The sequence below is a fragment of the Hevea brasiliensis genome, unplaced genomic scaffold, assembly GCF_030052815.1.
Source record: "Hevea brasiliensis isolate MT/VB/25A 57/8 unplaced genomic scaffold, ASM3005281v1 Scaf268, whole genome shotgun sequence".
NCBI lineage: Eukaryota > Viridiplantae > Streptophyta > Magnoliopsida > Malpighiales > Euphorbiaceae > Hevea > Hevea brasiliensis.
The window spans coordinates 7797-61667 of record NW_026614771.1 but is presented as its reverse complement, the minus strand read 5'-3'; the positions used below and the strand labels follow the sequence as shown (position 1 = coordinate 61667).

Below are 53871 nucleotides of genomic sequence, written 5' to 3'. Positions count from 1 at the left end.
ACTTGACAGAAGGTGAAGTTTGAACACCAGAGACCGTCAGGGAAGCTGCAAGAGCTCCCTATCCCAGAATGGAAGTGGGAGATGATCACTATGAATTTTGTGACTGGGTTGCCTCGTACCACGTGAGGATATGATTCGATATGGGTAATTGTGGACCGTCTAACTAAATCAGCTCACTTTTTGCCTGTGAAGACTACATATTCTATGGCACAGTACGCTCGACTCTACATTCGAGAAATAGTCAAATTGCATGGAGTTTCGGCTTCCATAATATCTGACAGAGGGCCCCAGTTCACTTCTCGGTTTTGGAGAAAGTTGCAGGAGGCACTTGGCACACAGTTGAACTTTAGTATGGCTTTCTACCCTCAAACAGACGGACAGTCCGAAAGGACAATCCAAACACTGGAAGACATGCTTCGCATGAGTGTTTTGGATTTTGGAGATCAATGGGATGATCAGCTAGCTTTGGTGGAGTTTGCCTACAACAACAGTTACCATTCCAGCATAGGGATGGCACCCTATGAGGCACTATATGGAAGAAAGTGTAGGTCTCCTCTGTGTTGGACAGAAATGGGGGAAGCGAAGGTACATGATGTAGACCTAGTGCAGTACACATCAGAGATGGTTCCCTTAATCAGGGAATGATTGAAAACAGCTTTCAGTAGATAGAAGAGTTAGCAGACCCCAGACGGAGGGATGTGGAGTTCGCAATAGGCGACTATGTATTTTTGAAGGTTTCTCCAATGAAGGGAGTCATGAGATTTGGAAAGAAGGGCAAGTTGGCACCTCGGTATATTGGACCTTTTGAGGTTACGGATAGAGTTGGAGCAGTTGCCTATCGGTTTGAGCTACCACCCAACCTTTCTCACGTTCATCCCGTATTTCACATCTCCATGCTCAGGAAATACATTCTAGATCCTTCTCATGTACTACAGCCGGAGGTAATAGAGCTAAAGGAGAATTTGACATTTGAGGAGCAACCTGTAGCCATAGTGGACTACCAAGTGAGACAGCTAAGATCAAAACAGATCCCTATGGTTAAGGTATTGTGGAGGAGCCGATCGGTGGAAGAGTGCACTGGGAGTCGAGCGGGACATGCGTAGCAAGTACCCTTATCATTCAATGTATAATCATGTACTTTATTACGCCTTGTGTAAAATTCGAGGGCGAATTTTACGTAAGAGGAAGAATGTAACACCCCAAAATTTTAAATTTTATTATTTTATGAGCATTTTTGGTATTTTAATTTTATTTAAATTTTAGAAATTTTTGAGATTTTGGATTTTAAAAATCGGGTTCGATTTTAGAAAATATAAACTTTGATGATTTTAAAAATTAATTTAAAGACCACGTGGCAAAACTAAAAATATATTTGGAGTCTACGTATTTTTACGAGTTTTTGGAAATTTTTGAAATTTTTGGACCTCGTTTTCGGTCCCGAGGCAGAGTAAAAATTCAAAATTTTGTATCCTGAATCGGACCGGCCGAATCGAACCGGACCGGATCGGACCGGTCGAATCGGACCGGCCTTTTCTTTTTCTTCCTTCTTCCTCCCGCGCGCGTCTGACCCCTCTCCCTTCTCTCTCTCTTTTCTCTCTCCTCCCTCCTCCCCTTGCCGCGCCGCCTCCTCCCCTGCCTTCCCACCTCGCTGGCGCCCCACCTCGGTCCTCCCCCACGTGCGCCGCTGGAGCCGGAAACGGCCTCGAGAAAGGGCCAGCGCGCAGCGCTGGACTTCCCGGCCAAAATCCGGCTGATCCGGCCACCAATTGGACCGGGTCTTGTGTCTAAAATTATCTACTCGGCGAGAGCTTTTCATAAACACCAAGAACACTGAAATCCATCAAGCGGTTTGTCCAATTTTTGCCCGGGAAGTTTTAACCCATTTTGACTTTCGGGCTAGATTTCTCGCAAACCGTGAATCCCACGAGAAAACCAAGAGTACCAGAGCGCTCCACTCGTCGAGAGCTTCGCGGCGACATAAATTTCGAATTTTTTCGACACCGTTTTTCGGTGGGTCCCACGGAACTTCGCAGTATTTTTCCGAGCATTAAATGAGCTTAGAAAATTCTGAAAAATTTATGTACTAACCCCCGTGTTGTGGGCTTCGTGTAGGTATCCTCAATTCGCGGAAATTCGACAGTTGACCGGGTTTGTGAATTTCCGGCCAGACAGACCTGTTACCGGAAAAGTCTCCGAATTGGATCGAAGTTTTGGCTACCCCCCATTGTCAGACGTCCCGAGCGCGTTCCCGAAGTCGGAATCGGCAAAGGTAAACCCGAACCTTGCTTTTTCGTAATTTTCTAGTGCTTAAATAGGATTAAAAATTCATAAAATATTCGTGGTAGCTCAGAAAATTATGATTCTTTTTGCAATAGCCTAGTAATATTGCTAAGGACCGCGGGGCAAAGTTTTAGAATTTTTAGAGGTTGTTTGGGTAGTTTTTGCAAAAATGATCAATTATAAGGACTAAATTGAAATTTTACATATTGTGATGGATGACTGATTTGATGGGCCCAGGAGGGGCTGTGTGATGTGATTGAGTTGTGGATATATGGATTGTGAATATAGAAGTGTGTTTTGAGCCATTTTGCAGGTTGGGTAGGTCCTAGGTATAGGGGAGACTCTGCCGGATTTTCGGCACGACTTAGGACGTACTTGGTCTTTCTTGATTTGTATTGAGTCATTTGTATTAAATAATTATAATGTAATTGTCAGGTGAGCCGGGACAGCCTTCTTCCTCCGCCCAACCGCCATAGTAACCGTTGTCAAGTTTGTGAGTAAAATATTAATTTTAATTGTAATTTCACTATTATTATATGTTCAAGCATGCCCATGCATCACTTATATGCATATATCTATGTAGATAAACTTTAGGCACGATTTATGTTGCATTCATAACTGTGAAAGTGCCATGTATGTTGTTGTGGTAATTTGGAGCAGTGTGCGTGCGTTGGCGTGCGTGTGATGTGGTGTGGACTATGGATAGGACGGGTAGACACGGCTTGAGATCTTCACTGGGACCCGGTCCTTCGGGGTAGACACGGCTTGAGTTCTTCGCTGGGACCCCGATTTGGTTATTAAGTGGAAGTCCGAGCTGAGTTCTTCGCTGGCACAGTTGGAATAAAGAGAGCTGTATAGGGGATCAGCTCCCATATATATATGATTGATATTGCTGGGTGCATGAGTGCTCAAAATTACCTTTTTGATGTTATGAGGTGAATTTATTGCTGATGCTGCATTTCACTCTACAAGGTGCACTAGTTCTAGATAGTTATAGAGATTATGGTTAAAATTGATATTTTACTCTCTGAGTCGAACGCTCACTCCTGTTCAATATTTTTTTCAGGCTACAGGAGGATTTTATTATGGTTAACCTGCTTTTCTTCTTCGCAGGTTGTTATTCAATATTTGTGTAATTTTATTTACTCCTAGATTTTCCGCATGTGTTAGAAATATTTAAATGATTCGGGTCTGTAATATAATTGTTATGTGGACCTGTAAAAATATTCTATGCATGATTGATGGATTGGATGAGGGAGCTGAGCTCCAATTTATTTTTATGATGATGAGTATGTGGAGGGTGAGCTGAGCTCCCCAATTGATGTTATATTTTGTTTACAGGTCGGGTGAGTAAAAAACTCCCCGTTGAAAGGTCCACTTTATGGCCGGACTCTGTCCGGTTAATTTCTTGAAATTGGGCCCAAATGGGTCTTAGAGTTGGGTTAAGTGAATAGTTAGGCTTACTACGGGCCTCGGGGGCTTTAGGCTGGCCCAGGTTCTAGTGCCGGTCCGGCCCATGGGTTGGGTTGTGACAACATAGGTAACTATATATTAAAAATGAAACAGGCCAGTAGAAATAATTAATTTCTCCTAAAAATAACTAAGTGATGCATAGAGCTTGCATCAATATTTCACTATTTTGTTTTGATTTTCCTGGGTTGTTTGAATATATTGCGATTTATTCTTATATTTCGGATTAACACCGAAGCAGTCTTTCATACAATTAATAATCAACTGTTTTATCAATAAATTTTAATTTAACGATAATAAAATTATTTTCAATTAATGTAAATTTTAAGTTCAAATTTTAATCAAAATTAATTATAAAAAAAATGAATTATTCTGAGTCCAAATCATGAAATTAAACTATTCTTCACCACTACAGGTTATTAATCCAGTAAAATTGGTTTTTGTTTTATGATGTGATTACGGCGTTCAAGCTTTGAGATAATTTCTCCGTACAATATATGTTGGGCGATGGTGGCCTGGTTGTCAGTGGGCTGTAGGACATTACGACTTGCCAGCAGAGTGATCATCTTTTGAAAATACTGGAAAGAAAAAGAAAGCAAAAACGTCCGTTGCATGGCAAAAAGCAACATGTTTTCCACGTAAAGCTTTCACACATGCTTTTTCTTCAATCATCAGAGATTAGCCTCTCTCTCTCTCTCTCTCTCTCTCTCTCTCTCTCTATTGCATTAATTTTTCCCAATCCCATTTTCAAGGTTTCCGCTATCAACCCTAATAAAGACAAGTTCACCGTCATCTTCGTTGTCGTCTTGATCTTGTAGTTTTCTTTTTTTCTGTCAAGGATGCACGCACACATAAGAGGATAAAATTTATCTTACCAACACTTACACTTAAGCAATCCTTTCACCCCAGCCAATCATGCAATTAAAATAGAAAACACGTTAATTACCTTTTCACAACTATCTTTTTGTATACAAAACACTTAATTACTTAAATCATTAATAAATAAAAACTAATTACATCCATCGCATTTAAACGTGGAATTAAATTTGTAATGAAATTTGTTTCATCATTTACAATATTTTTAAATATTTTTTTAATAAATTATATATATATATATATATATATATATTCATTATGTTTACGTAGTTCGTGACATTATAATGAAGTCATTGATGTATTCCAAATTCTTGATTGGTGAACTTTTGACCCTTGACTTTATTTAATTTTATTTAATTTTTCTCAATATATTTTTTCACTTTATTTTTCTTGTTAATCTAACCTAACTATTATCATCAACTACTTTCACATTTCACTTTGATATCTATGGTTCATCAATATTCTTATCCATTGGCCAAATTAGATGGTTCTAATAACACATTCTCTTTTCTTACTGTTCAAATTTCATTACTATTGGATATTCAATAATTATTAAAATAAAATTATGAAAGGGTTAGTAAATATGGTAAAGTTGAATGATTTTTAATAGTTGTTATAAATAAATTAAAAAATAAAATTCAAAATTCAATTAATGAAAATTGGATAACATTTTAAGAATTATTTTTATAGTTAGGCTTTTTTTAGAAGCAAAAATACATAATATTTTATTTCCTCTCATATTTTTAACATTTTTAAAGAAGAAAAACTAAAATTATTTTATTTCTCTCCAATTTATTTTCCTTTCATCCAAACAATAAAATTATAAATAAATAATTTCTTTCTTTATTTTTCTCTCTTATCCTTCCACGCATTATAATGTTAGCCAAACATTGTTTTGATGCATACCTAACAATATTCCACACGTGTTATCTAATTATATAATCGCATTTACCAACTATTAATCAGTATGTATTTACATAATTCTCTCTCAATGTCTCGAGGAAAAATGCTAATTGGCATGTGTGAAATAGACGGATATGCAACAACTAATGTTCCAAATTTACCATTATGCCACTGGGCGAGTATATAAGAACTGCTCGTAATATATAGATATATACCAATGCCATCACATAAATTCTTGCAATTTAAAAAATAAATATATTAAGTTGTATACATTTAAATCATTTTTATAAATATAACATTAAAATAAAATAATAAAAATATTCACACAACACATTATTTAATTTATGTTATAAAAACATTTTAAATGTATTAATTAAAGACTATAAAATTAATTAAAATAACTATAGAAAGCTTATGAATCAATATTTAAATATTTAATTCATGAGTGATATTTATATCGATATGTGTACATAATTATGGAGAATACATAAATTTATATAAAAATATTTAATTTAACGATTAATGAATTTATTTTCATATGAGATCAAGCTTTCTATGATTACATGTATGAAAGAAGCATATATTAAATGTTATGCAAGTTTGGGAGTCACATTCGCCTCATTAATGGCCAACTAATATGCCACAAACTTCCTTCCTACTGATCTTCGCAATCACAAAGCATTACCACTCCATTAGGCACTTTGGTCTTTCAATCGCTTCTCGCAAATTAAGACTAATTGTACTTAACTTTGAGACCAGCTCCTGTGCTGCACGTACCCCAGCTGGCACTACTCCTTGTCCCAAGCTAGAGTTATATAACCCTTCCAAGCTTAGCTGTAAAAATTTGCTTTAGGGCAACCAACACATCAAATCTGCGTGAATTCTTGATACATGCTTTAAATGGAAATGTCTTTACAGATGGATGCGGACATAATCATATGTAAAGTATTGTACATTAGCGTGTGATAAGAAGTTTTGTTGGGAAGGACACTAAGCAGGTGAAATTTGTAGTGCAAAAGGTTACGCAGGGGATCTTCACAAAATTTTTTTTGCTAGCTTTTGTGATCTTTTTATGATTCCATTATATTAACTTTATGGATAATGCTTGTCACTTGTCAATTTCTTTTGTTTATATATATATATATATATATATATATATATATATATATATATATATATATATATATGTATGTTTGTGCATTTTTTGAACAAGGCCAGTGCACATATTTTCTATATGTGCTTTCACGATATAATCTTTTTCGTTTATTTTTTCGTTTAAAATGAAACATTAAAAGTTAAAATTTTTTATCTTTTAATATAAGGAATAAGAGAGTGGAGATTTAAACTTTACACCTATAAAGTAAGTAGATATAACTTTAATTACTAAGCGATGTTCAGTTCAACTATTTAAGATAATAAATTAATAGATATCAAAACTATGGGTGAGCGTTTAATTCAAACAGAATAGAACCGAATTAAATAATGAAAAACCGAATTATAAATTTTAGAAACAAACCGAACTGCTCTATTTCAATTTGATTCGGTTTTTAGTTTTAATTGATTTTTTAATTTTGACTTTATTTTCAAGTTATTTGGTCTGATTTTAATACCTAATAACTATTAATCAATGAAATTAAACAATTTGTATATATAAAATTACATATAATTTATAAATTCCCCACAAAAATAAATCAAATAAAAAATAATAAAATTATTCGGTTCTATTCGGTTCGGTACAATATATCAAATTTGTTTCTTTAAAACTGAACCGAACCAAAATAATCTAAATTTTTATAATACAAAATCAAACCGAATTGAATTATTTAAAAAATCAAACCGAATTACCTAATTAATGTGATTCGATTCGATTTATTCGATTTGAACTGAATAATGCTCACTCCTAATATAAACAATTGAATCAAAATATTTAGTAAATCTTAAAAAATATAGCTAATAGTCGGTAAGCAGCCGATAAAATACCTATCACAACTCTAAGATATAAGCTGTCTCATAACTGTTGGATATTTTTTTTGAACTTTTGGACAATAATAACTATTTTATTTACTGGTTTATACGTTGTTTTGGGTACTCAGTATAAAATGAAACTTTTCAATATATTCAGTGCAGGAAGAGAGAATAATAATTTGATATATTATTTATATAATCATTTAAACAAGTGGAGAATAGATAAATTGGAGAGTACCAAATTCACCGGTCACAAACTACTTTTATTTTGTATGATATTACACCGTTGCTCTGTATATATATATTATTGTATTAATTTAGATAATTTAATTTATATTTATTTATTTTAGTAATATAATAAATTAATAATTATATATTTATTTTAATACAAAATAAATTATATAATATATACATTTATTAATCATTTTACATATAACAATAATAATTAAATATATATTACTAAACACTTAATATAAATCAATTATCATCGGCTATTAATTAACAGTAATAGTTATTAGCTATCAATTAAATTTAACAATTAAATCAAATAGGGCTAAACCTATCTAGACTAAGTCAAAAAATTAGAAAAACTAAAACCACTAAATACCCAATTTCAGAAATAAGGCATGTTATTATTATACATTGGTGCAATTTTTTTTTCCTAAATGGTTATATATCTTGCTATAAATAATTTAATTCATAAATTGTTTAATTTTATTAATATGGAAAGAAATGTTCATGAACTCATCAACTTTGCGCCCCTTAGTTATTCTAATTTCATTCATAATATATTTATCTAAAAATTTGTAATGTACATTGTATTAATTAAAAAATAGCACGTCAAGTGAGATAAATAGAGTAGTTTGAAAATGGGCAACCACATATTATTTTTTACTTGTTTAATTATAATATATCATATATCATTTGTGTATGGGTCTTATTCATTAAAAATACAATTATGTAATGTATGAATTTCGCTCATTAATAATAAAAAAATTAACGGGTCACATTATAAATGCGCTTTCAAATTAATTTCTAGCATTGAATAAAGTAATAAAATATTTTATTTTAACAAATTATCAAATTTAAAAGCTTTGATTAAATTATAATTTCAATAGTTATTTTTTTTTTTATAATTAGGTTTTTCCATTCTATGACACTACTTATTTTTTTTATATATATATATATATATATATTATTTTTTTTTAAAATCGATTTCGGATGTTTAATGTATAAACAACTAACCTTCAAAGATGCAAAGACCATTAGTTGCTCTTCTGGGCCTATAAGAGATTTATCCATCGGACCTATTGATACACAATTTGGGCCCATTAATACGCTGTAACTTTTTAGCCAGTTTGCAAACTTGAGAAGCTCAAAAGCACTAGCCTAAATTCATTAGCCTAATCTCGCATTAAGTGACGTCGTTCGGCACAATCTAGCCCAACGGCGTCGCTCTTGCTTTGCACGGACAAACGAAACTTCGTCCCGTCCTCTCTCCATTGCATATTGTCATCTCGGTCCTGAAACCAGATCTCTTTCTCTGCCTGTGCATCTGTGAGCAATGGATTTTCATATACGCAGCGTTTTCGGTCTGCTTATCGTCTCTTCTATTCTCTGCTCGCTAGCTAGGGTACTCTCTCTCGCTCTATTTCCTAGATACGTATATGTGTAGCTCAATTCATTTGATCGGCTAATTTTGTGGCTTGATTCGGTTGATTATGGAGTCCAGGCTGAAACCAGTGGTTCAGTTTTCTTCATTGATGGCCAAAATCGCCAATATGTTCGTACTCCATCAGCAAACGATGTCGTTCAGGTTCATTTGTTTACTTCTCTTGCTATTTTTTTAGCCGATGCAATTCCTCAATGAAAGTTGCTTGATGGAGAATTTTTATATAAATTTATGCGGAATATGTTTTGATTATGTTGATCACTATGCGTTTAGGCAGTTACTTGATTGTTAGTTAAACTATCAGGAACGCGAAATGATGTGATGATTTACGCTTTCTTTAGACATCATGAAGCGATAGAGTTTCTCTGCTAGAAATGAGAGTAAAGCGAACAGGAAAAGATGATATTCGAATCGGAATTAGCTCCTGGATTCTTATATTTTCCATGGGCATCTCCCCGTTGGAGAGATAAGGTTATCCATCGGAAATGGCTGCGTCGGGGATATGCCATTTGGTCTCTTTCTTATATATGAGGCAGTATATCCATTTTTCATTGATGAGAAAATATATGTTATGATGCATTGTCTGGGAGGTCCAGCAACTGCATCTTGATTTTGAAATATGCCTTTTGTTTGGGATATACATTTATAATACATGAAGCAGTTGTTCCCTGGTTATTTTTCTGTTTTATTATGACATATACCTGTATCTATAATGGATCTATAATGAATTATGTGTTTTTTTTGTCAGTGTTTCTCACTGTCAATAACTATTTTTCACTTTCAGTCTCACTTAATGTCGCCGCTGGAACTGGGTGCTGCTGTGTCTGTATTGCTTGGTTTTGCACCACCTGCTACACTTTCAGCAGCTGGTTCATCTAAGGTCCTTGCAGTTATAAGTTTTGCAAATAAAAAATTTTCAGTTTCTTTGTATTTTAAGCTCTTGAAGTTTGTGATCGTTTTGCAGTTGAATGAAGTTCTCATGCCAAATCCATTTGATAGGCCTCGCTCTGTTTTCATGCTGGAAGTCACAGGAGTCAATGGTCCTAGCACTTTGTTTTGAAATTAATTATTATATGAACTCTTTATTTGTTTTTTTCTGCTTAGGATTTATCAATTTCTTTTAACATGCAGATTTGGTTGCTCCAGCAAATGCCATGTTCAGTAATGCCTATAGAAGCAAGGTTATTCTTGATTTGGATAAAGCGCAAATTGAACTGCCAGGTACCTGCCCTTTTGTAGACTTGAATCATAGCTCATAAGTAACCTGTACATGATTGTGACTATTTGTTGCATTTGGATCACATGATCTTAATTTCTCATGAATGAGTGTTTTATGAGATCTGTTGCAGGTGAAGAAGTCTCTGTTGTTTCTTTAGATGAAAAAGTAGCAGATTGCAATGACGAGGAACTAAGTAGTTTGGTTAGTTTTCACTTGTGTTACCCTGTCTCATTACTCATTTCCTTGCTGCTGGCCTCTTCAAAGTCATAGATTATACATTTTATATGTGTGACTTTGGTGTTATTTATTTATTTATTTTAGGCATCTTGGTTGGGCGGATCATATAGTATTGATGCTTTGGAACCACAAAATGGAAAGTTGATCATCAAGGCTAGTGGTTCTGATATGAATCTTTATGTGTCAAAGGTATTTTGTTTGTTGTTACTAACAGATTCACTGTATTTCAGATTGAAACTCTTGGTTTAATTCTTGGAATTTTATTTTAAGAATAACATTTTATTGTTTGCAGAAAGCAGACCAGGAATTCATAGCAAGTCTCTTGGCTTTGTTCCGCAATAGTAAAAGAGCAATAGAAATGCATGAAGATCTGTTGCAGGCTAGTCAAGGACCTGCAGAGTTAATTGTAGGTCGTTTTGATGGCATTAAGGTGATGACATTTGGCATCCTCCTTTTTTGTGTTTTTATATATTATTTTGCAAGAATGAATTCATTTGTCCCATTCTGCATCAGTTAAGAGTTTATGTAATACAAAAAAAAAAAAAAAAAAAAACCCTGAAGTGCATGTTAACAAGGAAAAATGATTCTTGACATGATCCATGGTGTTTGTTATGAAAAATATATATAAGAAAGATATATCTAACAATAATTAAACCGCACATGGATCACCGGCCTTATGAATGCATTGTAGTAGTATTTAGCAGAAACACTTTTGTGGCACGGATTGTAAAGCAAGGATTGCTTTCTGAATAGAGATCATCTTTCTATTTCCCAAAAACTGTCCTTATCGTTTAGAGTTTGCTGATGAGCAGAATGAAGGAATAATTTATCAGCTTCTTTGTCCCACTTGGAGAAGTCAGTTGATCATCTCCTCATTACGCTTCTGTTCTGATATGACACATTGTTTGGGTTCCTGGGTTTTACTCTTCCCTTGATAGAATTTCTTGCTCAGTTGGAACTTTTATGTCTAGATAATCATCACTTCAGAGATTTTCCTTTAATCTGAATTTGTGATGTTTGAAGGAAAAATGAAAGAATTGTGAACAGATTGAACTCAGCAATCCCTGAGGCTTAAAAACCTAAATGCTTATTTTTCTTGTTTAGTTTTTTATTGTTTGGTTTCTGAAGGGGTTTCGAGCAAATATCTTATAATGACTTGTAAAAAATATTGGATAATGGGTCTCTTCGCGTTCTGTTGGGTGATAGAGATTTTTCACATTTTCCATCTTTTAATTAGTAAAATTTTATTGCTTGTGATGTAGGAAAAAATTTAGAGAACCTTGATTATAGCATTGCATCATCTCATTCTTAATTTATATGATTTGAAATGTTGGAGTTTTGGTGGTGGACCAGTGGTGTTGTGTTGGCTATCCAAGTTTGAGAAATGTAAAATTATCTATCATCCCATTTGGATACCTATTTACTTTGTCTCTTATTTATTTAATATACTAGGCTTTGCAAGAGCAATATGGACGTGATGTTGTGAAGCAAGGATTGGAGCTATTGCTTGCTACATTATCTAAAATGCTTGATTCATTCCAAGCAGCATACAAAGGTTGGTTTTCTTGTTTTTGAGGATGATTATATAATCCTTTTCTTAAGCTAAAATATTATAATTGTCCTTGCCATTTATGTGAAACGAGAAACCTAATTTTCCTGATTATTGTTTACACTCGTTCAACCCATTAGACTCTGTGTGTCTGTGTGACAATTATAAGTTATTTTAATTAAACAAGTACGGTAGAATTTGAAAAGAACCATGTGGCTTTTTATGCATTTTACAAGTAATTTTAATTTCATGTAACAATTCTTTCTTCATATTTACTGCCGGTATTTGTGATTAAATTATGCTGTTGTTTCTTAGTAATTATTGCTGTTTGTCAACTTTGGCAATAATGGTAATTGGCAGGTCAAATCGTTGGAGTTATCATCTGTAATGAGATATCTTCTCCAGAATCAGGAACAATGCTGAATTTGATGTTGACTGCTCAGCCATCTGCACGTTGGTTGGCAGAGAAAGAAGGATCAAATGCAACTAATGCGACAACCATTGCAGAAATAGCCTTGGTTAGAAAGACCCTGGCTTGGGTGACAGGAATTATTCTTCTCATTTCTACTTTATTAGGGGTAAGATTATCTAACAACAAAATTTGTGCACCTTTTTTCCTTTTCTTGTTCCACCACCTAAAAGAAAGTTCTTTGATCTAGTTACAAAGACAGCAGAAATGAAATGTGCTGACACAAACATTCTCTTACCTGCTCTTATTCTGCCTACCTACCACTCCCCTCCTAATTTTTGTTATATTTCTAAAGCATGAAAAACTGGAAATTGCTTACTAAAATATTCAGTTGCAAGAGTGAAATAGAGATTGTTTATATGTCTAGTGTGTAGAGAAAGTGTAGCAATTGTTAATTGCTTAGTGGGAAGAGTAGGGGCAATCTTGTATATAGGAATAATGTAACAAGTCTTTGCCTGCTACATAGAACAAGTGGTCATGTCATTTATTAATTGGAATTTCCTTCACATGGCAAGTCAACATTTGCTGTGACTTAAAATTGGCATGGAAAATCATGTTCCCTGGATCTTGTTAATGTTTAACTCTACACTATAAGGACCTATTGCATTAATGTATTATCTGAATTACACACTTCATTATGCATCTGGTAATAATACAGGCCATTATCCTGTAGTGTACATGTCAATGACACATTAATTGATGCCAGTAATATCCTCTTTTGTTGTCTGAGATTATTATATGTTGGAGGTAAGATGCAAAACACAGAGTAAAGATTCAATAGAAAAATTGTCTATGTTGTTAAAGTATATTGGCTTTCAGGACTTGCATCGGTTGATTAAAACTTAATTTCCACTCACAGCATCTATGGTTTTCACGCTATATTATTTTTACATATTTTTTATTGCTTATATATTTGGTTTGTGCCCATGGGGCTTCTTAATGCAAAATTTGCACACACACACACACACAAATATATATTCTGTCTTCTATTGGGACATACGCGTATATATATCTACATCTTTTCAGCAGATTTCAGCAGAATGAATACCATTTCTGAGATTTTCGTTTTCTCTGTGCTGTAGATATATCTGTTGCTCAATATGCCACTCACCAAGGACACGCTTCTCTACTCTAATGTCAAGCTTGACTAAAGTTGAAAGGTAGTTGATGAATCTTTTTGCTACTAGAAGTGGCACGGGATGGCATTGGGCCTTCTATGGGAGTTATTTGTAGATTTCTTATTACCCATGGCTGTTTACATTACGGTGAAACCTGTTCCCTAATTATCGTGTGGTATTGGGTAGGTTGCTTTGGCAAATCAGGTGCCCTCTTTTTAAGCATCTGTAGCCGGTGCTTAACCAAGAAAAATACAAGAAAGTTACTGGCTGATGCAAGGTCGTTTTAGGCACTGTACTTTGGGCGATGGGCCACGAATTGAAATGTGGAACGAAGATGATTATGCAACAAAATTTAAGTTGGCGGTTAAATAGATTGTCATATTGTGCATTTGTTGGGTAATATGTTTTTATCATCATATTGATATGTGTTTTTAGTTATTCAGATTTTTTTTTCATTTATTGATGTCATATGAGATTTTGAATAAAGAAAATTGTTGAGATTCCGTTCTTATATTTCTAGTAATGTTTGAAGGTATAATTGATGTTTTATTGGCCTTGCCTTAATGCCAATAATCCATAGACAAGAGGAACCGTTTGGTGGCCTTTGCCTTGGTTGAGCTATCCGATTCATGGACTAGGTTGCCTGTCGTGACAGTTTGGGACAAACCTCTAACAATGACCGATCTGCATATTGCCCTGTACAGGCCACTGTGAGAATGTGATCTGATGGGATAGGAATGGGCTCAAAACTCTAGTTTCTTCACCCGCTGCTCGATTCCTCACCCAGTCTCTGCCTTGGTGTTTCTTCACTTGTGTCTACCCTTCTCTTTCCCCCTCACGGTTTTGAATAGTTCAATACTAAAAGTGGAGTTGTATGTCTGGCTCTGCAATCGAGTTATAGCAGCAAAGGAATAATTTGGGTTGAAGTCCGTAAAAGAAGATCCAATTGGGTCATAGCTTGACGAAGCCGTTGGGCTGAGTATAGGATTTGCTTGCTGGTGAGATTGAAAAGGAATCGAGCAATATCAGAGAGTATCTGTGCACGTGATAAATGACTGTGACGGGTTAGATAAAATTGAACATCTATAGAGCCATAACAAGGAGATTTATCCAAAGGGCTGTGAAGATTTTAGGGGGGAAGGAGGACAGCCAGAATGTTCTAAGCTGTGACAACAATCAACTGATAGAGACGACCGGGTGGGGGCAAATTTTTGGGCTGTTGGTGTTTGATTTTTCTGCTGGGCTTTTGCTTTGATTGAGAATTTTTAAATTTTGGTTAGTGTTCTTCATTTTTATAGTTGAGGTTAAATTTTTATTTTTTCTTTATTTTGATTAAAAAATTTTAAATTAAAAAATAATCATTTATTTTACCTGTAACACTCCAAAATTTTATTATTTATGAGTATTTTTGGTATTTTAATTTTATTTGAATTTTAGGAATTTTTTTGAGATTTTTCGGATTTTAAAAATCGGGTTCGATTTTCCGAAAATATAAACTTTGATGATTTTTAAAAATTAATTTAAAGACCACGTGGCAAAACTAAAAATATATTTGGAGTCTACGTATTTTTCTGAGTTTTATGGAATTTTTTCGGAATTTTTGGACCTCGTTTTCGGTCCCGAGGCAGAGTAAAAATTCAAAATTTTGTGTCCTGAATCGAACCGGACCGGATCGGACCGGTCGAATCGGACCGGTCTCTTCTCTTTTTCTTCCTCCCGCGCGCGACGCTCCCTCCCCTCTTCTCTCTCTCGTTTCTCTCTCCTCTCCACCCCCAGCCACCGGCCAGCCAGAATGACGGCCCGTGCTAGCCCGGCCAAGAGCTGCGCCCGAACGGCGCGCTGAACGCGCCCCATGCGCATGTGCTCCAGCTTCCCCGGTCAAATCCGGCCGATCCGGCCACCAATTAGACCGGGTCTTGTGTCCAAAATCATCTACTCGGCCAGAGCTTTCCATAGACACCAAGAACGCCGAAATCCATCGAGCGGATTGTCCGATTTTTGCTCGGGAAGATTTTAGCCCATTTCGACTTTTGGGCTAGATTTCTCGGCAGTGAATCCCACGAAAACCGAGGCCACCAGACGCTCCATTCGTCGAGAGCATAGCGACATAAATTTCAAAATTTTTCGACACCGTTTTTGGTGGGTCCCACGAAACGCAGTGTTTTTCCGAGCATTTAATGAGCTTAGAAAATTCTGAAAAATTTATGTACTAACCCCCGTGTTATGGGCTTCATGTAGGTATCCTCGATTCGCGGAAATTCGGCGATTGACCAGTGCGCAAATTTCGGGCGAACGGACCGTTCTGGAAAAGTCTTGAATTGGACCGAGGTTTTGGCTAGCCCCATTGTCGACGTCCCCAGCGTTCCCAAGTCGGAATCGGCAAAGGTAAACCGAACCTTGTTTTTTCGTAATTTTCTAGTGCTTAAATAGGATTAAAAATCCATAAAATATTCGTGGTAGCTTAGAAAATTACGATTCTTTTTGCAATAGCTTAGTAATATTGCTAAGGACCGCGGGGCAAAGTTTTATAATTTTTAGAGCTTGTTTGGGCAGTTTTGCAAAAATGGTCAATAATAAGGACTAAATTGAAATTTTGCATATTGTGATGGATGATTGATTTGATGGGCGGGAGGGGCTGTGTGATATGATTGAACTGTTGATATATGGATTGTGAATATAGAAGTGCGTTTTTGCCCTTTGCGGGTTGGGTAGGTCCAGGTATAGGAGACTCTGGGATTTTTGTACGACTTAGGACGTACTTGATCTTTTTCTTTGTTTGTATTGAGTCAAATTTATTAAATAGATGTAATGTAATTGTCAGGTGAGCCGGGACAGCCTTCTTCCTCCGCCCACCACAAGAATTTGTCGTCAAGTTTGTGAGTAAAATATTAATTTTAATTGTAATTTCGATATTATTATATGTTCACATGCCCATGCATCACTTATATGCATATATTTATGTAGTTAAACTCTAGGCACGAATTATGTTGCATTCATAATCTTAATGTGCCATGAGTGTTGTTGTGGTAATTTGGAGCGGTGTGCGTGCGTTGGCGTCGTGTGATGTGGTGTGGACTATGGATAGGATGGGGTAGTCACGGCTTGAGTTCTTCACGGGACCCGTTCCTTCGAGGGGTAGTCACGGCTTGAGTTCTTTGGGACCCTCGATTTGGTTTATTAAGCGAAAGTCAGCTTGAGTTCTTGGCACCGAGTTGGATTTAAGAGAAATATAGGGATCGGCTCCCAATATATTATGATTGATGCTACAGGTGTGTGAGTGCTCCAAATTACCTTTTGATGCTATGATGTGAATATGATGTTGATGTTGCATTTCACTCTACGAGTGCATTAGTAACAGATAGTTATAGAGATTATGGTTAAATTTGATATTTTACTCTCTGAGTCGACGCTCACTCTGTTCAAAAATTTTTACAGCCAGGAGGATATTTTATTCTGGGTTAACCTGCTTTTATACTTCGCAGGTCGTTTATCGATATTTGTGTAATTTTATTTACTTCTAGAATTTTCGCATGTGTTAGCAGTAATTATTTGAATTTGGTCTGTAATATTATTATCATGTTGGACCTGTAAACTTAATATTTTAAGTCTGTTTTGATGGATTGGATGAGGGAGCTGAGCTCCCATTTATTATTATGTTGATGAGTATGTGGAGGGTGAGCTGAGCTCCCCAATGGATTGTTTATTGTGTTTACAGGTCGGGTGAGTCAAAAACTCCCCGTTGGTAAGTCCATTTTATGGCCGGACTCTGTCCGTTTGTTTTCTTGAAATTGGGCCCAAATGGGCCTCAGCATTGGGTAAATGAACAGTTAGGCTTACTACGGGCCTCGGGGGCTTTAGGCTGGCCCAGGTCCTAGTGCCGGTCCGGCCCATAGGTTGGGTCGTGACATTACCTTTACAAAAACTTAAACCTATGTGAATTTAAACAAAAATGTGTAGATTTATTGAGCCAAATTGGTTGATGACATAATTAAACATTATTTCAATTAATAAAAGGTTTTGCTAAACCTAGTTGAGATGCAAACTCCCAAAAGCAACATCTAAAACAATGGGTAACATGGTTAATAAAATTTTGGTCTAGTTGGTAAAATTAGATAGAATTGAAGTCTCGATGCCAAAGGCTCTCAAGTTTTAGCTTTCTTCATTGTTTATTTTATTTATTTTATATTAACAAATACATTTTGACTTTGATCAATTTTTCAATTGTAATAATTCAATTAAGATATATCTTGCATTTTTATTTTTCTGGTAAAGAAAAGATAATGTAAGTAAAAATATAGCTAAATTCTACCAATAAACTGTAGTTAGTTCAATGGTATTGAAGTCTTTTATAGAGCTATAAACTTCCGAGTTCGAATCTTAATCAGAGTCAAATGTACTAAAAGAATATAGCTTTCTTATTAATAACTTGTGCATGGAAAGAACAGAAGCTTGGCTATTATGGTACATGGCATGACATCAATAAATAAATGAATGAACATTTGCACAATATTGTTCTGTTGCTATTCCCGAGCATGGAGGAAAGTAGATTCATTTTTTAGGAAATGCTGGAACCATTTGGCTGATCTTTTTGGAGTTCTCTGCATTGTTGTGCCGTCTACATGATACAATACGAAGCTTATTGTATAACAACAAGTCCACTCAAAATTATCTATTCGAGACCAATGGAAGTAACCCCTCACATGCATCTGCTCCATTCCTGTAATTATTATTAACCCTTATATGCTCACCATTTCACCTAAAATAATAACCCATGATTTTCAAGAATATGGATAGACAAGGAAACGCGAATTTACCTTATTGCTGAAACTAGAGAAGTGAGATAACCCTGCATGTACTTTAACCTGTTCGTGTCATTGAGCATATCTTCAATGTTTCTGCTATCAGGCTGTGCATATCCTGCAAGTAATGTATATTTCTTTAAGTATTGAGCCTGCATTACTAATCTCTATTTGATTGTTGCTAGATTATACTCATAATTAAGTTAGAAGAAAATAATTAAGAAAATGGTAATTGGGATTTACTGATATACCGTTTTCTGTGATGTACATCGGCGTGTTGTTGTATCTATCTTTGAAGTACATTATTGTCTTCTCCATGCTATTTGGAACAACATAGAAGGTAGGCATTGCTGTCTGTTTAAAGAAAAAAAGAAGAAGCAATGTTATCGTTATCATCATTTGGTTTTTTATTTATTAGATTGTAAGCTTCTGCATGATCTTACGGGCTCTCCGATAAGAACTCCATCTTTCTCTCCAGTTCCATAAGTAAATGTATCTTAAGTAAATCATCATGATAATTGCATGGTGCCAACAAGCAATCCTTTGCGTAGAGGGTGCTATAATGGTTGATTCCAATGAAATCCAATTTGTTTGCCAATTTCCTTTTATCCTCCGCTGAAAATGATGTTAGCCTTATGCCTACTATTTGTTGCATTTCTGGTTGGTGCTCTCCAAACATAATGGGATCCATAAACCTACACACAAAACAAAAGCATTGAAATCCAATCAATTCATTTAAGAGGAAGCAACAACTTTAAAGTATAAAACTTGAATTAAGAGTAATTAATTACCAAGCCGCAATGAAACCTAGAGCTTGTTGAGCAGCCACACTATCGGCTGGAATGTCTCTCAGTGGCTCATGCCAATAGATATGTAGTACAATGCCGATCTTCCCTCCTTGTTTTTCCTATTTCACGTAATAATTTTATTAAGTAAACATAGCAAGGGAAAGAGTTCTCTTTACTCAGTATTTGAGCTATTGTTTGTAATACCTGATACTTCTTTCTATAAATTTCAGTTGCTGTGACATGCGCCAATATCATATTATGAGCAGGAATGTAGGGTTACAAGTGCCTGTTTGGTTTAATTGTTGAATACAATTGATAGCTGTTAGTTGATAGCTGATAACTGATAGCTGATTATAGCTGTTTTATGTTAAGTATTTAGTAAAATTATATTTAACTGTTGTTGTTGATATGTGAAATGATTAATAAGGGTATATATCATATAATTTATTTTATTATTTAAATAAATATAAAATTATAAATTTATTACATTATATTATTTATTTTATTATTAAATTAAATATATAATTATTAAATTAATATATTATATTATTTAAATAAATATATAATTATTAATCTTTTATATTATATCATTTATTTTATTATTGAAATAAAAAAATAATTATTTTTTAAGATAATTAAATAATTTTAAAAATATAGATAAAATTTATTTAATTTAGTGCGCGCATACATATATATATATATATATATATATATATATATATATATATATATATATATATATATATATATATATATATATATATAAGAGAATCATACATATAGATAGCTACGTGATAAGAAGAAGTTGCAGTCCCAAAGAGAAAAGATGGAGGGAATTGGCCACGATCCAAACATGAACGCCTATCTATCATCAACACTATTGATGATAGGAAGAGAACCAAAACAAAACTGGCTTTCTTCATCCTTCACTGCTAATGCTATTCTTTTTTTCTTCTGCCGCTGCACAACTAATAACAGAGTTTAACTTTCTTCTTAATTGGCTTGTGTTAATGCTGGGATGTCGAGCCTTTATATAGAGAACTCATTGGCACTGTTTATATTTTTTTAATTACTAGTTGATGGATATGCGCCTGCCAATGCAATTGCACGTATTGTGGTCAAATATGATGATCAGACATGACGGTCAATATCTTGCTAAATAATATAATATAATATTATATAATATGTGCATGTTGCTTACATACATGGCCCCCGCATAACTTTTTTTTTTCCTGACTCCTAAATAAAAGAATAGTTGGTCAACTGCCAAAAGAATGGTATCGTGCATGAAGATACCTTCAACTAACAGAGGAAGGAAGACTAGTCCAAGAATTCATGAATGATAAAAGATGCACAAGTCTTCCTCAAAATATATATATAAACCAAAAAAATTAGGGAAATATATTATTTATTTTAATTTATATTTTGGAGCTTTTTTTGGCTAACATATGGAGCTTTATCCTTATATTTGATTTTCAGGTCTCTATAGATTATATTGTGTTCACTTAATAACCAATTTGATTTTTTTTTTAATTTATTTTAATATTTTTAAAAAGAATAGAGGCTATTAGAAATGGATACTCAATAAGAAATTTATTACACTCTTTTTAATGATTTTATTGCTTAAATGGACTATTCTATTGCTTATGTCTTATGAAAAAAATTTAAAAATATATATATCATTTGTTAAATTTCTACAAGAAAATAATTAATTTCCTTCACATCGTGTTTTTGAATCTAGGGTGAAAGGATGACAAGTTGCTGGTAGTTACATTTTTTTATTTTATATTATTATTATTTTTTTTGAGAATATACATTTTTTATTTTGAATGCAGGTGCTATTTTATTTTCCTATCAATTTCTTTGAATTCGGATACTCCTATCACTATCTTATCCTTATGATAATTTTTTATAAATAATATAATTTTATTCAATATGTGGAGGAATAAGGAAGTTCTAGGAAGTTGCATGCATATATAACATTTGTTTTGTATGTATAGATGCAAGCATCTCATCCTGATATCATTTTAATAATTATTTTCAACTCATTCTTAATTTTTCTTCCATTCCTTTATTATTTCATTATTGTTAATGATAAAAAGTTGCGAATATCATATTATCATATCTCTCAAACATTATCCATTGTTAATGGTATTTTTTCTTGCCATTTATATAAATAAAAAATTTAATTTATGAGAATTTATTCAATACAGTCCTGTCAATATTATATATAGATAACGAATAATAAAACTGTTATATATATATATATATATATATATATATATATATATATATATATATAATGATTATATTCTAAAATCTCTCACTCATTCAACCCACTGCAAATTGTGTATTTGTGTGTATGTGTGAAAATTATGAGTTCTTTTAATAAGAAAAATGTGGTAGAATTTGAAAAGAACTATGTGACCTTCAGAGGAGCAATGCCACTGTGAGTTATTGATCTACTTTCTCTGCCCTCTTCCCTTTCTCTTTCTTGTTCGGCATACAAGCCTTAACCAGATCAAAAGGATGAGTGGAGAAGCCATCTTCTCCTCTCTCTTTCTTGTTCGACATACAAGCCTTAACCAGATCAAGAGGATGAGTGGAGGAGCCAGTAATAATGGAAGCGAATCTATTATATAAGCGACATCTATTAATCGTAGAACAAGCGTTAATTTTGAATGTTTTGAGTAGATCTATTGACCTAGGAATAATTGCCAAACCCATGCCAAGCTTTACTTAGTTTTATTGCAAATAATCCATTTTATAAAAAAAAAATAGTTATATTGGTAAATGTATTTTGATTTAATTAATATAATTAAGATATTTCTTGCATGTCTATTTTTGGTAAAAAAAGGTGATATGAAGTAAAAAAAATATAGCTAAATTTCTTATTAAGAGCTAAAACATGAAAAAAATAGAAGTTTGAATATTCTTTCACATGTGATATAGCTATTGTACATGTGACATAGCTACGTGAATTCCAAATAATAAGGGACAACTACAATAAATATATGAAAGAACACTGTCTGTATCTAACTTTTCAAGAATCTGGATTGCAAATGCCACAGAAGGAACAACTTAAATCAATGAATAACTATGAATATATTGTGCACACTGTCTATCTAGCTTTATACCAATCTAGATTACAAATGCACAATATTGTTGCGTCGCTATTCTTAGGCAAGAAAAAAACTAGATTCATTTTTCAAGAAATGCTGGAACCATTTGGCTGATCTCTTTGGTGTTCTTTGCATTGTTCTGCGGTCTACATGATACAATCCGAAGCTTATTGTATAACCATAAGTCCACTCAAAATTGTCTATCAGAGACCAATGGAAGTAGCCTCTCACATCTGCTCCATTCCTGTAATTTTTATTAACATTTGTAAGATTACCACTTCAACTAAAAACAGAACCCATGATTTCCAAGAACATTGATAGACAAGAAAATGTGAATTTACCTAATTGCCGAAACCAAAGAAGTGAGGTAACCCTGCATGTACTCTAACCTGTTCACGTCATTGAGCATATCTTCAATGTTTTTGCTGCTAGGCTGTGCATATCCTGCAAGTAGTGTATAATTTTTTAAGTCCTGAGACTGAATTACTAATCTCTGTTTGATAATTGCTAATTATACACATATTTAAGTTAGTTTGAAATAATTAAAAAAAAATAGTATTGGGCTTTTTGATATAAAAACCATTTTCTGTGATGTACGTAGGCGTGTTGTTGTATCTATCTTTGAAGTACATGATTGTCTTCTCCATGCTATTTGGAACAACATAGAAGGTAGGCATTGCTGTCTATATAAGGACAAAACAAAAAGCAATGTTAAGTACTGTTATTATCATTTGATTTGTTATTTAAATTGTGAGCTTTGGATATCTTACTGGCTCTCCTATAAGAATTCCATCTTTCTCTCCAGTTCCATAAGTAAAGGTATCTTTAAGTAAATCATCATGATAATTGCATGGTGTCAACAAACAATCCTTTGCATAGAGGGTGCTATAATGGTTGATTCCAATGAAATCCAATTTGTTTGCTAGTTTCCTCTTATCCTCCACTGAAAATGTTGGTAGCCTTAGACCTACTATCTGTTGCATCTCTGGCGGATACTCTCCAAACATAATGGGATCCATAAACCTACACACACCAACGAAAGAATTTGCACTCCTATTAATTCATCTGAGGGCAAGCAGCAACTTTATAGTATAAAACTTTAACTAATTAGAGCAATTTATTACCATGCGGCAATGAAACCTAAAGCTCGTTGAGCAGCCACACGATCAGCTGGAATATCTCTCAATGGCTCATACCAGTAGATATGTAATACAATGCCAATTTTTCCTCCTTGTTTTTCCTATTTCAAGTAATAATTTTATTAAGTAAACATGGCATGGGAAAGAATTCTCTTTTCTGTATTTGAAGTCATAATGTATATAATACCTGATACTTCTTCCGGTAAATTTCAGTTGCTGTGGCATGCGCTAATATCATATTATGTGCAGCAATGTAAGGCTCTAACTCAGAGTTCCCAGCTTTACATTTGCCTACAGGGTAAGAGCATCGATTTGGTGGCCATATTCCACTGTAGTAGCCATATTGGGCTACCATGTTAGCTTCATTGAGTGTAATCCAATGTTTGACTCTGTCTCCAAAAGCTTGGAAGCAGATATCTGCGAAGTAGCCGAAATCATCCCTATAACAAAATTAAGATGGTAGAGTAGATGTTTATTAATCTTGCTCATATTATTAACAATGGTAGCATTTTATAATTTTCTGTAACTAAAACCTCCAAAGCATACTTTTCTAAAATTTTCTTTAACTTTTATATAAAAAAAAAAGTACCAAATATAGAGAAACTTACTGTATTTGAGAACTTAGCCAAGCGCCGTATCGATCTTCTAGTTCTTGAGGAACATCAAAATGATGCAAGGTAACAACTGGTTCTATTCCTACATAATTAAAAAGGTATACATAAGAATAATAATAATACAAAAGTACTTAAATCTAAGTGTCAAAGTAGCATAAAATGGGGCTATGTATTTACCTTTGAGCAAAAGAGCATCAATAAGCTTATTGTAAAATGTAATTCCTTCAGAATTGATCTCTCCAAATCTACCCTCTATTATTAAGATCAAAATTAATTAAAACATAAAGAAATGAAATAGAAAACTCATATTTAAAGGAAAATTTTTGTGTAACATACTTGGAAGGATTCTGACCCATGAAATCGAAAATCTATATGAATTTACTCCAAGGGAATGCATTAACTCTATGTCGTCCTGTCAAAATACAAGCATAATTTATAATATTTTCAATATTTCTTCTACCAAAAAAATATATATTTTTTCAATATTTAAAAAGAAAAAAGAACCACCATATTTTATTTTTTTTCTGCCTCTTGTTGAGACTAGTCTAATTCATCTTAGCACAATTAAAAATTATTTTTATTACTAATATCATTTTTTAAAATGATTAAATTACTAGTATCCAATGATTTTTTAATCATTAATTTGGCTAAGTTGGCTCTTGTTTTTAGTAGAAACTTAATTCTAATTAGTTGAAAACGTATGCAAAAATAATCAAATAAAGTCAAAATTTTTATCTCTTTTCATCCCTGTTATTGATAGGAACTTTCGGAACTCTAATTAATAGAAAAATAGATTATTTAATTAAGTCAAGAAAATTATTGATTACCAAAAATAGATGATAGTGATCATCAGCTACATCCCCATTGCTTCCATCCGCAGTATTTGCACCAGATACGTGAGTAAATACATCCCAATTGCTTAGGCCTTTGTTGCCTTCCAAGTATGCTCCTTCAATCTGCAGGAATAAACATATATAGAAATTAATAATTAATCTGCAGGAATATATAGAAATTAATCTGCAGGCCTTTGATGCAAACCAAACAGATTTTTGACTCGTCACAGCAAATTTTAAGTCAAAAAAAAGATTTCTCATAAAGCAAAGCGAATGTTGCTTGCCGGTCTGTGATAGTATAAATTTGTTTAATACAATGCATAAATATATAGAAGAGAAGCTTACATATACCAACCTGATAAGAAGAAGTTGCGGTACCAAAGAGAAAAGAAGGAGGGAATTGGCTACGGTCCAAACATGAACACCTCTCTATCATCAACGCTATTGATGATAGGAAGAGAACTAACACAAAACAGGCTTTCTTCATCCTTCACTACTAATGCTATTCTCTTCTGCTGCTGCACAACTAATAACAGAGGTTAACTTCTTAATTGGATTGTGTAAATGCTGGGATATTGTCGTCCCTTTATATAGAGAACTCATTGGCATTTTTTATATTTTTTTATTACTAGTTGAATATGCTGCCTGCCAATGCAACTTCTCATTTGTGGTCAAATATAATGATCAAACTTGACGGTCAATATCTTGCTAAGTCCAACGGATTAGATTAATCAAGGAAAGGATTGTGCATAATTTATGTTAATTAATTAATTGGTATATAATATATATGCAAGTTGCTGGCATACATTGTTGGTTAAATATCATATTATATCTCTGGCTATCACAACTGCCAAAAGAATGGCAGTTTTAATTTGCTCATTTTTCATGGAATTGCTTTTATTTTTTATTTTTTCCTTTTTTAATTTAAGCCTTCATGATATAAGGATTTTAAATGGTCGTATTTGTTTGGGGGAAATTGATTTCAGGGGATTATTAATCTTCTTCATTTTATTTCTCTAGTGGGTAATTTAGGGGTGAGCATTCGGTTCGAACCGAATCGACTTAAATTATGAAAACCGAATTATATATTTTAGAAACCGAACCGGAATGGATGAAAAATCGAATCGAACCGAACCACTCTATTTCAGTTCAGTTAGACTTGGTTCAAACCGATCAGTTTATTTTTATTATTTTTAATTTAGACTTAATTTTTAAGTTATTTGGTCTAATTTTAACTTTGGTTTAAACCTAATAAATATTAATGAATGGAATTAAATAATTTATATATATATAATTAAATATAATTCATAAATTTCCCATAAAAATAAACCAATTCAAAAGTCGATACGCTTTAATTTGGTTCGATTTGAATATATAAAATTACTATTTAGTTGATTTAACTGATTTTTCTCTTCAAAATTGAACGAAACCGAAATAACCAAAATTTTTATAATATTAAACCAAACCGAACCGATTAAATTTTAAAATCAAACCGATTGAAACGAAATGACTCGATTCGATTCGATTCGATTTTTCGGTTTAAACCGAAATCTGCTCACCCCTAGTGGATATGTTCTAGTTGGCACTGCAATTTCGATGGGAAATCGATCGCAATAACCAAAAATTGACCAAGCAAGTTGATAAGATTTTTGATAAACCTAGCGTCATTTTTCTCAAAAGTCGATACTGTTTGATTTAGTTCAATTTGAATATATAAAATTACTATTCGATTCAATTTAACCGATTTTTTCTCTTCAAAATCGAACCAAACCGAAATAACTCAAATTTTTATAATATAAAATCAAACCGAACCGATTAAATATTAAAATCAAATCGATTGAACCGAATTGACTCAATTTGGTTTGATTTTTCAGTTTAAACCGAAATCTACTCACCCCTAGTGGATATGTTCTAGTTGGCACTACAATTTCTGATGGGAAATCGCATTGCAAGAACCAAAAATTGACCAAGCAAGTTGATAAGATTTTTGATAAACCTAGCCTTTTTCTCAAAGAGAAATAAGGGCCATCACGTGTTATCTTCATTCGATAGCTTATATTCAAGTTGGAACACATGGACTTTCTCTTACTGTATAGTCCACTTTTGATTATTTGATATATTGAGTATATGACTTTTTTTCTTTATAAACAAACCGTTTTATTAATAATTAAACCAGGAAAAACTTAGCATGAAACATCCATTAAGCATTTGACCCATTGAATAAAAAAATGTTAAGCAAACTTTGGATTCCATGCATTCTCACTTTTCTTCATTTCCATTGTTTGCATGACGCCTAAAATTAAGATTTCTAAACCTGTTTTACTATCCTTTCCTCGAAAGTCTACAAGTCACATTTGAAAAATCAATATATCATTCAAGTACGTGGAAATCTCAAACTACAAAAGTAGCGTCTTGATGTTTTTGTTAAGCCATCCACCTCTTATCATTAAATCAAAATTGGTTACTTGTTTTACAGATTATTTTAGTGTTCTTTTTGGTATTTCAAGGTCTACAAAATATAAAGGAAATGCATATGTTGAATAGCCGTATGGGATATGACCATTCAAAGTTACCAATACCAACCAAAGTAGCTCCCCATCAGATCTGCTTTTCTCATTTCGTGGAAGCATCGATAATGCATGCATGGTATGTTCAAACTGAAACTGAAATTTCAGGGCAATTAATAAGCAACGTGCTTAAAGTAATTAACTTTATAATTGGACGACTTGGAGTCATCGCAAGTCTATGGTCTTTTTTTCTTCATTTTTTAATTATATATATTACTTTTATGGTTATCTTGGAAAACTAAGACCCATGTGCGATATAAACGAATCAATTTTTGTTCGTTCAAAGTCGAAGGAATTAATGCAAAAAAAATAAATAAATAAATCAAACTTTGATATAAAATTAATTAATAAATGCATCAAAACCAACCGATCACTTGTCTTCCAATGGCCAATAGGCAATAATAAACTGCTTGTTGTGCTCATTAATGTTATTAATTAGCTAATGAATGAAAATAATTAAAAAGAAGAAATCTGCCAAATCCTGAAAGAAGAAAAAAAATTAAAGAAATGACCACACAAACAAATTTCAATTGCGACGGCCCAAGAATATGTTCCCTCACCATACACAAAATGTTCAAATTTAAATATAATTTTCATGTAACAATATTATTATCCCCAACCTACTTTCACGGGGCCGACGCACTGCCATGGTTGGGCGCCTCCCCCAATTTTTTTTAATTGCATACATTATCAATTATTTTATTTTAATTAGAATTAAGAGTTTATATACAAGAGACACTTGGTCCCCTCAATGTTTTTTAAAAAATTAACTTAAAAATAATAATGTTAATAATAAAAAAAAAATAATAATAATAATTCAAGTTAAAAATATTTTTAAAATGAACAAAATAATAATAATTAAATATTACACAGTTAATATTTATTTAAAATACACTAAAAATCATATATATACAAAGAAAATAAAAAAGGATAATGGGAAATTAAAAAAAAATAAAGCTTTCAATTTTTTCGTCTTATTTTGTATTTTTAAGTCTTTATATTGTTTTTTTTTTTACTTAATATTTTAAGTGCTAAATTAAGTACAGATTGAATATGCTAACTTGGGTGATATATGTGCCTTTCTTGTTAATTTTTTCCATCTATTTAAAATTAACAAAATATATGATTCATAAAAAAAAAAAATAAATATTGATTATTGTTTGATAAAAGTTTAATTTATAATTTTTTTTAATTATATAATAATATAATTATTTAAATGACTTTTCTAACAAGTACAATATTGCACTCGTTAATATTTATTAAATATGTTTCTTTATTACTAAAATTGTATCCATAAATAAGAAATTATATTTTTTATGTGTATATATCGTTATACATTTCTATATAATATTAATATTTTCTGATTTAAAATTGATAATAAATAAACATATTGAAGAATGAATTTATGTTTATTTTAGGTCTTTAAGTGGATTTGTTGCAGTTTTTCCTTCTCATCAGCAAAAAGGTTCTCTAGATATTTTATTTTATTTTATTTTTTTCATTTGGAAGATAAGATTCTGTAATTGATATTGATAGAGGGAATCGGTCAGAGAGACAGGGAGATGGGGAGATGGTTGAAGATGGAGAGGATAAAATAGTAATTAACATTCTTTTTTCTTTTAACTTATGTCATGGTAGTGAGATATTTAGGAAATCGAAAATAATAAGTTAAAAGGATTTTATTATAACGTAAATTAATATTAAGGTGATTTGATAATATAAATTAAAGTTTAGAGATAATATGTGACGCCCCTTACTCGTCTATTGTATAGCCGAGCAAGAAGTGCCACAATGGTCTTGAGCACCCTATCTTGTCTTTTCATGTCTATTGTAAATTTTAATGTCCTTTAAATCAGGTAATTTAAGTGTAGAAATTTTTTTTTTTTATATCTTATTTTTGTGGAGACCCGAACAGATCCTCCTCTGTTTTATTAGCATCTGGCGGGTTCCACTATCACCTGTTAACATATTCATAGTCATCTCACATATTTCCATATCATATTCTCTTTTATCATATCATTCACAACTATTTATGAGATCTTAAAATGAAGTATCATCTTTTGCATTCATATGGAAGTTCATAGATAATAAATTATAAGTTTTCATTTCAAGTCCAAAATAAATACATCATAAACTAGTAATTACATCATGACTAGACATAATGAACCAAAATACTAGTCTACACATGGGCCCTACCAAAATACAAAAGACTGGTGAGGTGACGCTAATCGGTGGCAGATCTAGTCGAAACTCTGTCTGAATACTACTATGGCGGCTGCTGATCTTCAGTATCTACGCGATGGAAAACCAACGCGCTAAGCATAACGCTTAGTGGTGCATAATTTATAATAATAATAATTAAACAATTGAAATAATATTTACAAATCATAAATTCTGGGTCTTTTACATTTTTTATTACACTTTGGATTCAATTAAAATTATTGGGGTCTTTCCTGTTTACTTATTGTATATTCAATATTAATTTATTATTATCAATGCCCAAGAAACCTATAACAAATTATAAAAGCTGGATACAAGGGAGTATACGGGTTAGACAGCCATATGTCTACCCTGTATACATCTGTCAGGCACGAGGCCAGCTGTCGGGCACGAGACCCGCTGTCAGGCTTGTAAAGCCAGAAATAAAGTAGGCACAATGGCCAGTAAGTAGGCATATAGCCTGTAGAACAATCATACCAGACATATATTGTCAGTTCATGATTTGCTCTATAAGCAGTATTGCTATCTGTGGTCCCTAATTGGTATACCAATTTATCCAAACTAAATAAATAAGTCTAGGTATACTATGGGCAATTAAACATTTTTAATTATTTTAGCACTATTCACTGTTACTATTTTCTAGTACTGTTCATTGGTACCATTAATTTCATATTAATGGGACATTAGTCCTAATTTACATATTCATATCATTTTTAATATTTAATTATCCTTATGAGAATTTTAATTATCATAAATAGCATTTTTCCCATGAACTTTCCTTTAGGTTCATGTTGATGTGTTATCTTTATCTAGGAATTTGACTAGGTTAGGATGTCTATTTAGTCACACTTACTTCATAACAATTATTCCTCTATGTTTAAACTTGAATTTCAGTTTTTGAATAACTGAATTTGGAGTTATAGAACTCAAGTTATGGTCAAAATACCATAACTGGTCCCTTTGCCTCTAAGCTGTCCAGAATTTACAATTTCTAGTCAATAAACTTTGACCAGTCATTTGATCATTTTATGGTCATTTTTAGACTTAGGTTCCTTCACAAGATATGTTCCTCTATGTCTTAGGGACTCCCAAGTACAATTTCATAATTTTTCAAGCTTGGTATAGTGAGTTATGGTCAATGTATTAACCTGGACTCTCAGTCCTATAAGGGCAAAAATCAACTTCAGGGCAGTATGTTTGACCATCTTTTTAGGGTCTTTACACTTAGAATTTGGCAAAGGTGTCTAAATCAATATTGTATCCCTAAGTATCATGTTTCTACATCATATTGGCAAATCTCAAATGGAATTTCCTAGTGGGAGTTATGGCCAAATGAACACACAGGTATCAAATGGCATTCTGGGTTCAACTTAACATTTTCTAGATTTCAATTCCTAACTTTGGCTAATATTTTCCCTAGGATGCAATGGTTTCTAGAGCTTGGTCAAAACATAAAAATTGTTGTGCTATGTCTTATAAAACTTTTGGCACTAGTTTCACTCAATTTGCAGCTTTGGAGACCAAGTTATGGCATTTTTTTCCAAAACTGGTCAAGCATACCAAAGGAACAGTATTTTGGTCATTTTCTGGGTTGGCAGTTTCAGTGACCCAAATTGTGCTAACAATTTGAATTTGTTAAAGGCAAAACTGGATTAAGTGGTCTTCATGAAAAGTGTAGCCCTATGTCTAAACTTTCCATGGTTAAAATTTTAGGTCATTTGGACCAGTATAGAGAGAGTTATGACCAAATAAACACGTACTGTTCATTTGGTCATTTTCTGGGTTGGCAGTTTCAGTGACCCAACTTTTGCTAACAATTTGAATTTGTTAAAGGCAAAACTGGGTTAAGTGGTCTTCATGAAAAGTGTAGCCCTATGTCTAAACTTTCCATGGTTAAAATTTTAGGTTATTTGGACCAGTATAGAGAGAGTTATGACCAAATGAACACGTACTGTTCATTTGGTCATTTTCTGGGTTGGCAGTTTCAGTGACCCAACTTGTGCTAACAATTTGAATTTGTTAAAGGCAAAACTGGGTTAAGTGGTCTTCATGAAAAGTGTAGCCCTATGTCTAAACTTTCCATGGTTAAAATTTTAGGTTATTTGGACTAGTATAGAGAGAGTTATGACCAAATGAACACGTACTGTTCATTTGGTCATTTTCTGGGTTGGGTTGCAAGGAAATCCGAATTTGGGCAGTATTTAGGTCAAGTTTTGGACAGAATTTGGGCATGGTTTCTTCATGGAAAATAGGCTATTTTGGGTCTAGTTTCACCTCCAATTGGCCTCATACCAATTGGAGTCACACAATTTTATTTATGGCCTAAAATGTACACTGCCCTCAACAAACACAACCTGCAGAAAATTGGCACTTCCAAAACTCAATCTCCTCCAACTTCCTTACTTCAATTTGCATGTAATACACTTCTATAAGCAACAATCTCATCCCAATAGATCAATTTCAACATTTTACACAAAGTCCTCAACATTTACACAAACCCTAGTTTTCAAAGTTTCAAATTTACACAAACACTACACAATCAAACACCCAAACATTTCAACTAATTACACATTCTCATGGAATCATTTTTCATCACTTAAAAGCAATAAACTTCAAGTTCCATGGCTGCCAAAAATTCAAGGGTTCTTTTTGTTTTAATGGTATTTATGCTTAGCTAAACATGCTTTTCATGTTTAATAAAGAGAAGAAGAGGGATTAGTGCACTAACCTCTTGTGACCCACTTCAAACTTTAATCTTTCTTCTTCTTATGGATATCTAAAGCTTCCTTATGGTGTGGGCTAAATTTTTTTGTGAAGGGGTCTATGGGTTTTGGGGAGGAGAAAGCTTGGAAAATCAAGCTTTAAGAAGAACAAAAATGGAGGGAGAGAGCTCCCATGGTGGACGGTTTCCAAGAGAGGGAGAGAGAGAAAAGAGGGAAGAAGAAGATGGAAGCTTGGGGTTGGTGGGATTTTGTCTCTTATCTCATATATATATATATATATATATATATATATATATATATATATTTGTACTTTAAATTCCAAATTTGTCATAAGCTCTTTATTTTCTTTTCTTTCCCTTTTCTTTTCTCTTCTTCTTTTTCCTAATTCAAATTCATAAACTTGCAATTTTAATTTATGTTAATTATTTTATTTCCTAATTTTAATTTGACATTTATGTCAAAATTCACCTCTATGGGTGAAATAACCAAAATACCCTTCATGGTGCTCATTGGGTTATTTTTATTATTTTATACCAATTAATAAATTCTCTAAATTTTATTTTATTTTCTCTAAATTTTTTTTTAACATCTTTAATGTCATTTTTACCTAAATAAACCTTAAATTTGGTCCCAAAATTATTTCCTATATTTATTAAATTTTCTTAACATTTATTCCATCAATTTATGCCTCTTCACTATAGTTTAAGTGTAGTTCCAAACATTACATTTGTCAGAGCAGGATATTAGTCGTCGAGCAGAAATGTGCGGACTACCTTTGGTGAGGGCGTTACACTATCCATAATGCTTACAAGATATATTGAGTTTAGATGGAAATAAAGCTTTAATCTAAGCTAAGGAATAAGAAATTAAACACTAGAAATGTAGAAAAATGTAAGGGAAGAAAGAAATCTGCAAATCTTGGTTGAAAATGGTGTGGAAGGTGAAAGTGACTCTTCAAATTCTGCTCAGCCCCTCCTTTCCTTTTCTACTCCCTTTTCTCCTCCCTCTAAAATGGGAAAATGAGACTATTTATAGCATTTTTCTGACATGGAGCCCTAAAATGGTATGTTCTAGGAGTAATTATTTGAGGGAATCTCACCGACTCATTAATGAACTCTTTATGGATTTGCATAAGTGGATGCATAAGTTATGCGATCCCTTATGCGATTTTAACTGATTACGAGTCACTTATGCGAAACTGCATGACTTGGTGCATAGGTTATGCACAATTCCGTGAAGGTGCATAAGGGAGGCGAGAATGTGCATAAGCTATGCAGTCTCCTTATGCACATTTCGGTTGGTTCTGGAACAGTGATCTTTTTCCTTATGCAGATCTATATAGCTTATACGGCAAGTTATGCACAGTTTGGTCAATGCATATTTCAGCTTGAAAACTTGTTTTTGACATCTTTGGCTGTAGAAGTCACTCCTCAGTGGCAAAATTTCTCTTCAGTCCTTCAAAAACACCATTTTTCCTACAAAACAAAGTAAAAATTACAAATTAATCCAAAATCGACAATTATGAAAAACTAACTAATTAACTAATGAAATTAGCTAAAAATGACTAATAATCAAATAAAATGGTTATGAAATTAAACCTAAATGATTATGCAAAATGCATGCATCAAATACCCCCAAACTCAAGCTTTTGCTTGTCCTCAAGCAAACTTTAAAATGTAATGCAAAATTTTTAGGGGTGCCTTGTCCAAAGAGCTATGAAAATTACCAATTGAAGTAACTTAACACCCCTTCAGCCATACCAACAATCCATATACCCATCCTTCAAAATGCAAAGAATTTAATGCTTATCCAAGCTTTCACCGCTTAGCCATCAAGTCAATTATCAATCGAAATCCCCAAACCAACCAATCAAAAGAGAGAGTCATGCTCAAAAGGAATTCTAGGATCATCAATAACCAAAGTGTCTCTATATGGAATGATGGAATTGAATGAATGAATGAATAATTTTCCAATCCCATAGGCAAATTCCCTATTCCCATCTCCACTAATGTAGCAAGTACTATCAAGAGATCAAAGGTCTTTTTAGGGGTGTAATGGGGCCATGGGGTTCAAAATGAGGCTAAGAAGAAAAAGGGATAAAAAGGCTTCAAAGCATGAGAATATTTTCAATTTTGAAACATAAGGTACACTTCTTGTTTTATTATATTTTTTCTTTTTCTCTTTTTTTTATATATATGGGAGAGAGAAATATACAATGAGGATTGTCAAGTGCTAGCATAATTTACAAAACACATAAAAATGGAGGGACATTTTGATTCTTTAAACTTGCATTTTGCATTTCCTTTTGATGATTGTCCCTAAAAATGCCACCCCCAAACTCATTTCTTTTAATACTTTGGGTGGATTTCTTTCAATTTGAATGACAATAATGAAAAGTACATATACTAGCACTTTTACAAGATGACAAGCATTTCTTCTCCCTTTTATTGTATATTTTTTTCTTTTTCTTTTTTTTTTATTTTTTTTATGTACCTAATATTATGAATAATTATTCTCATGAAAAGGGTTGGAGTGTTTGGTTCATTGGCTAGGTGGTAATAAGGATTTCAAGAAAAATTAGGGATAAAAAGGCTCAAAGGGGTTTGCAAGGGTAAATTTTAATTAGGAAAAAGGGCCAAAGGTTCAAAATGAGAAGGTTTAAATCAAAGAATGCCTAATCATTTCTCTTTTCAAGTATAAGCTGGTATTTCGCCTTGAAAGGTTTAGAAAATTTGTTCTAGGATTGGTGAGACATCATTTGACTACCTTATATCCAATAACTCCCTCTAAACACTTCCATCTCCAAATGACTAGTTGGGTGGCTTTTTGGCTAAGAAGATATAGGCAAGGGATAACACTTCAAAACTTTGCACCTCTTAGGAACTTTCAATCCACAAACCCAACTAAAGGTAAGTCAAATCACTCTCATAGGCAACTTTTCAATACTCAAGGGATTTGGCAAAAGATTTTAATGCATGATGCATGATTCCTAAAATGAGTAATGCATTAACTAAATGGAGGGAGTCTATTTGTATGCAATTTGTACAATTTCTAAGTGATGTATAATGTGTGTGTAAATGTGTTATGTATATGTATGTATGGATGTATATGTAAAATATTTACAATATATGAAAATGAAATGGGATGAGATGTTCCTATACTCAAAATGTGAAAAATGAAGCAAAAATTAAGAACAACAAAACTAAATCACCTTCTTTGAATTCCTTTTTCCTCAGATGTTTATCATGCCAAACTTTAGTTCTTTCTTTGTAAATACGGGCACTTTCATAAGCATCCATCCTCAATTCCTCAAGCTCATTAAGTTGTAACAACCTTTTCTCACCAGCTTGCTTAAGATCAAAATTCAAGGTTTGAATGGCCCAATATGCTCTATGTTCTAGCTCCACAGGTAAATGACAAGACTTACCATACACCAACCTAAAGGGAGTAGTTCCTATAGGGGTTTTGTAGGCAGTCCTATATGCCCATAAAGCATCATCTAGTTTGATAGACCAATCTTTCCGAGAATTGTTCACTGTTTTCTCCAAAATATGCTTGAGCTCTCTGTTAGAAATTTCAACTTGTCCTGAAGTTTGAGGGTGGTATGGTGTAGCTATCTTGTGCACTACACCATACTTCCTCATTAGGCTCTCAAATTGCTTATTACAAAAATGGGAACCCCCATCACTAATTATAGCCCTAGGAGCTCCAAATCTGCTCAAGACAAATTTCTTCAAGAATTTCACTACCACTCTAGCATCATTAGTTGGAGTTGCAATAGCTTCCACCCACTTTGACACATAGTCAACTCCAACTAAGATGTATCTATTACCATATGAAGGAGGGAATGGCCCCATAAAATCTATTCCCCAAACATCAAATAATTCCACTTCAAGAATATTATTTAGGGGCATTTGATCTCTTTTTGACAAATTTCCACTCCTTTGACATTTATCACAATCCAACACAAATTTCCTCACATCCTTAAAAAGATTTGGCCAAAAGAAACCAGCTTGCAAAATTTTACTAGCTGTTTTAGAGATTCCAAAATGTCCTCCATAATCAGAAGCATGGCAATGATGCATAATACTCTGTATCTCCTCTTCAGGAATACATCTCCTTATTAAACCATCACAGCATCTCCTAAAGAGTAAAGGGTCATCCCATCTATAAAACTTCACCTCATGCAAAAACTTTTTCTTTTGTTGCCATGTCATACCTAGAGGTAAAACTCCACAAGATAGATAATTCACAAAGTCTGCATACCAAGGTAGTTTAGCAACAAGAGAGAAAAGTTGTTCATCCAAGAAAAATTCATCAATAGGGATTTCATCCAATTCTTCACCATCCAATTTCAACCTACTAAGATTATCAGCAACTACATTTTCAGCTCCCTTCTTATCTCTAATCTCCAAATCAAACTCTTGTAACATCAGAATCCACCTAATGAGCCTAGGCTTAGCCTCCTTTTTACGAAGCAAATACCTGATGGCTGCATGATCTGAAAATATAATCACCTTTGAGTCAATAATGTAAGGTCTGAATTTTTCAAATGCAAAGACAATTGCTAAAAATTCCTTTTCAGTTGTTGCATAATTTGTTTGAGCCTCATCCAGTGTTCTACTAGCATAATAAATAGCATAAGCCTTTTTGTCCTTTCTTTGACCAAGAACAGCCCCAATTGCATAGTTGCTAGCATCACACATAATTTCAAAAGGTAGGCTCCAATCAGGTGGTTGCATGATTGGTGCAATGATAAGAGCTTACTTCAACCTCGCAAAGGCATCCAAACACTCTTGGTCAAATACAAATGGTGTGTCATTACTTAACAAATTAGACAAAGGTTTAGCTATTTTGGAAAAATCCTTGATAAAGCGTCTGTAGAACCCGGCATGTCCTAGGAAACTTCGAATTCCCTTGACATTGGTAGGAGGAGCCATCTTCTCTATCACTGACTTTGGCTTTATCAACCTCTATTCCTCTGTTAGACACCAAATGTCCAAGCATTATCCCTTCTGAACCATGAAATGACACTTTTCCCGATTTAACACAAGGTCGATTCGCACATGTTGCAAAACTTTAGAAAGGTTAGCCAAGCATATATCAAATGAAGATCCATAAACAGAAAAATCGTCCATAAAAACCTCCATTATGTCTTCAATGAAATCTGAGAAGATTGCCATCATGCACCTTTGAAAAGTGGCTGGTGCATTACATAACCCAAATGGCATCCTCCTATAAGCAAAGGTTCCATATGGACAAGTAAAAGTGGTTTTCTCTTGATCATTTGGATGGATAGGGATTTGAAAAAAACCTGAATATCCATCTAAATAGCAAAAGTAAGAATGCCTAGCTAGTCTTTCCAACATCTGATCAATAAAGGGAAGTGGAAAATGATCTTTTCTAGTGGCAACATTTAATTTTCTGTCTATGCACATTCGCCAACTAGTCAGCATGCTCGTGGGAATTAATTCATTATTTTCATTTTTGACCACTGTCATTCCACCCTTTTTTGGGACAACATGTACTGGGCTCACCCAAGTACTATCTGAGATAGGGTAAATGATCCCTGCATCAAACAACTTCAAAATTTCCTTTTTAACAACTTCTTTCATATTTGGGTTCAACCTCCTCTGATGTTCAATAGATGGCTTACAATTTTCTTCCAAAATGATTCTATGCATGCAAAAGTGTGGGCTTATTCTTGTAATGTCATCTATGGTGTATCCCAAGACTTTTCTAAATTGTCTCAACACTCTTAACAACTTATCAGCCTCTAAGATACTCAAGTTTGCATTTACAATTACTGGATAAGTGTTATTAGTGCCAAGAAATTCATATCTGAGCTGAGAAGGAAGTTGCTTAAGTTCTACCTTAGGTGCATCTTCTTCCTTGAATGATGGTTGCTTAAATTCAACTTTTTCCTTTTGTGTGAGTTGAAAAACTGGAGCGAAGTGAATGGTGGACTTCCTCTAAGTGTTGAGCATATGCAGCTACAAGAGGGTTGTCATAGTCTATGCCTCCTCCATGAACCAAACAATTTTCAAGTGGATCTTACGGATATTTCTTTACAAGTGTTCTTCAACCAGCTAATCAATGATATCAACTCTCAAGCAAGTATCAGCTTCACAATGATGCTTTTTCAAACTGTTAATAAAATTGAAAACCAATTGCTCTACACCAAAACTAAGAGTCACCTATTCTACTTACACATCAATCAAAGCTCCTGCAGTAGCCAGGAAAGGAATTCACAAGATAATTGGAATATTAAAATCTTCCTCCATGTCCAAGATAACAAAGTCAACAGATATATAGAACTTCCCAACCTTCAGAGGCACATTCTCCAAAATCCCTTCAGGATACTTAATTGACCTGTCAGCTAACTGAAGAGAAATGTGGGTTGGTTTAAGATCTCCCATGTTGAGCTTCTCATAAATGGAAAGGGGCATAAGGCTAACACTAGCCCCTAAATCACATAAGGCTTTTGTAGAACAAGACTCTCCAATGTGGCATGGAATTGAAAAACTCCCTGGATCCTTAAGCTTTGGAGGAAGTTTCCTTTGGAGGATAGCACTACATTCTTCTGTCAAAGCTACAGTTTCATCATCTTCAAGTTTCCTCTTGTTTGAGAGAATTTCTTTCAAGAATTTTGCATAAGAGGGCATTTGTGAAAGAGCATCAACAAAAGGCACATTTATGTAAAGTTTCTTCAAAACCTCTAAAAACTTCCCAAATTGCCTATCAAGCTTGGCTTTGTGAAATCTTTGTGGAAAGGGATTATATATATATATATATATATATAATTAATGATACGGTGTGTCCGCAAGTGCACGGGTCACAGTAGTATAGTTTTAAAAATTGATATCGATCCCACAGGGAATTGTGCTTAAATTGGAAATAAAAGTATAAGCTAATTAAAATGACAAAAAATTAAAAGATATTAAAAATAAAATCTAAAAATTAAAATTAAGACAAAAATTAAAGATGTAAAATGAAATTTGGAATTAAAATTGGTATTTGAAGAATTAAAACTAGATCAATCAATTAACTAAAATTAATTAAACTAGATTACCAAAAATTAATTTGAAATTTCTATTTATGAATTTAAGAAGAATTAAATCTAAAAAAAAAAAATAATAAAAAATAAAGTAATTCTAGATATTGGATTTAAATTGAAATTGCAATTTATGAGATTTGGAGAATTTATATCTAACTTCAATGAAAAATAAATTGATTCTAGAGATTGGATTTTCAATATTGTTTGCATGTGATTTTTCCCTAATTTAGCCAAACACATGAGAATTGCAATTTTGAGGGAAATCAATTCTTAAATTTTTGAAACCTTTTTCAAGCATCTCAAAGTTGGTTTTCATTAAATCAAACCCTGTTTTCACGGTATTTCAAACCTAACAAAAACCCAATTAATGCTCTAATTGATTTTTGGAAAGTTCCCCTTAATCTTCTTAGCTTATTTCTAACACCAAGAAAATAAAGTTTATTGCAAGATTATCTATCCCCAATATTCACTTTTCAGTCCATCTATTAAGGATTAAAACTTAACTTAATGAGGGCCCATTCATCAAGCAAGGAAATAAGCACACAAGCAATAAATCAAAATATAACAATCTTCATTTAAATGGCTAAATCAGTTCAAAACCACAAAACAAATCAATATTTACAAACCCATCTCTAGAATCTCAATCAACTACTCACAAATCATTGTTTAAAAATAAACCCAAATGAAGAAATGAAGAAATAATGGAAATGTAAGCTTAAAGGGTAAAACCCAGTGATTTGCAGCAGGATCTCTGCAGAAAAGTGCAGAAACGTGATCCTTGCTGCTGCTGGAAGAAGATGCAGAAAATGCAGAAAATGCTCCTCTTTCTCTCTTTCTAACTTTTTATCCGAAAATGACTCCCTTGCTCTCTATATCTCTATATGGAAAGAAAGTGATAAAATGGGTCTTTATATAGGCTAAGGGACTGTTCTAGAATGGGTAAAAAGGGGGAAGGATCCAGAAAAGGTGAGGTAAAAAGCTGGAGTACGGAAATGCCACGTCAATAATTTTCCAGTAAAAACGACATAAGCCGAGTCGGTTGTGTCGCGGGTTGTGTCGTTCTCGGTGTGAATATCTGACGATCGACACAACCTTCGACATAAGCTAATTTGGTTGTCTTTGCAGTTGTGTCGCTCTCGGCCATTTTTAACTCAACTTCAAAATTTTTGCATTTCGACTTTAATCTCCTCCAAATGGCTATTCTGATCAAAATTCATCAAATTTCTCCAGATTTATCCTACAAAGCAAATAAATTCAAAAATTAAACTAAGAAACGTGAAAATTGTAAAATTGACTAAATATATACTAATATCTATAATAATGGCTATGAACAAGGGTAAATTATGTGCAAAAATTACTCCTAAATGATGATCTAAAATGCATGCATCAAATTCCCCCATACTCAAACTCTTGCTTGTCCTCAAGCAAAATTTCATTGAAACTCATTTGGAAGGGAATAGAATCAGTCTTTGAAAACACAAAATTCACTAATCCAAACTACCAACTTACCTCTAGCCACCAACATTCCAAATTCCCACCAGCAAAAGCACAAAGAATGAAGCAAGCACTCTCAACTATTACAGAATAGCTAAGAATTAACCAATCAACCCAAGCAACAAATACCAACCAGCTACAAGAGTCAATTGTGCCAAAACAAACCTAAATGAAATAGATAGCCAATATGTCTCAAATGGATGGTGAGTAATGTATGGAAGATTATATTGCCAAACCCATATGCAAGCATAAAAGATCTAACTCTACTAATGTAACAAGCATTTTTCAAAGAATCATTAGGTCTTTTTAAGGGTTGTAATGGGGTCTAATAGGGTAAGATTGTGGTTAACAAAGAAAGGGAATAAGGTAAACAAAATATGAGAATAATATTAACCATGAAACTCAAAGTGCATCCATTTTTTTTTTTTTTTTTTTTTTTATCAAGAGGAAAGAAATTCACAATGAATCTTAAGTGCTAACACAATAAAGGGACTACTTTTATAATATATTTTTTATTTTGTATGTGTCCCTATTTCATGTCACACCCAAAATTACCTTTGGGATATTTTGGTGACCTTTTCAACTTTTCACAATTACTCTAGCACTTTTCAAGATGTTTCAATCCTCCGAAAATTATTATTATTATTATTATTATTATTATTATTATTATTATTTTTTTTTTATGCTCATTTGCTTGCAATGCATTATATCCCATCTGCACAAGGAAATTAGAACAATGTTAAACTCTGAATAAGGAGTATATAAAAAAAAATCTTAAAACAAATGAAAGAAAAATTGGGAGTTATGCACAAAAATGCTAAGTTTAGGTCTTTAGCTTGACCATACTTACTCAAAATTTCATGGAGAATGAGAAAGATAGCAAGTTGCTATTTTCTCAATTGGCTCACCAGCTAAATAATGCCTCAACCTTTGTCCATTTACCTTGAAATTACCAGATTTTTCACCAAAAATTTCCACAGCACCATGAGGTAAAACTTTCACAATTTTGAATGGACCTGACCACCTTGATTTTAATTTTCCTGGAAAAAATTTCAACCTTGAATTGAATAAGAGAACCAAATCTCCTTCTTTAAAGTCCTTTTTCTTGATATGCTTATCATGCCATTTTTTTGTTCTTTCTTTATAGATCTTAGCATTTTCATAAGCATCAAGTCTCAATTCTTCTAACTCATCAAGTTGCAAAAGTCTTTTGTGTCCAGCAGCTTGTAAATCAAAATTGATTGCTCTAATGGCCCAATAAGCTTTGTGTTCTAATTCTACGGGCAAATGGCATGATTTCCCAAAAACTAACCTATAAGGTGTAGTTCCTATGGGGTTTTAAATCTGTTCTATATGCCCAAAGAGTATCATCTAATTTAAGGGACCAATCTTTTGGACTTATTGTGATTTCTCCAAGATTTGCTTGATTTCTCTATTTGTGATTTCTACTTGGCCATTTGTTTGAGGGTGATATGGTGTGGCAATCCTATGTTTTACCCCATATTTTCTCATCAATTTTTCAAATTGGTGGTTGCAAAAATGGCTACCACCATCACTAATTATGGCACGTGGGGCACCAAACCTGGTCAAAACAAATTTTTTCAGAAATTTCACCACAACTTTTGCATCATTGGTAGGTGTAGCAATAGCTTCTACCCATTTAGATACATAGTCTACCCCTACCAAGATATATTTATTTCCATAAGAAGATGGAAATGGCCCCATGAAATCAATTCCCCACACATCAAATAATTCAACTTCTAATATGGACTGTTGAGGCATCTCATCTCTTTTGGAAATGTTGCCTACCCTTTGGCACCTATCACACTTGCTTACAAAGTCTCTCACATGTTTAAACATTTTAGGCCAATAGAAACCTGATGTCAAGACTTTTCAACAGTTTTGAGACACTAAAATGACCACCATATTCGGAGGAATGAAAATGGTAAATAACATCATGTATTTCTTCCTCTGGTATACATCTCCTAATTATTCCATCATTGCATCTCCTAAACAAAGAGGTTCTTCCCAAGAATAAAATTTAACATCATGCAAGAATCTTTTCTTTTTCTGCCAAGATAAATCGGTGGCAAGACACCACAAGACAAGAAATTCATAATATCGACAAACCATGGAAGTGCAGAATTCAACACATACAACTGCTCATTCATGAAAAATTCATCAATTGGCACAATTTCATCATCTTTATTTTCAGTTTTATCCTAGAAAGGTGATCACCACCACATTCTCAACACCCTTTTATCTCTTATTTCCAAATCAAATTCTTGAAGTAACAATATCCATCTAATCAACCTAGATTTAGCTTCTTTCTTGCTCATTAAATACTTTATTCTTTGCATGATCGGTGAAAACAATTACCTTTGAGTTGACCAAATAAGAACGAAATTTATTGAGTGCAAATACTACGCAAGGAACTCCTTTTCGGTTGTGGCATAATTAACTTGAGCTTCATCAAGGGTTCGGCTTGCATAGTAAATGGCATAAGGTTTTCTATCTTTTATTGGCCAGGCGGCTCAACGACAAACTCGCTTGCATCACACATAATTTCGAATGGCAAAGTCTAATCTGGGGGTTGCATGATAGGAGCTATTGTTAATGCCGTCTTTAACCTGCAAAAAGCAACCATACAATCCTGATTAAAATCAAATTTAACATCATGATTCAAAAGATTTGTTAAGGGTTTAGCAAGTTTAGAAAAATCTGAATAAATCGTAGTAAAACCCGACATGTCAGGAAACTCCACTCCTTTGTGATGGTTGGAGGGCATTTTTCAATAATTTCTATTTTAGCTCTATCCACTTCAATTCCCTATTTGAGATTAAATGCCCTAAAGCGATTCCCTCTTGGACCATAAAGTGGCATTTCTCCCAATTCAACACCAAATCATTATCAAGACACCTCTGCAAGATTTTAGACAAATTAGTCAAGCATGAATCAAAATTAGTGCCATATCTTGAAAAGTCATCCATGAAGACCTCCATAATTTCTTCAATAAAATCAGAAAAAATGGCCATCATGCACCTTTGAAATGTGCGGGCGCATTACACAATCCGAATGGCATCCTTCGATGAGCAAAGGTGCCATAGGGACAGTAAAGGTAGTTTTTTCTTGGTCATCGGGATGTATTGGAATTTGAAAGAAACAGAATATCCATCTAAGTAACAAAAGAATGAATGCTTGGCTAATCTCTCTAACATTTGATCCATAAAAGGAAGGGAAAATGGTCTTTTCTTGTAGCATTGTTCAACTTCCTATAGTCTATGCACATTCTCCAACTCGTAGCAGTTCTAGTGGGTATCAATTCATTATTCTCATTTTTAACAACTGTCACCCCACCTTTCTTTGGTACGACATGCACAGGACTAACCCACTCACTGTCAGAAATGGGGTAAATAATTCCAGCAGCTAGTAATTTTAGGATTTCCTTTTTCACAACATCCTTCATTGTAGGATTCAATCTTCTTTGGTGTTCAATGGAAGGTTTACTATTTGGCTCTAGGAAAATCCTATGCATACAAACTGTTGGACTAATTCCCTTTATATCATCAATTGCATAACCCAAAACTCTTCTATATTCTCTCAAAACTCTCAACAATTTGTCGATCTCAATATTAGTCAATGATGCATTAATTATAACAGGATATGTTTCATTTGGTCCAAGAAAAGCATACGAGGTTGGAAGGAAGAGGTTTAAGATCTACCTTTGGGGCATCCTCTACCTTTAATGATGGTGGTTTGATCTCCAGATTTTGTACTCCTTCAAGTTGAAAAATTGTGGCTTCAGGATGTGGTGGAGAGCTTTCCAAGTTTTGCGCAAAAATAGCCATGTTGTGATTATCATCATCAATGCTCCCACCATGGACTAAGCAATTTTCAAGTGGGTCTTGTGGGTAGCTTTTTCTGAAATGCTCTTGAACAATCTCATCAATAATGTCTACCATAAACAAGACTCAACTTCTTCATGTTTCCTTTTCATGGTGGATTGATGTTGAATATCATTTGATCATCTCCCACTCTAAGTGTCAATTGCTCACCCTTTACATCAATTAATGCACCACTATTGCCAAAAGGGTCTTCCCAATAAGATAGGAACTTTTGTGTCTTCTTCCATATCCAAAATGACAAAATCCAGGAATGTAGAATTTCCCAACCTTGATAGGCACATTTTCAAGAATGCCTTCGGATACTTAATTGAGCAGTCGGTAATGAAAGATACATGTTTGCGGGCTTCAACTCTCCCATATTCAACTTCTCATATATTGAAAGTGGCATTAGGCTGACACTAGCTCCAAGGTCACATAAGGCATTTACCACACAATTATCACCAATATGACAAGGGATGGAAAACACACCCGGATCTTTGAGTTTGGGAGGTAACTTTTTCTGAATTATAGCACTGCATTGCTCTCCCAAGTTGATGGTGTCATAATCTTCTAGCCTTCTCTTGTTGGAAAGAATCTCTTTCAAAAACTTGGCATAACTTGGCATTTGGGATAGTGCCTCAGTGAATGGCACATTGATATACAACTTCTTTAGCACTTCAAGGAATTTGCCAAATTGTTTGTCTAGCTTGTGCTTGATGAATCTTTGAGGGTAGGGAAGGGTGGGTTTGTAAGGTTCAGGTGGGATGTATGGTTTCTCTCCCTCATCTTGCTCACTTTTGCTTTCTTCTTCTTTTTCATTTTTCTTGCTCTCAACTGAATTTTCTTCTTTTGTGCTCTCTTTTTCTTCTCTCTTGTTTTCACTCTCTTGACCAACTTTTTTACCACTTCTCAAGGTCACCAACTTACATTGTTCATGAGGGTTTTGTGGTTGGCTAGGTAGTTTCCCATAGGAATTGCTTCCTGATGAGCTTGCTTGTTGCGCCAATTGAGTCTCCAACATGCGGTTGTGGACTTGTAATTGATCCATGGTTTGTCTCATGTGTTGCATTTCTTCCTCCAATTTGCTATTCATCTTGCTTTGTTCAGCAAAAAATTTCTCCATCATGTTCTCCAAGGTTGGCTTCGGTTCATGAGGTGGAAGGGATTGTTGTGCTCTTGCTTGATATCCAGGTGGTGGTTGTCTTGTGGGCTGAAATTGAGGCTGAAATTGAGGCCTATTTTGCTGCATAAACTGCTGGTTATGAGCATAATTTGAGCTTTGGCCTTGTTGAGCAAAAGTTGCTTGTGGTCTCCATGTTGAGTTGTTCATATTAGAATAAGAATTTCCCATAGGTTTCTGTTGATAACCTCCTGCATAAGCAGCTTGTTCTTGCAAATAATCATCACCATAAGAAGAATAATCAACTCCACAACTTTGAGTTCCATTTGTGAAGGCAACTTGTTGCATAGTTGTAGGAGTTGAGGTTGTTGCCTTTGTGCAAAAATCACTAAGAAGCTGAGTCAACTGGTCAAATCTTGCATTCATGTAGCTAACTGAGTCTAGTTCATAGATCCCAGCTTTCTTTGGCTCAAGTGCTCTAGGATTTCCCCATAAATGGGTATTATGAGCAATCTTCTCTAATAGATCATAGCATTCTTCACTTGTCATTCTCATGAAATCTCCTCACCTTGTGAATCAATTGTGTTTCTTATGGCTAGAGTAACTCTGGTGTAGAAATTCTGAACGATCATCCATTTGGGCATTTCATGATGAGGACACTGCCTTTCAAGCTCTTTAAATCTCATCCAAGATTCATACAAAGTTTCATCATCCCTTGGTTTAAAAGCTACCATCAAATTCCTCAAATGAGTGGTCTTTCCAGGTGGGAAAAACTGAGATAGAAAAGCTTGAGATAAATTTGCTCCCAAGTAGCTATAATAGCTTGTGGAAGTGAATCATACCACTCCAATCTGAATCCAGAAGAGAGAATGGAAATAAGGTGAGCCAGAATAACTTCATCTGAAACTCGGGTTGTCTTTGTGTACCACATATCATCAAAAATTTCTTCAAATGAGAATGAGGGTTTTCAAGTGGGATACCTCCAAATTGTGAATTCTGAACCATTTGAATAAGACCAGTTTTTAATTCAAATTGATTAGCTACAATAATAGGTGCATTATCTCTCACATCGGTACATCTAGGAAAAGCATAATCTAACATGGATCTTCTTTGAGGATCATTTTGATTAACAACTACATTTTGCCCGTTTTGCTCATTTCCTCCATTATCTCCTCCAATAGCTCTATTTTGATTCTCCATATTTTCTATTGTCTCCTCTTGCTCAAATATTTGTTGTTCTTCTTTTACGCTTCTTTTCTTCTTTTGTACTCCTTTTTGTTGGCTCGTGAATTTTTCAATTTAGGTTGAACAACAATTGATATCACTTGTGCTTTCGATCGTCTCATAAACAAGAAAAGTACGAAAAACACAAGGAACAATAGTGAAAATAAAATAAAATAAAAATTCTAATTATCTTAAAACAATTAAAAACCAAATTAAAATCAAACAATTCCGACAGCGGCGCCAAAAACTTGATACGGTGTGTCGCAAGTGCACGGTCACGATAGTATAGTTTTAAAAATTGATATCGATCCCACAGGGAATTGTGCTTAAATTGGAAATAAAAGTATAAGCTAATTAGAATGACAAAAATTAAAAGATATTAAAAATAAAATCTAAAAATTAAAATTAAGACAAAAATTAAAGATGTAAAATGAAATTTGGAATTAAAATTGGTATTTGAGGAATTAAAACTAGATCAATCAATTAACTAAAATTAATTAAACTAGATTACCAAAAATTAATTTGAAATTTCTATTTATGAATTTAAGAAGAATTAAATCTAAAAAAAAAATAAAGTAATTCTAGATATTGGATTTAAATTGAAATTGCTATTTATGAGATTTGGAGGATTTATATCTAACTTCAATGAAAAATAAATTGATTCTAGAGATTGGATTTTCAATATTGTTTGCATGTGATTTTTCCCTAATTTAGCCAAACACATGAGAATTGCAATTTTGAGGGAAATCAATTCTTAAATTTTTGAAACCTTTTTCAAGCATCTCAAAGTTGGTTTTCATTAAATCAAACCCTGTTTTCACGGTATTTCAAACCTAACAAAAACCCAATTAATGCTCTAATTGATTTTTGGAAAGTTCCCCTTAATCTTCTTAGCTTATTTCTAACACCAAGAAAATAAAGTTTATTGCAAGATTATCTATCCCCAATATTCACTTTTCAGTCCATCTATTAAGGATTAAAACTTAACTTAATGAGGGCCCATTCATCAAGCAAGGAAATAAGCACACAAGCAATAAATCAAAATATAACAATCTTCATTTAAATGGCTAAATCAGTTCAAAACCACAAAACAAATCAATATTTACAAACCCATCTCTAGAATCTCAATCAACTACTCACAAATCATTGTTTAAAAATAAACCCAAATGAAGAAATGAAGAAATAATGGAAATGTAAGCTTAAAGGGGTAAAAAAACCAGTGATTTGCGGCGGGATCTCTGAGAAAAGTGCGAAACGTGATCCTTCTGCCTTGGAAGAAGATCTGAAAATGCAGAAAATGCTCCTCTTTCTCTCTTTCTCACTTTTTAGAAAATGACTCCTTGCTCTCTATATATGGAAAGAAAGTGATAAAATGGGTCTTTATATAGGCTAAGGACTGTTCTAGAATGGGTAAAAGGGGAAGGATCGAGAAAAGGTGAGGTAAAAAGGTGATGCGGAAATGCCACGTCAACAATTTTCGATAAAAGCGACATAAGTAAGTCGGTTGTGTCGCGGGTTGTGTCGTTCTCGGTGTGAATATCGACGATCGACACAACCTTCGACATAAGCTAATTTGGTTGTCTTTGCGCAGTTGTGTCGCTCGCCATTTTTAACTCAACTTCAAAATTTTTGCATTTCGACTTTAATCTCCTCCAAATGGCTATTCTGATCAAAATTCATCAAATTTCTCCAGATTTATCCTACAAAGCAAATAAATTCAAAAATTAAACTAAGAAACGTGAAAATTGTAAAATTAACTAAATATATACTAATATCTATAATAATGGCTATGAACAAGGGTAAATTATGTGCAAAAATTACTCCTAAATGATGATCTAAAATGCATGCATCAATTAACTTCTCCAAATCTACCCTCTGTAACTAAGATTAGTATTATGCATTAACTCGGTATCGTCCTGTCTTAATGCAAGCATAATTTATAATATTTTCAATATTTTATTGTCAATATATTATATTGTTGAGTAACTTCTTTTTTTATTATTTTTAGAAGGGGAAGAAGAACCATCACCTCCTATTATTTCCCACCTTTTATTGAGACCTATCTAATACAACTTAACCTGATAAACAATTATTTAAGTGAAGAAAATAATCAATTGCCAAAAATAGATGATAGCGATCATCTGCTACATCCCCATTGCTTCCATCCGCAATTTTTCCCGATAACAACAGTAGTCACATTTTTTTTAATTAGCTACATGAACAAAAAATATTTATCAATTATATGTACATCGACCTTCCACTCATAATGTTAGTTGAAAAGGAAAAGAAAAGTAGATTAATTGAGAAGTTTCACTGATTAGAAAAACTAAAAAAAAACTCGAGAGGGCTAATACAATTACGTAGCTGATGTTGGTCATTAATGGTTCACTTGTAACCTTAAAATAAGACTAAGTCAGTACTCTAATTTCATGTTGAGAAAAATTAAATAACCTGAAGTAAGCAGATAAATAGCAAATGAGAATTTGACCAATAACAAACTAGATAAAGTCAACTATATGTCAAGAACTAGAAATTCCATAGTATAGCTGGCAATATATAAATAAGTGGGTGAATGCATCCCAATTGCTGAGGCCTTTGTTGCCTTCCGAGAATACTCCTTCCATCTGCAGGAATAAACATATGAAGAAATTAATTTATGTATGGGAAATATTGTCTGCATGCAACTCAAGTACATGATCTATGAGAAAGTTTGTCTAGGGATGGTTACAAATTTCTCAGAAAATTATTTTTTTATGAGAGAATTATATTCATTGAATGGCTTCATTTTTCATCAGTTTTAAAGGAATTTATAAATACTAGGTTATATATATGCAGGAATTATTTATATTTATATATGCAGGAAATTTTGGATGGCTTCGTTGCCAACAGACCTTCAGAACAGTTACATTGCGTACGTGTAGAATATATGTAGACCAAGGCAAATGTTGCTTGCTGGTTTGTAATGGCATAAATTTGTTTAATTTAGAGCATATATATATATATATATGTAGAGAGAGAGAGAGATAGAGAGAGAGAAGAGAATCATACATATATATAGCTACCTGATAAGAAGAAGTTGCAGTCCCAAAGAGAAAAGATGGAGGGAATTGGCCACGATCCAAACATGAACGCCTATCTGTCATCAACACTATTGATGATAGGAAGAGAACCAAAACAAAACTGGCTTTCTTCATCCTTCACTGCTAATGCTATTCTTTTTTTCTTCTGCCGCTGCACAACTAACCAATGCAATTACACAATGCAATTGCACGTATTGTGGTCAAATATGATGATCAAACATGACGGTCAATATCTAGCTAAATCTAACGGATTAGATTAATAAAAGTATTATGCACAATAATGTTAATTAATTAATTGGGATTTGAGAGAGTGTTAGATATTTATATAATATGTGCATGTTGCTTACATACATGGCCCCCGCATAACTTTTTTTTTTTTTCCCGACTCCTAAATAAAAGAATAGTTGGTCAACTGCCAAAAGAATGGTATCGTGCATAAAGATACCTTGAACTAACAGAGGAAGGAAGACTAGTCTAAGAATTCATGAATGATAAAAGATGCACAAGTCTTCCTCAAAATCCCATGCCCTAGAATATACGTAATATATATAGATATAAACAAAAAAAAATTAGGGAAATATATTATTTATTTTAATTTATATTTTGGAGCTTTTTTTGGCTAACATATGGAGCTTTATCCTTATATTTGATTTTCAGATCTCTATAGATTATATTGTGTTCACTAAATAACCAATTTGATTTTTTTTAATTTATTTTAATATTTTTAAAAATAATAGAGGCTATTAGAAATGGATACTCTATAAGAAATTTATTACACTCTTTTTAATGATTTTATTGCTTAAATGGACTATTCTATTGCTTATGTCTTATGAAAAAAATTCAACATATATATATATATATATATATATCATTTGTTAAATTTATATTATTATTTTTTTTTGAGAATATACATTTTATTATTCTCTCAAACATTATTTTATTATTGTTAATATAAAAAGTTGCGAATATCATATTATCATATCTCTCAAACATTATCCTTTGTTAGTGGTATTTTTCCTTACCATTTATGCAAATAAAAAATTTAATTTATGAGAACTTATTCAATACAGTCATGTCAATATTATATATAGATAACGAATAATAAAACTATTATATATATATAATGATTATATTCTAAAATCTCTCACTCATTCAATCCACTGCAAATTGTGTATTTTTGTGTATCTATGATAATTATGAGTTCTTTTAATAAGAAAAATGTGGTAGAATTTGAAAAGAACCATGCGACCTTCAGAGGAGCAATGCCACTGTGAGTCATTGGTCTACTTGCTCTGCACTCTTCTCCTCTCTCTTTCTTGTTCGGCATACAAGCCTTAACCAGATCAAAAGGATGAGTGGAGAAGCCATCTTCTCCTCTCTCTTTCTTGTTCGACATACAAGCCTTAACCAGATCAAGAGGACGAGTAGAGGAGCCAGTAATAATGGAAGCGAATCTATTATATAAGCGACATCTATTAATTATAGAACAAGCATTAATTTTGAATGTTTTGAGTAGATCTATTGACCTAGGAATAATTGTCAAACCCATGCCAAGTTTTACTTAGTTTTATTACAAATAATCCATTTTATTAAAAAAAAAAAACTAGTTATATTAGCAAATGTATTTTGATTTAATTAATATAATTAAGTTATTTCCTGCATTTCTATTTTTGGTTAAAAAATAGGTAATATCAAGTAAAAAATATATCTAAATTTCTTATTAGGAGCTAAAACATGAAAAAAATAGAAGCTTGAATATTCTCGTACATGTGATATAGCTATGGTACACGTGACATAGCTATGTGACTTCCAAATGATAAGGGACAACTTCAATAAATATATGAAAGTACACTGTCTGTATCTAACTTTTCAAGAATCTGGACTGCAAATGCCACAGAAGGAACAACTTAAATCAATGAATAACTATGAATATATTGTGCACACTGTCTATCTAGCTTTATACCAATCTAGATTACAACTGCACAATATTGTTCTGTTGCTATTCTTAGGCAAGAAAAAAACCAGATTCATTTTTCAAGAAATGCTGGAACCATTTGGCTGATCTCTTTGGTGTTCTTTGCATTGTTCTGCGGTCTACATGATACAATCCGAAGCTTATTGTATAACCATAAGTCCACTCAAAATTGTCGATCAGAGACCAATGGAAGTAGCCTCTCACATCTGCTCCATTCCTGTAATTTTCATTAACTTTTGTAAGATTACCACTTCAACTAAAAACAGAACCCATGATTTTCAAGAACATTGATAGACAAGAAAATGTGAATTTACCTAATTGCCGAAACCAAAGAAGTGAGGTAACCCTGCATGTACTCTAACCTGTTCACGTCATTGAGCATATCTTCAATGTTTTTGCTGCTAGGCTGTGCATATCCTGCAAGTAGTGTATAATTTTTTAAGTCCTGAGACTGAATTACTAATCTCTGTTTGATAATTGCTAATTATACACGTATTTAAGTTAGTTTCAAATAATTAAAAAAAAAATAGTATTGGGCTTTATTGATATATATACCATTTTCTGTGATGTACATGGGCGTGTTGTTGTATCTATCTTTGAAGTACATGATTGTCTTCTCCATGCTATTTGGAACAACATAGAAGGTAGGCATTGCTGTCTATATGAGGACAAAACAAAAAGCAATGTTAAGTACTGTTATTATCATTTGATTTGTTATTTAAATTGTGAGCTTTGGATATCTTACTGGCTCTCCTATAAGAACTCCATCTTTCTCTCCAGTTCCATAAGTAAAGGTATCTTTAAGTAAATCATCATGATAATTGCATGGTGTCAACAAACAATCCTTTGCATAGAGGGTGCTATAATGGTTGATTCCAATGAAATCCAATTTGTTTGCTAGTTTCCTCTTATCCTCCACTGAAAATGTTGGTAGCCTTAGACCTACAATCTGTTGCATCTCTGGCGGATACTCTCCAAACATAATGGGATCCATAAACCTACACACACCAACGAAAGAATTTGCACTCCTATTAATTCATCTGAGGGCAAGCAGCAACTTTATAGTATAAAACTTTAACTAATTAGAGCAATTTATTACCATGCGGCAATGAAACCTAAAGCTCGTTGAGCAGCCACACGATCGGCTGGAATATCTCTCAATGGCTCATACCAGTAGATATGTAATACAATGCCAATTTTTCCTCCTTGTTTTTCCTATTTCAAGTAATAATTTTATTAAGTAAACATGGTATGGGAAAGAATTCTCTTTTCAGTATTTGAAGTCATAATGTATATAATACCTGATACTTCTTCCGGTAAATTTCAGTTGCTGTGGCATGCGCTAATATCATATTATGTGCAGCAATGTAAGGCTCTAACTCAGAGTTCCCAGCTTTACATTTGCCTACAGGGTAAGAGCATCGATTTGGTGGCCATATTCCACTGTAGTAGCCATATTGGGCTGCCATGTTAG

The 53871-nt window shown here is 33.3% G+C and overlaps 3 protein-coding genes, 1 non-coding gene and 1 pseudogene across 4 annotated transcripts; 2 read left to right on the top strand and 3 right to left on the bottom strand.

Moving 5' to 3' along the window:
• The first annotated feature begins 8879 nt into the window (after positions 1-8879).
• LOC131176907 (uncharacterized) lies at positions 8880-14158 on the top strand. Its single transcript, XM_058141930.1, has 11 exons — positions 8880-9127; positions 9227-9310; positions 9951-10046; positions 10131-10206; positions 10298-10387; positions 10516-10586; positions 10707-10811; positions 10915-11052; positions 12075-12177; positions 12532-12749; positions 13723-14158. Exons 1-11 carry the CDS (start codon positions 9059-9061, stop codon positions 13789-13791), a joined length of 1119 nt encoding a protein of 372 aa, XP_057997913.1. The 5' UTR covers positions 8880-9058; the 3' UTR covers positions 13792-14158.
• A 4838-nt stretch (positions 14159-18996) lies between these two features.
• Positions 18997-19600, bottom strand: LOC110651725 (beta-glucosidase 18-like). Its single transcript, XM_058141929.1, has 3 exons — positions 19550-19600; positions 19349-19464; positions 18997-19252 (listed from the first exon to the last, which is right to left on the bottom strand). The coding sequence occupies exons 1-3, from the start codon at positions 19598-19600 to the stop codon at positions 18997-18999; spliced, it is 423 nt and encodes a 140-aa protein (XP_057997912.1).
• A 2706-nt stretch (positions 19601-22306) lies between these two features.
• LOC131176908 (beta-glucosidase 18-like) lies at positions 22307-25594 on the bottom strand. Its single transcript, XM_058141931.1, has 11 exons — positions 25409-25594; positions 25048-25176; positions 24557-24632; positions 24398-24472; positions 24215-24302; positions 23794-24046; positions 23592-23707; positions 23238-23490; positions 23048-23150; positions 22809-22911; positions 22307-22711 (listed from the first exon to the last, which is right to left on the bottom strand). The coding sequence occupies exons 1-11, from the start codon at positions 25538-25540 to the stop codon at positions 22525-22527; spliced, it is 1515 nt and encodes a 504-aa protein (XP_057997914.1). The 5' UTR covers positions 25541-25594; the 3' UTR covers positions 22307-22524.
• A 21166-nt stretch (positions 25595-46760) lies between these two features.
• LOC131176909 (small nucleolar RNA R71) lies at positions 46761-46867 on the top strand. Its single transcript, XR_009146721.1, has one exon. It is a non-coding gene; the product is annotated as a small nucleolar RNA R71 (small nucleolar RNA).
• A 5372-nt stretch (positions 46868-52239) lies between these two features.
• Positions 52240-53871, bottom strand: part of LOC131176906 (beta-glucosidase 18-like) — a 3237-nt pseudogene continuing 1605 nt past the window's right edge.

Excerpts from the sequence above, each read along its gene's own strand:
- LOC110651725 (XM_058141929.1), bottom strand. The coding sequence starts at position 19,600 with ATGATATTGGCGCATGTCACAGCAACTGAAATTTATAGAAAGAAGTAT. Across the intron at positions 19,465-19,549 it reads TTTATAGAAAGAAGTATCAG|GAAAAACAAGGAGGGAAGAT; the intron begins GTATTACAAACA and ends TACGTGAAATAG. Across the intron at positions 19,253-19,348 it reads CTAGGTTTCATTGCGGCTTG|GTTTATGGATCCCATTATGT; the intron begins GTAATTAATTAC and ends TTTTGTGTGTAG.
- LOC131176907 (XM_058141930.1), top strand. The coding sequence starts at position 9,059 with ATGGATTTTCATATACGCAGCGTTTTCGGTCTGCTTATCGTCTCTTCT. Across the intron at positions 9,128-9,226 it reads TTCTCTGCTCGCTAGCTAGG|GCTGAAACCAGTGGTTCAGT; the intron begins GTACTCTCTCTC and ends TATGGAGTCCAG. Across the intron at positions 12,178-12,531 it reads ATTCCAAGCAGCATACAAAG|GTCAAATCGTTGGAGTTATC; the intron begins GTTGGTTTTCTT and ends GGTAATTGGCAG.
- LOC131176908 (XM_058141931.1), bottom strand. The coding sequence starts at position 25,540 with ATGAAGAAAGCCTGTTTTGTGTTAGTTCTCTTCCTATCATCAATAGCG. Across the intron at positions 24,633-25,047 it reads ATCACTATCATCTATTTTTG|GACGACATAGAGTTAATGCA; the intron begins GTAATCAATAAT and ends GTATTTTGACAG. Across the intron at positions 22,712-22,808 it reads TCTTTGGTTTCGGCAATTAG|GAATGGAGCAGATGTGAGAG; the intron begins GTAAATTCACAT and ends TAAAAATTACAG.